General features: G+C 40.8%; 1 long non-coding RNA gene across 2 annotated transcripts; it reads right to left on the bottom strand.

Annotated features, from left to right (window-relative positions):
• Positions 1-22939: 22939 nt before the first annotated feature.
• On the bottom strand, positions 22940-45094 carry LOC118922060 (uncharacterized). Of its 2 annotated transcripts, XR_008996480.1 has the most exons (5): positions 44902-45094; positions 43478-44656; positions 27617-27744; positions 23602-23745; positions 22940-23290 (listed from the first exon to the last, which is right to left on the bottom strand). It is a non-coding gene; the product is annotated as an uncharacterized LOC118922060 (long non-coding RNA). The 2 variants fall into 2 exon arrangements; XR_005028615.2 differs by having other exon boundaries at positions 22971-23290; positions 43478-45094.
• Positions 45095-72089: the final 26995 nt, after the last annotated feature.

A 72089-nucleotide genomic window follows, 5' to 3' on the forward strand; every position in this document is an offset into this window, starting at 1 on the left:
ATGGTAATCAGGTCTGTTCTCGCTGGAGGTGTCAGTTGCATGTCATCAGGGCTTGTCAATGATGAGGTGATACTAATTAAAAGCAATGAAAGTTGATCTCCTTCTCAGAATTTCCAGAATTTTCTAATGCTTATGGAAACCTTAGACTTTGAGGTGTGGCACTCGCTTTTACAGATTTTCTAGATTAAAAGACAGGCATCAATTTAATCTCAGGAGCCCTAGAACCTCAAATGTAAGTTCCACCCTCTGAGCCTCCTCCCGTTGCCTCTCGGCAGCAGGGCTTCCTCTGCATCTCTTGGTTTCTTCTCTCCATGACTTGGCTTGCCTGCAGCAGGGGTTTCCAAGGACAATGACTGTGGCCAGTTCTATGAGCCCTCATAGCTCCAGTGCCCCACACCCACTTACAGCTTCTGGGTCTTTTAATCCAAATTCTTGATTTGGGAATCTGATGCCTGGTTCCATTTGGCCATGTCACTCCATCTAATCAGGCATGGCCAGTAGACAGAGTCACCTAGCATAAGCAAGGCCACAGAAGCCCATCACTTTAGCATTTCCAAAAAACCTGCGCAAATGCCCCAGGCAGGAATCCCACTTCAGCATTCAAGTTTCTTATTTATTTACTTATTTGTTTATTTACTTTTTGCCTTCAAGTCACTCACTTGTTCATTCATTCACATTATTTGTTCACTCAACTAAAATTTAATGAGTGTCTACTTTCTGCCAGGTGTGAGCTGGCTTGCCGTTGTAGTTATGAAAGAAGACACAGTCCCTGCCATCCAGAACCTCTCACCCTAGCAGACTCAGAAAGACTTGGAAGGCAGGGAACGCAAAGAAGATGACCTCAGCATGGGACTCAGGGAAATGTGGTGAAAAGATGACTTTTCACACAAAAAGAGGTGGCATTTCACACATGCCCAAACATCAAGGTATGTCCTGGGGACTGTAAGGAGCCTTTTGGGGAGCAAATGCCTGTGTGAGCAGAGAACAAGAGGGTCTCCTTGCATTAAGTAGCCAGAATATTCGCCTACCTATTAGCATTTTCCAATAGGTTGATCAAAGACCCCTCCTGGGGATCAGGAAAGTGTTCCCCCAGATCAAGTCATTGATCTTATTACAAGATCTATTTAAAGTTTTTTTTTTAACAACAAATGTGGTGTCGCTTTTATTCCCTTAAAGAAAAGGCAGTGAGTATGTATGGCGATTAGTGTAGGTCAATGACCACGCTTTAAATTATTGCTTCATTTTAGAGTTGTTTTGGTTTTTAGTCATACCAATTAACAGATTGTTGGTCGGAGGAGGAATCAGAAAGAACAAAGGTGTCAGACACAACAGATTAGTGAGCAGAAAAAAAGTGAAAATAGTCCTCAAAAACTGCCTCCAGATGATCACTAACATATCAGTAAGAATCCTCCTGCAGCACACCAAGGACTTCAAAATGCAATGTGGGAAGAGAAGACATGGTGTTTACATTCAATTTAGCTTTATACTTACTCATAGCAAAGACTCCTGACACTCACAATAAATTAGAAAAAATGCATCCTTGTAGGAAATGGACTGAAACCTTTTATCATATCTTAGAAGGAAAAGAGAGAAATTATTTTAAAAAATAAACATTGTAATTCTTAAGTGTAAAATTCAGGAGTTCTAAATATCAGGGCTTAAAAAAGACTTTTATGCTAATTGTGAAGCTGTGACAAGTAGTTCAGTTTCAATCTGCAACATAATATATATTTTTCTCCAGGCCAAACAAAATATAATACATCATTTAGCAATCCAGTCATCAACAAGTAATGTTTTTTTTTAAACAATTGATTTATAGTCCCCTGATGACATGAGTCATATTAACTAGAAAAAAGTCAAAACTTTTCGCCTTTATTTACTAGTTATTATTGAATTATTATACTAGAAATGTATTTTGTAATCTGTACAAATATATATAAAAATATTTTACTTGAGATAATGTTATGACATTCCACAAAAAGTTGACAAATGATTAAAAATATTCTTAAGGGGCTTTGTTAGATGACGTATTGTGATGAAAAATGTCCCAGCAAATGACAAAAGTTGGAAATGCTGATGAGGTTGATGGGAAGCCGATGGAAATTTTAAACAGGAGGACTTGACTCCATGAGGCTGAGACAGGGACCATGGGTGTAGTCAGAGTAGGGTGAGGGCCTCCAGAAAAGGAAAGGAACATAATTACAGTCAGAGCAGTGTAACAATGTGCAAGGAAACCTCCTACCCAAACTCCGGGTTAAGCATTAAGCTCTACAGTCATTATTCGGTGGGATCAGTTAATATTCCCCAAATGAAAGAAAGCATCTCAGCATAGTCCATATTTCTAGTATGCTAATCATTTGTAAGGATGTGTAAGATTCACTTTAGCGTACTAAAAGGCCCAGACCTATGTGCTGTTTCTCCTCCTTTAGACCTGATCAGGTGATTTGCAATCTGGGCAATTAATAATGACAAGCTGGAAAACTAATAAAAAGACCTAATGTCTCCTCAAGGATGTACATCTTAAGACCACTTAACAGGTGTATACCCCTAACCCTTTATCACGTTATAATATAAAAAATCCCTAGACAGTGCACAGCCACAGGCTCTCTTGTCCCCTCCTGGCATGAGCCAGGAGATCTGTCCTCTCACTTTATCTCTAAATAAAAGCCTCTCCCTGGCTCTCCTACCTTGAGTGTTTGCTAAGTTCATTCTTCGGCTCTGAGAACAAGGGCCCCGGCATCAAGGGCACCTGCATCTCCTGGGGCTCAAGCCCTCAGCTCTGCTTAAAGGCAGATGTCAGAGCATATGGCACAACAGGTGAGCTTGATATTAAAAAATCCATCTCCTGCTTTGAGATGGATTAAAAGTACGTAATTATATGCATGAAGCTTCCAGCTGACTTTTATCCTACTCTCTGGGTCAAAGAAGTGGCCAGTAGAGGAAGTGTTTGAAATTCATGCTGGTCACATACACCACTGGGGTTAACGTCCCACAAAGGATGTATTTCATGGGGGGAAATTACAATGGTAATTTTAGAAGGAAGTCACCATGCTATCTGGCCCGGGGAAACCATGGCACACCTGGAAGCTGGTGTTTTAAAATGTGGGTTTAAGTTGTCATTCAGGAAGGTGAGGCCAACAATCAGAAAATGAATATCAATGAAAAAATAGTTGTTTCCATTTCCCAAGAGGAGGGGTTTGCTGCCCCATGCAGAGCCACGTGGGGAAGCACCAGAGTCAGTAAGGAGGCAGAGGGAACAGGAGGCAAATGTGGGTATGAGCCTGTATTGTGGTTTCTGCAGAAAGGAATGGGCAAGACAGGATAAGCAGGGTTAGCACTGGCTTATGTGAGTGATTGCAGGGGCGCTGGGCATAAGGAGTGTCTCCAGCAGTCTGGAACCTGGCCTTGCTGTGATTAGAGCAGGGGAAGAGTGGCCTGGAGTATGAGTCTGATAAGGGTGGTGGTGGTGGTGGTGGTGACGGACTTTCTATTGGGTGTTTTGTCTGTGAAAGGCAGGCTTACTGGTGGGTGCTTCATGATTCTCGGAATTGGCTAGCCCTAGGAGGGGCAGGTCCTCCAGGGTCCCCAAGGTCCCATGATGTCAAAGTATCAGAAATACAGAAAGTAAAAGGCATGATTAATACAACTGGTCCCTTTAAAGTCACTGAATAAATGTTGAATCTGGTAACTTGGAATGGACTATAATGGCCAGAATTGACAGAAGGGGAAGTGGAGGCAAATCATGAAAGGTGGCTTCTCAGTACAATCCACCAGTTGCTTCACCTTTTTCACAAATGCATATTAATCTGCATGGCTACGTCAGGAAATGCCACTTTCTTTAGCCACATGGAACCCAGAATTCCTTTGTCAAGTATGGGGAGAGATTGTACTGGTGAAGAGGAGTCCAGCCCTCACAGGGCTAATCTTGATTCTCTGTCTAAACATTACATTCCTCTTAGGGCTTTTGGCTGAAAATTTCTGCTGCTGCCCTGTCAGTTCCAAGGGGTGGCTATTCTTTCTTTAACACGTGTGTTTTTTTATAATTGGCTGTGAGCTGTCAAGCTCAAAAAGACTTCTCAAGGTAAAGGCAGAGCAAAAGAGGGAAAAAGCAGTATCTTTTAGATTTCTGACTTATAAAATGGAAATCACTGATCTTTAGTCTGTGGTGAACCTCAGGGCCCCCTTCTGCCCAGAGCACAGATTGTGCCCAATGTCGGTGATCATCTCTAACCAACACGTCCCAAAAGTAACCTCCTACTAATTCAAGTTCCTTGAAGTAAAGAAAAGGAGCCCACATCGTCTCTTCCGTCTTTCTCAATCCCAGTGTCCCAATTCCTGTTACCTGTCTAAGGAATCCAGTCTTTATCTGAGTGAATGACCCCACCCTTAGGAAGATGGTTCACCCCCAGGTTTTTTTGCCTCACGCCTGCTGGTCTCAGTCAAATAAATATATCTCAGTAACACATAAAACTCAGAATTCTGTGATGGTCCCCAAAGATTCCAGCCCCCTGGCATGCATACCCTGTAGAATCCCTGGGACTTGTAACTATGATGAGATAGTCACCCCGTGATCAGGCTGTTAACATGGAAAAGTTGGCATTTAGAGAGGGAAACTGTCCTCGTTGGGTCTGACCTAATCAGGTGAGTCCTTGAAGAAAGAGTCTGGGCTCTTCCTGGTGAAACAGCTTTGGAGTGTGACAGGGATTTGAGATAAAAATGAGTCTCCATTGCTGGCTCTGAAGACAGAGGGTGTTGCATGGCCAGGATTGTGAGCAGACTATAGGAGCTGAGAGTGGCTCCCAGATGATAGACACCAAAAAAAACAGAACTCAGTCCTACAGCTGCAAGGAACTGAATGTGAGCACGCAGGAGGGTGCCAAGCTCCAGAGGAGAGTGCAGCCTGGTTGACAGCTTGATTTTAGCCTTGTGAGACCCTGAGTAGAAGTTCCAGTCACTGTGCCTGGATTTTTGACCTAAGAATGGTGAGGTAATCAGTGGGTGCTGTTTTAAGCCACTAAGTTAATGGTAACTGATGGTGCAACACAAGAAAACTAATACAAACTGCAACCTTCTTCAGGTACCTGCATCTAATCAGGTCAGGATTTCCACCCAGTTCCAACAGAAGAGTTGATGATAGTGGCTTCTGCTGCAAAATGATTCAGTGTGCTCTGGGGTCTGCCATGAAAACAACAACTGGAAACTGTTATTTATAATACAACACTCACCATCTCTTACTACAGAATTGCTTAGGTGGGTTTAAGAATAGGTCAGTCGCCTGAGTGGGCATCACCAAGCACCATTATTTCCAAGAAAATGGCCAAAAGTTGATAAAGATCACTCGGAACATCCTGAAGTGGATTGTTGGTGGGGACTGCCCACCAGACTGGCCACATTTCTCATTGCTCTATAGATGGTGAACAAAAACAGTTTGTCTTGTCAAACTACCCATCAGTTGATCCCTTAAATCTACTTCTTTCCAGACACTGGTGAAGTTAGCAAAACAATCTGGGTGCTGTTGTCTGCTTCTAATCCTGGTCCAAATGTACTAGTAGACCTGCCTAGGCACCTAAGAGTTGGGTTCCTGACACTGAGGTCATACAATAGCCACATGTGCAACATTACCACATTGGACCAGTGCAAAAAGGGTCCTCCTAGGTTGGCTTGACGATGCAGAAATGGTTCTCAGACTTTCTGGGCCAACATGTATGGACCTGGTGATATTTGCAAGTGTATGCAAGGCATACCCAAATAGTTTATGCCCTGTGGCAAGGATGAGATAGCTGGTGGGATATGTAAGGTGCCAATGTTAGCTAAAATCCCAGCCCTTTGAAACCACTATTTTAGAGAGCCATATGGCATTGGTTTTTAGGCGGACCTCCTGAGGATAAACAAAATGAAGGAAGCACGCAGGTTTTTTTTCCTGATTATCAAAACTACTGACAAGGAATCATTTGGTATATCTGCATTTATAGTTTCCAAGAAAAGTTCAGTGGGATGGGGAAGATTCTTTTAGTTAAAAGGGGAGCAGTAGTATGTGTGGCACCTGTCTGAGTTCAGGTGTGCTCCATGACTTACATCAGCACTAACTCGTCTCTAGTGTAACCCTACAGAGAAAGCTGTGATCTTCTTGAAGTTTCCTGACCTCTTGGAGCCTTTCCTTCTCTTCTAGAAAATAGAGATAATTCCAATTTATAGGATAGTTATGAGAACAAATGAAATAACATAAATAAAGCACTTTGCACAATTCCTGACACATATTTTAAAAAATGAACGAGACCTCTCATCATCACCACAATTGTCAGCACCCTCACCACTATCACCACGATCAACACTATCACCACCACCAGCACCATCTTCATCTTCCCCATCACCATTATCAGCATCACCACCATCTTCACCATCACCACCATTATTATCAACATCGCAGTTCAAAAAAGAACACTTTGTGAAGCATTAGTGAAAGCCTGCCACTCTTCAGTCTATCTTACTTCATCTAGCTTCAAAATCATCTAAGTTACATCTTTATTGACATACTTAAGAATGGTAAACCCCCCAAGGAAAAATGTACAGTCAAATAATAAAGCTCTCATAGCTGTGGTTATTCCTTGTCTAACTTCCCATTCCAAGGTCATTGCTGTAGTTTGAATATTTGTGTCCCCCCAAATCCATATACTGAAATCTTAACCCCCAGTATGGTAGTATTAGGAAGTGAGGCCTTTGGGAGTTAATAAGGCCATGAATGGAATCAGTACCCTTAAAATAGAGATTTGAGAGAGCTCCTTAACCCCTTCCACCATGTGAGGTTATAGTGGAAAGTTAGTGTCTGTGAACCAGGAAGTAGACCCTCCGCAGAGACTCCATCTGCCTGCAGGCTTGGATGTCCCAGCCCCCAGGTCCCTGAGGAATGAATTTCTGTTGTTTATAAGCCACCAGTATATGGCGTGTTTGTGATGGCAGCCCACATAGACCAAGACAGTTGTAAAATATCCTGCCCCTCTATTAAAAATAAGTAAATTAAATCTCCCAGGGCAAGAACGTCTGCAGCATTCTTACGTAAGGTCATTAGTTTTAGAAAAATCATCTTTACATGACAGTTCTTCCCTCTCATTCCTAAGAATATCCATTCTGTTGGCATGATTTAAATTACCTCCACCCTTGCCTTCCATAAAAAATTAAAGAAAAAAAATGTATCCATACAGACAAGATACTAATCCCTTCCTCGCTGTAAAATCTTTCCCAAAATCTAGTGTATGTGGATTGACTTCCATATAGCTTTTTTTAATTCTGAAAATGTTTTCTTGTTTTATTTTGTTTTTGTTTTTTTTTGAGTTTCAGAATATTTATTTATGTATGTATGTATGTTACACTGCAGGTTTCAAGTTAATCCTATTGGGGATAATTAAACAAAAGAAAGGTGAGGAGGAATTTGAGTAAAGAAGATAAGAGAAGCAGGAGATAAACTAGGAATAGAAGTTTTATAATGTATGAAACTTAAATGCACCTCACCATTGTGATTCCCCATGTATAAAATGGCATTTATGTCTTTATTTGGTATGTTTTCTTATAGCTTAATTTTTTGTTTTTCACATAGTGCATGACCCCAAAAGGTACCAAAGAATGCACAGTGAAAATCAAGACTCACTCTTTCCTGGCTCCTGCTCTTTACCTTCCAGAGGCAGCTGCTGTCAGCACTGACTGTGTGCATGTTTCCAGCATCTGGCATGTAGTAAACATCCAAAACCCATGGTATATGTTAACTGCACTGTTCTTCACCTTGCTTTCTTCATTTTGACAGTATACAAAATTCTTATTCTTTTTAATGGCTACATAATATTACAGTGCGTGGACGCATCATAATTGAATTCGTGAATCCTCTTCCAATTAATATTTATATAGTTTCCAATGTTAAACAATTATAAACAATGCTACTATAAATATCACTTAGGCACATCATTTCAACAAGCTATTTTTTATTTTTAAGCCACGTGAAAAATGTTTATGAGTAATTTCATTGGATCCCTGGCAAATTCTGTCCCCCCAGATTATTTTCTGTCATTAAATATTAAGTTCCTCAACCAGGAATTATCATTTCAAAATGACTTTTTATCCTAAATACTGGAAAACTACCACTCAAATTTTTTGTGTATATGTGAGAAGAGAAAATATTCCTCTTTCAATCTTAAATTTGATTGCTGCATTCTGTTATGTGCAATAACCTGCACTCCAGACTTATTTCCTAGCTAAATGATCCCCTACATCCCATACTTTCCAATGTTTTAACTCATCATTAGCTGTCCTCATGGGGTTTTATCCACTGATGTGTGTGTTACACAAGTATCCCTAGACAAAAAAAAGTTAAAAAGTTAAGAATATTACTGCCTTAGTAACTAACATTATATATTGGCAGTTGGGATTTCTTCATAATTTGTAAATAAAATACATAAATGACGATCATCAATCATTTGTGAACTATCTGATCACAATAACTGTGACATGTGCATGCATACACACACATTAAGACATGTAAATGAGCACTTGCCTGCTGGACTGCGGTCTAGAAGTTAATCATTAGAATAACTGATGCCACGTCATAGACTATTTTAATTATCACTCAGCAAGTACTCATAGAACACTTCTATGTGTTCACTACTCTTTTCCCATATCTCGACTTTACTTTAGATACTTTAGAGGTATATAGAGTTATGTGAGTCTAATTTAAATTCTGACAATGTTCCACAGTGGCAGAAAATTCTAATATTTGTGTCAAAATTCCAACTAATTTTCTCATACTTCAAACAGAAGGTTTGTTAATTGAACCAGCCTGTCTTAGCATGACTTGTGTGGGAGCTGTAGGGTTGTGGGGCTGAAGGGGGGCTTCAAGATGACCCAGTTTAATCTCTCATCTCACGGATGAGAAAACTAAGCTTTGAAACAGTTCACTGCTTTCCCAGGATAAGACAGCAATGCTAAGATGAGAATCTGCCTTCTGATCCCAGTTCAGCACCCTTTCCACTTTTAAAATCAAATTGATCATCTTATTACTTTCATTCTCCAAGGGTTAATCAGTCTCTTTATTATTTCCAATAATATATGTACAGCATGAGTGCTTGCATAAATTTTGAGAAATATTTAATCCTTGAATGGTACTTGAAAATCACTTGGCCGTAATGTTTTTTTTTTTACTCCTTCAATTATCAATAATATTCTTTCTTCCTTGTAAGCATTCTGTTCCCTCAGTGATCTCCCAAACAAAATATAAATGTGACAGGTAAATGGTTAAGCTATTAGTGCACATATGTTTGTATATGTGTGTACATGTGCGTGAGTAAGTGTGCTCTCCCAGCTCAGTACCACTCCCTTTCTCTTCCTTCTGACTTTCAGGCCCATAGGAGGGGATGGAGAAGCATAGTCAAGAAGCTAGAGGGGAAAGGTTCCCCCAAATGGAAAGAGATGGAGGTGAGAAGATTCCTTGTCTGTGAGCCCCATGGTGGGGGTGGGGTAGACAGTGGGAGGATGGCTATGGGTGGTCCTTGGGGGTAGACAGACCCCAGCTCATTACCTACCCAAGGAAGAACCAGAGATGCTGCACCTCCAGATCTTTTATTGGCTTGGCCAATGGTACCTTAGTTTAACAAGAAGCACTAATACCAGAGCTCCTTCTTCCTAGAATTTAGCTCTGCTGGTGATGCCTGGGATGTTTGCACAACCCTTCAGGGTGTCCAGGGGAGGGTCTTGTATTAAGCATCTATTGCCATGTGACAAACCACCCATGACTTTGAAAAAAAGTCATGTGTTTTGCTTGAGAATCTGCGCTGTAGCTGGCCCTGTCCCTGCTCCTCCCAGGGTCAGCTCAGTGGCTTCACTCAGGGCTGCAAAATCTGCTTTCAAGATGGTTCACTCACCCAGCTGATGAGTCGGTTCTGCTGGTGGTGGGGGCTGGGCTCTCAGGCCTCTCGAAAGGCTGTTTGTGTTTCATCTCACAGCTTGGTGGCTGGTATCCAAGAGCAGGTGTCTCAAGAGACCCAAGGATTCCCAACTTTGGAAATCACTTGGTGTCACTTCTACCTCCTCAGGGTCAGAGGGAGGGACATCAACCTCACTGCAGGATGGAAAGGAACATCAAAGCCATACTGGAAGCAGAGCAAGTAGGATGAGATGTATGCAGTCTTTGACTGTGTTTGGAAAATGCAATTTTCCAAACCCCCACATGACTCAGACTGAATTTTGCACCAGTCCAGCATAGGGAGGGGTATTGAACTAGGATTGGTCAAAGTAATCTCAGTTTTTACACTTTCCAGTGTGTTCAGAAAGATTCCTATCAATGCAATGTGTGCCAGTATCATATTTTTATTCTAGTTGTGTGTTAATAGAAGTATATTTACACACAATTATGTATAGAAAATATTTCAGAAGTTCTTTATTCATTTTATACTTCTTTCCAATTGGCTCCTTAGTTTTTTCCTATCCCACAGATTTCTCATCAAAACGGTTATTTATCATTAATCAGATAGCTCAGAGGCTCATGTTATTTAACTATATGTTGTATGATAGAGTCCTTCCTTGATTTAACGTGTAGTGTTTATTTGAACAATTTTCCTCAAAGCTAGACACACCTGTAGGTCAATTTGAAGATGACTGGGGAGTTAACAGAGTATAAATCTCCCTTAGCAAAGCATCTCTGGTGTATTTATAAAGTCAGAATTCTTAAATTCACTTACAGTAAGTCATCGCAGGTAAACATCACAAAGCCTAATGTGTGGTAGCTTTTGCTTTGTTTAGCTGGCCTGTGGAACAAAGACTTGAAATGGTCCAAGGATAGATTTTTCTATCTATGCCACCAAAATTCCACCACCCAACCATCTAACAAGGCCTCCCTGAAATCCTCTGGTGGTCTCTCCCTCCTTTCCTTAGAGTTTTTCTTTCAAATGCAGACACAGGGAACTGGGGAAATCTAGTCCACAAACTCCCTACCACCTTGCAGGGGGTGATGTACACTGCTGGAAGGAGAAGATAATCCCAGGTTTGGGGTGTGGCATGGTGTTGGGAGATGGGGCAGGGGACAATCTCCACAGCTGTCCTCTTCGCAGACCCCTGATGGCTTACCGCTTCCTCCAAATGGCATTTGTCTCTAGAGATAACACCATAGGTAACCCCACTTTGATGTATCTTGGACTTAGATAAAGGTAAAAACACATTTTGTAAAAAATTCTCCTTTTGTAATGAGCCAGTGGCTTCTATCCGTATCTTCTTTTTCTGACCTGAATGGAAGCAGGAAACACCTGCTAGGCTTTGGTAAGATTGCTGTAGCTGCTGCTCTTTCTTCACCAGGGGGCCTATTTCACAGGATGAATAATTCCAGTGGCTATTTCCCACAGAGGCCCTAGCTCAGCAACATCAGAACTCCTCACCCCCTCTAAGTAGCTTTTGATTCTGGACAACACACTGCAAGCTCTCATGTCCAAAGTGAGACAGGAGGGTAATTTCCCAGGAGAATCACTCTGGATAAGAAAGAATTGGAGAGGAAGGAAGGGCTTATGTGGGTACCCGCCCGGCCCATGGCCTCACCCAAGGAAAGTTGACCTTGGGTCTGGGTGTCTGTAAGTCCAGCCAGAGAAAAGTAGATTAGCTGGTGAGAGAACTCTCTGCAAGCAGCTTGAGTGTGGGCTGGCTGGTGGACCTGATGTGGTGCAGCCCCATGGGAATAAGAGACTCTTTACAGGTTAATTAGAGCTGGAGGTGGGGGGCCAAACTAAATCCAAAACCTGCAGGTAAAGTCAGTAATTCAGAGCAGGGAAAGAAGAAGTCATAGAGTTAGCAGAAGCCTTGAATATTCCAGACATTCTGGGGGTCACAAATTTTAGACAGAGGAAAGCTTAGACATGTGTCTCTGCAAACTTTAATGTGCAAACGTATCTTCTGGGAATCTTGTCAAAATGCTAACTTTGATTTGATAGTTCTAGGATGGGGCCTCAGACTCTGCATTTATAAAAGCTCCCAGGCACACCCACATGTAGCAACAAGGGTCTAGACAAGCAATAATTTTCAGGCTTGACTGTGCACTAGAATCTCCTGGGATGATTGTAAAAATCCCGTCTCTGGGGATAGGACCTGGAAATCAGTCTCTTAGAGTCCCAGGTGACTCCAACATGCAGATAAGGTTGAAAATCACAGCCCAAGAGGGAGACTAGTTGGGAGTTGAGAAGCATAGACACTGAACCAGCCCCATCTCTGAGTGCCCAGAAAGGAGCAGCAGGTGTCTATGTTCAGGACAGGACTTCTATGCTTCCAACATCTCCTGAATGGATGCTCTGGTTCCATAAGGCCTCTGTTTTTGTCATCATCAACTCAGATAGCCCACTGTCTCTCTGCTCCTTGCTATGCAGAAGCTTTCACAGAGAATAACAGTGGTGATGTTCCCTTTCCTTTGTCTACAGAGTATACCACAGGGAAGGGAGGATGTCTACACAAGCAATCCAAAGTCTTACGGGCAGCAGCATTTATCCCGCCACAATTCAGCATCCATATGGCCCCGCGTGGGTATTCTATGCACTGATATTTGTATAGAAACATTCTTCATCTTCTTTTTTATTTATTTTATTTTTTTATTTTTTATTTTTTTGAAGAAGATTATGTTTACTAGACTCTCCCCTACCCCAAGTCCCCCCCGCCACAAACCCCATTACAGTCACTGTCCATCAGCATAGTAAGATGTTGTAGAATCACTACTTGTCTTCTCTGTGTTGCAAAGCCCTCCCCTTTCCCCCACCCCCCACATTATACATGCTAATCATAATACCCCCTTTTTTCTTCCCCACCCTTATCCCTCCCTACCCTCCCATTCTCTCCAGTCTCTTACCCTTTGGTAACTGTTAGTCCATTCTTGGGTTCTGTGATTCTGCTGCTGTTTTGTTCCTTCAGTTTTTCTTTTGTTCTTATACTCCACAGATGAGTGAAATCATTTGGTACTTGTCTTTCTCTGCTTGGCTTATTTCACTGAGCATAATACCCTCTAGCTCCATCCATGTTGTTGCAAATGGTAGGATTTGTTTTCTTCTTATGGCTGAATAATATTCCATTGTGTATATGTACCACATCTTCTCTTTTTTTTTTTTTTACATAATTATTTTTTATTGAAGGGTAGTTGACACACAGTATTACATTAGTTTCAGGTGTACAACACAGTGACTCATCATTTATATACATGATAATTCTAGGTACCAGCTATCACCATACCAAGTTGTTACAATATTTTGACTATGTTCCTTATGGTATACATTACATCCAGGTTACTTATTTATTTTACAATTGGAAGTATGGAAGTGTGTACTTTTTTGTGTGTGTGTGAGGGCATCTCTCATATTTATTGATCAAATGGTTGTTAACAACAATAAAATTCTGTATAGGGGAGTCAATGCTCAATGCACAACCATTAATCCACCCCAAGCCTAATTTTTGTCAGTCTCCAATCTTCTGAAGCATAACGAACAGGTTCTTACATGGAGAACAAATTCTTACATAGTGAATAAGTTACATGGTGACCAGTACAAGGGCAGTCATCACAGAAAATTTCAGTTTTGCTCATGCATTATGAACTATAAACAGTCAGTTCAAATATGAATACTCATTTGATTTTTATACTTGATTTATATGTGGATACCACATTTCTCACTTTATTATTATTATTTTTAATAAAATGCTGAAGTGGTATGTAGACACAAGATAAAGGTAGAAAACATAGTTTAGTGTTATAAGAGAGAAATGTAGATGATCAGGTGTGTGCCTGTAGACTATGTGTTAATCCGAGCTAGACAAGGGCAATAAAACATCCACGTATGCAGAAGATTTCTCTCAGAACAGGGGGGGTGAGATTCTAAGCCTCACCTCTGTTCATCCCCAATTTCTTACCTGATGGCCCCCCTGTGACTGTGCCTGTCTTAGGTTGTTCCTCCCTTGAGGAATCTTACCCATCTCTGGCTAACCAGTCATCTTCCAGGGCCATACAGGGAAATGTAAAGTTGGTAAGTGAGAGAGAAGCCTTATTGTTTGAAAAGGTTAGCTTTTTACTTTGCATATTTATGCCCTGTGGCTCCTATGCCCAGCTTTTGTCTTGAGGTATCTTTACCACTTGGAAGAAATAAGATACTCGGTAAATTCGATATGAGGCATGAATTCTATTTAGGGGTTGTAATTAGGAAGGAAGAAGAAAAGCTATAGAAGTAGAAGGCAGAAGAAAACATGGGAAGATTGATTATTTCTTTGACATATCTTCTTGTGGAGTAACTTCAGCATGTATAGGTTTTAAACTACTAATTAAATTGCACACACACATTAACATAATAGGAGTACAGTTACATAACCAAAGCATACCTGTAATTACCAGCCATCTCCAGTGAAACCAAGAAAACCAGTTAGGCACCTTAGGCATTTGTGAAAACTTATCTATGATATGGTGGATATTGTCCAACTGAACTTGAACAGTCTGAGAGAAATCAGACAAACTAAAACAACCCATTCCTGAGGACTGTTCACATCCCATATGTTCTTTTAACAATAAATAGTCTGTAGTTGTAAGATTTTGGAGCACTACAATTTGCACTTCTCCTAATTCTTGGTTGAGTTCCAACAGTATAGATCCAGTCAAATTTGTTGTTTTACTGTATGCACAGGCCAGCTTAGATATCTCCTTCTTCATTACCATGGCAAGTCCAGGAAATGGTGGAATGAGTGCATCTACAGCTGTAGCAGTGTGTGGATCTTTGTTGGGGTTTTTTGATGATCATCTTCTGGCATGAGTCTTCCAGAGAGTGCTGATGTTGGAAGTTCTTTTTCATATCGTATCTTAGTTCATTTTCAGGGTAGCCAAATTAGGCTTTGATCCTCTGTATAAACACAAACAGACCCTTTGCCTACACTTTTATATGCCCTTTATACCATTGTGTAGAACTCATTGAAGGTCACCACACAGGAACTCCTTTTTTTTTTTTGTTATCATTAATCTACACTTACATGATGAATATTATATTTACTAGGCTCTCCCCTATACCAGGTCTCCCCTATAAGCCCTTTTACAGTCACTGTCCAACAGCATAGCAAAATGTTGTAGAATCACTATTTGTCTTCTCTGTGTTGTACAGCCCTCCCCTTTCTCCCACCACCCCATGCATGCTAATCTTAATATCCCCCTACTTCTCCCCCCCTTATCCCTCCCTACCCACCCACCCTCCCCAGTCCCTTTCCCTTTGGTACCTGTTAGTCCATTCTTGAGTTCTGTGATTCTGCTGCTGTTTTGTTCCTTCAGTTTTTCCTTTGTTCTTATATTCCACAGATGAGTGAAATCATTTGGTATTTCTTTTTCTCTGCTTGACTTGTTTCACTGAGCATAATACCCTCTAGCTCCATCCATGTTGCTGCAAATGGTAGGATTTGCCCTTTTCTTATGGCTGAGTAGTATTCCATTGTGTATATGTACCACATCTTCTTTATCCATTCATCTATTGATGGACATTTAGGTTGCTTCCAATTCTTGGCTATTGTAAATAGTGCTGCAATAAACATAGGGGTGCATCTGTCTTTCTCAAACTTGATTGCTGCATTCTTAGGGTAAATTCCTAGGAGTGGAATTCCTGGGTCAAATGGTTAGTCTGTTTTGAGCATTTTGATGTACCTCCATCCTGCTTTCCACAATGGTTGAACTAACTTACATTCCCACCAGCAGTGTAGGAGGGTTCCCCTTTCTCCACAGCCTCGCCAACATTTGTTGTTGTTTGTCTTTTGGATGGCAGCCATCCTTACTGGTGTGAGGTGATACCTCATTGTAGTTTTAATTTGCATTTCTCTGATAATTAGCGATGTGGAGCATCTTTTCATGTGTCTGTTGGCCATCTCTATTTCTGTTTTGGAGAACTGTTCAGTTCCTCTGCCCATTTTTTAATTGGGTTATTTGTTTTTTGTTTGTTGAGGCATGTGAGCTCCTTATATATTCTGGACGTCAAGCCTTTATCAGATCTGTCATTTTCAAATATATTCTCCCATACTGTAGGGTTCCTTTTTGTTCTATTGATGGTGTATTTTGCTGTACAGAAGCTTTTCAGCTTAATATAGTCCCACTTCTTCATTTTTGCTGTTGTTTTCCCTGCCCAGGGAGATATGTTCAAGAAGAGGTCACTCATGTTTATGTCTAAGAGGTTTTGCCTATGTTTTTTTCCAAGAGTTTAATGGTTTCATGACTTACATTCAGGTCTTTGATCCATTTTGAGTTTACTTTTGCATATGGGGTTAGACAATGGTCCAGTTTCATTCTCCTACATGTAGCTGTCTAGTTTTGCCAGCACCATCTGTTGAAGAGACTGTCATTTCCCCATTGTATGTCCATGGCTCCTTTATCAAATATTAATTGACCATATATGTCTGAGTTAATGTCTGGATTCTCTAGTCTGTTCCATTGGTCTGTGGCTCTGTTCTTGTGCCAGTACCAACTTGTCTTGATTACTATGGCTTTGTAGTAGAGCTTGAAGTTGGGGAGTGAGATTCCCACCACTTTATTCTTCTTTCTCAGGATTGCATTGGCTATTTGGGGTCTTTGGTGTTTCCATATGAATTTTTGAGCTATTTGTTCCAGTTCGTTGAAGAATGTTGATGGTAATTTGATAAGGATTGCATCAAATCTGTATATTGCTTTGGAAAGGATGGCCATTTTGACGATATTAATTCTTCCTAGCCATGAGCATGGGATGAGTTTCCATTTGTTAGTGTCCTCTGTAATTTCTCTTAAGAGTGTCTTATAGATTTCAGGGTATAGGTCCTTCACTTCTTTGGTTAGATTTATTCCTAGGTATTTTATTCTTTTTGATGCAATTGTGAATGGAAATGTTTTCCTGATTTCTCTTTCTATTGGCTCATTGTCAGTGTATAGGAAAGCCACAGATTTCTGTGTGTTAATTTTGTATCCTTCAACTTTGCTGTATTCTGATATCAGTTCTAGTAATTAGGAGTGGAGTCTTTACGGTTTTTTATGTACAATATCATGTCATCTGCAAATAGTGACAGTTTAACTTCTTCTTTACCAATCTGGATTCCTTGTATTTTTTTGTTTTGTCTGATTGCCGTGGCTAGGACCTCCAGTACTATGTTAAATAACAGTGGAGAGAGTGGGCATCCCTGTCTAGTTCCCGATCTCAGAGGAAAAGCTTTCAGCTTCTTGCTGTTCAATATAATGTTGGCTGTGGGATTATCATATATGGCCTTCATTATGTTGAGGTACTTGCCCTCTATACCCATTTTGCTGAGAGTTTTTATCGTGAATGGATGTTGAATTTTGTCAAGTGCTTTCTCAGTATCTATGGAGATGATCGTGTGGTTTTTGTCTTTCTTTTCGTTGATGTGGTGGATGATGTTGATGGATTTTCGAATGTTGTACCATCCTTGCATCCCTGGGATGAATCCCACTTGGTCGTGATGTATGATCCTTTTGATATATTTTTGAATTTGGTTTGCTAATATTTTATTGAGTATTTTTGCATCTATGTTCATCAGGGATATTGGTCTGTAATTTTCTTTTTTGGTGGGGTCTTTGCCTGGTTTTGGTATTAGGGTGATGTTGGTTTCATAGAATAAGTTTGGGAGTATTCCCTCCTCTTCTATTTTTTGGAAAACTTCAAGGAGAATGGGTATTATATCTTCTCTGTATGTCTGATAAAATTCCGAGGTAAATCCATCTGGCACAGGGGTTTTGTTCTTGAGTAGTTTTTTGATTACCGCTTCAATTTCTTTGCTGGTAATTGGTTTGTTTAGATTTTGTGTTTCTTCCTTGGTTGGCCTTGGAAGGTTGTATTTTTCTAGGAAGTTGTCCATTTCTTCTAGGTTTTCCAGCTTCTTAGCATATAGGTTTTCATAATAGTTTCTAATAATTCTTTGTATTTCTGTTGGGTCTGTTGTGATGTTTCCTTTCTCATTTCTGATTTTGTTGATGTGTGTTGATTCTCTTTTTCTCTTAATAAGTCTTGCTAGAGGCTTATCTCTTTTATTTATTTTGTCAAAGAACCAGCTCTTGGTTTCATTGATTTTTTTCTATTGTTTTATTCTTCTCAATTTTATTTATTTCTTCTCTGATCTTTATTATGTCCCTCCTTCTGCTGACTTTAGGCCTCATTTGTTCTTCTTTTTCCAATTTTGATAACTGTGACATTAGACTATTCATTTGGGTTTGTTCTTCCTTCTTTAAATATGCCTGGATTGCTATATACTTTCCTCTTAAGACTGCCTTTGCTGTGTCCCACAGAAGTTGGGGCTTTGTGTTGTTGTTGTCATTTATTTCCATATATTGCTGGATCTCCATTTTAATTTGGTCACTGATCCATTAACTATTTAGAAGTGTGTTGTTATGCCTCCATGTGTTTGTGAGCCTTTTTGCTTTCTTGGTACAATTTATTTCTAGTTTTATACCTTTGTGGTCTGAAAAGTTGGTTGGTAGGATTTCAATCTTTTTGAATTTACGGAGGCTCTTTTTGTGGCCTACTATGTGGTCTATTATGAAGAATGTTCCTTGTGCACTTGAGAAGAATGTGTATCCTGTTGCTTTTGGGTGTAGAGTTCTATAGATGTCTATTAGGTCCATCTGTTCTAATGTGTTGTTCAGTGCCTCTGTGTCCTTACTTATTTTCTGTCTGGTGGATCTGTCCTTTGGAGTGAATGGTGTGTTGAAATCTCCTAAAATGAATGCATTGCAGTCTATTTTCTCCTTTAGTTCTATTAGTATTTGTTTCACATATGCTGGTGCTCCTGTGTTGGGTGCATATATATTTAGAATGGTTATATCCTCTTGTTGGACTGAGCCCTTTATCATTATGTAATGTCCTTCTTTATCTCTTGTTACTTTCTTTGTTTTGAAGTCTATTTTGTCTGATAGTAGTACTGCAACACCTGCTTTTTTCTCCCTTTTGTTTGCATAAAATATCTTTTTCCATCCCTTGACTTTTAGTCTGTGCATGTCTTTGGGTTTGAGGTGAGTCTCTTGTAAGCAGTGTATAGATGGGTCTTGCTTTTTTATCCATTCTATTACTCTGTGTCTTTTGATTGGTGCATTCAGTCCATTTACATTTAGGTTTATTATCGATAGGTATGTACTGATTGCCATTTCAGGCTTTAGATTCGTGGTTACCAAAGGTTCCAGGTTACTTTCCTTACTATCTAAGAGTCTAACTTAACTCACTTAATATGCTGTTACAAACACAATCTAAAGGTTCTTTTCTATTTCTCCTCCTTTTTCTTCCTTCTTCATTCTTTATATATTAGGTATCAGATTCTATACTTTTTCTCTATCCCTTGATTGGCTTTGGGGATAGTCAATTTAATTTTGCATTTGCCTCGCAATCAGCTGCTCCACCCTCCCTACCATGATTTTACTACCTCTGGTGACAGCTATCCAACCCTAGAAACACTTCCATCTATAGCAGTCCCTCCAAAATAGATGGCAGAGATGGTTTGTGGGAGGTAAACTCTCTCAGCTTTTACTTATCTGGAAATTGTTTAATCCCTCCTTCAAATTTAAATGATAATCTTGCCAGATAAAGTAATCTTGGTTCCAGGCCCTTCTGCTTCATGGCATTAAATACATCATGCCACTCCCTTCTGGCCTGTAAGGTTTCTGCTGAGAAGTCTGATGTTAGCCTGATGGGCTTTCCTTTGTATGTGATCTTATTTCTGCCTCTGGCTGCTTTTAACAGTCTGTCCTTATCCTTGATCTTTCCCATTTTAATTACTCTGTGTCTTGCTGTTGTCTTCCTTGGGTCCTTTGTGTAGGGGGATCTGTGGATCTCCATGGCCTGAGAGACTATCTCCTTCCCCAGATTGGGGAAGTTTTCAGCAACTACCTCCTCAAAGACACTTTCTATCCCTTTTTCTCTCTCTTCTTCTTCCAGTATCTCTATAATGTGAATATTGTTCCGCTTGGATTGGTCACACAGTTCTCTCAATATTCTTCCATTTTTAGAGATCCTTTTTTCTCCTTGTGCCTGAGCTTCTTCGTATTCCTCTTGTCTAGTTTCTATTTCATTTATTATCTCCTCCACTGTATCCAACCTGCTTTTAATACCCTCCATCGTGTTCTTTAACGATTGGATCTCTGACCTGAATTCATTCCTGGGTTCTTGGATGTCTTTCCGTACCTCCATTAGGATGTTGATTATTTTTATTTTGAACTCCCTTTCAGGAAGAGTCACAAGGTCCATATCATTTAAATCTTTCTGGGGAGTTGTATTAACAGTTTTACTCTGGACAAGGTTCCTATGGCGTTTCATGTTTGTATATGGCGCCCTCTATTTTGGAGCTGCTGAGCCCCTGAAGCAATGTCAGGGGTTGCAGAGGAGTGGTACTGGTGCCTGGGGGTAGGAAAGAGCTGTTTCCTGCCTCCTGGCTGCTGTGCCTGTCTCCACTGCCTGAGCCAGTGGGCCAGTCACACAGGTATGTTTTTGTCCCAGAGCAGCCAGGTATGGATCCCTGCTTTCCACAAGCAGCTGGAATCCCAGTCTCCCCAGGAACTCTGCCTGTATTAACTTTCCAACCCAGTAGTCATGCCAGTCTCATGAAAGCACCATGAAATGTAGCTTTGTGCTCCCAGAGAAGATCTCCAGAGCTAGGTATTCAGCAGTCGCAAGCCTTCCACTCCCTCCCTGCTCTGTTTGTCTTCCTCCCGCCGGTGAGCTGGGGTGGGGGAGGGGCTTGGTCCCATGGAGCCACAGCTCTGGTACGTTACCCCGTTCACTGAGGTCTGCTCTTTTCTCCAGGTGTGTGCAGTCTGATGCCGTCCTCTTTCCTGTTGCTCTCTCAGGATTAGTTGTGCCAATTAAATTTTCTAATTGTATCCAGTTTTAGGAAGAAGCCTCTGTTTCTCCTCTCACGCCGCCATCTTTAATCCATCTCTCTTCAACTTATTTTAAAACTAGTAGTGGAAAAATGCTTCAAGACATGCATAAATGCATGAATTTTGACAATCCTGCCCAGCATGCAGATCACCACATCTATTTCCAAGATTTCTCAGCAGAGAGCTCTTATATTCCAGAGGAGACAAAGCCCAGAAGTGCACACAGCTGTGAAAGCAGTTTGAGAACCCAAAGCAGAGCACACTGCTCTCTTAAAGCAGAGACAAGTTTCTCTGGAATAACCAAGTGTTTGTGTTGACCTCGGAGTAATGGTGCTTTGGGAAACAGAAGGAAGTAGAAGATAAAGATAATGCACCTGTCTTTCAGGATCTAATATTCTGACTATAAAGAAATAAAGGCACTGAGTGGCTTATTTAGAGAGAGAAATGACTTTGTGTGGGAGGAAGCAGAGAACTCGAGTTGTGAGAAGTAATTTGAGTCTTGATTTTTCAATGCTTTAAATCCCAGGATGTACATATACTCATTAGGAACATCATACAGATCAAAGACCAAAGTCTGGGGCTTATATCTACTACCTGTATAAACTTGGACCACATTTTTTCTGCTTTTGTAACTGATACCATGAGTCTGTCAGGGGAAGCAGTTGTGAGGCTCAATCAACATGGTGCCTGGCACAGAGCAAGTTGTGAGCCAGTGGTATCCTTGGGCTGGGGATGGAAAATTATGAAAGCTTTACAGCAGGGGAGTGTTGTGAGCAATACCAAGAAACTTGATTTAAACGATGAATGCGGCAGGAGTGCAACTGCTTTGCAGGAAGCTATCTTGGGCTGGGGAGGGGTCAATGAAGAGCAAGCCCCAGAGTCCAGGAGTGGAGTGTTGAAGCCAAGATTAGTAAAATCTGGGAACCATATGAAAGTTGAGGCAGATGGGATGATAAATCCTCCCAGGGAGGAGGAGAAGACAAAGATTTTGGGAAGCTTGTCCTGGTGGCCATGAAAACGGACTGCAAAGGTCCAAAAGGAGCCAGAACCCACACCCCACTTACCTCCTCAGGCCTCCCTCACCACCACGTAGACAGACTGAAGATGCTAGAGAACTTTCCATATTCAGATGCTTCCCTGGGGCACACCTATGATACTTATGCTGCCTTATTTCATGTAAAACACTGGCTACAGAAAGATGTTTTATCTTCCTGGTACACACCAATAAGCATTGGATAAAATATGAATAGTGTGAGCTTTTCTCTGGCTGCTCTGCAGTAGAAAATAATTTTAAGGTATAAGCAATAAACAAAAAGAGGAGTTCAAAATCAACTATTGAGATGCCTAAAGAGCTAAGCTTCAGAAAATCAAAAGTTTTACTCATTTATAGCCTTCCTGCAGAGTAACCATCAAGTACCACTTTTGAACCCTTTCCCCATGCTTGAAATTGCCTGAGATCATGGAATTGCAAAGATTGATCATCTTTGGGGCAAGTGGGGAGGTCAAGAAATATACATATTTATGTTTCTTCTTCCAGCACAGCTAGTATTCTTACAGTAGTCCAATAGTTTCTACCTCAAAGTAAATGTGTCTTATTATAAGTAGTTTCCCTTTACATATGTTTTTCCTGAAGTGCTGTGAGATGTCCAGCACAAAGTATAAGACATGACTGTTGTAAATTCTTACTATTGTTCATAAACTTTATATAGGATGACACTTCATTTTGGAGTTTTCCAACTTCTGCTACAAAATTCAAGTTATTGACTTTTCTGTTTTCCTGTGGTTGCTTTTTCATTTTCCATTTAATCAAAATACAGCATTTTTGGTTTTCATTAATCAGAGATTATTAATGACTTATGGTTGTTTATCCAGACAACAAAGTGCAACAATTATTAGAGTGGAATCGAGTAAAATTATTATAACTCAACTGTGTAAACATGTAAAAAGAGCAGGGGACTTTCATTGTTTTATTTTAATGTTATAAAGGTACAGAAAGTAGAATGGTGGTCAACGACATTAATTTGCTAGATATAGAATACACACAAAAAAAATAGATTAAGGGCAAAGCAATAAGGAACCTGAATAGTGGGCAGTTTCTCAATATCATAGCATTACAAATTAATCTTTCCCTTGAGTAAACAATTGCCCTCTAGGAATATAACCTATGGATACACATGTAAGTGATCAAAATGCACTGACAAGTAACTGCAGAGTGTTCTCAACTATGTGATGGGTAATCTACAGTCATAGGAGAAAGAAAGGATAAACCGGTGTCTCTCAAGTGAGATGAATTTGGGAGACGAGTTTGCAGTCATGACCCAACAATGGAAGAGAAGAGTAGAGAAAGGAGATGGCTGGCTTTGAGCAGCGGGGAGCCCATCAAGGGGAAGCCCAGGCTACTGCTGTCCAGCACCGGAGCTCTGCACCAGGAAGCTTTGGGTAGAAATGACAAGGAGGCAATTTTAGCTCATCCCCTCTAAGAATCACCTCTTTCCATTTCCATATTTGATGCTTTGACTTCTGGGGCAGTGGGGGAACTGCCCCTCAGTGCTAGCTCTGTCCCAGAGACAGTGAATGATCTGCCTGTGATTGTGCCTTTCGTGTGCAAACCGGCCAATCCAGAGCCACCTTCACATTCCAGGCCAGCATCCCCCCAGGGCTGGGTACCAGACAGCTAGAAACAGGCCCTGTGCCCCACAGCCTACTGAAAATGTTCAAACTAGCCAACCCCAAACCTGTTTAACCTGCATGTTGGCTTCTTCCTGTGCAAACCACAACAGAGGCCCTTGTCCACATGGTCCCCACTCCATCCGCCTCCTGACCAACACTGGTGCTGCCCTGGGTGGCTCAGTGTGCTGTGCTGTGCCATGCCTCCTATTCCTAAGGATCTGTGAGTATAAAAACTTCTGTGTCTGTGTGCCTACAGTAGTCTTACCACCCCTGAGTGAAACAAATCTCCCTCTTTGGAGATGAAGGGATCTTCATGGATATAGAAGTTCCCAAGGAACTTCTTATGGTTGGCTACAAAAATCACTTCCAAGTACAGAATGGGGGCACTGAGTCAGAGCCAGTTGAAAAGCCAGAGCATAAACAGAAATATGTAACTAGAGTTTGGGAGCCAGAGGATTTGGTGGGAGTTTCAGAGTTGAACCTTTGGAACTTAATAGGGATGAAATCAGAGCAAAATAGGTTAGAAGCCAAATCAAAACATTCCTGTGCAATTTAAGAAACCACCTGGGGGCTCACTGGTCTGGGGCTAAGTGGGTGATTCCTCAGGGTGTCAGATTGTCTTAAAGGATCAACAAAGGCCAAGGGAGCACCTGTCTTGGGCCAGGTCCCCCTGGGAAAGTCCGAGTGTGGGCTGGGCTTACTGCCCAGTGTCTTCGGGATCAGCATCTGTCGGGAGGTGTGGGAAGCTGGATGGGGCAGAGGGAGAAGCTGGGCTGTGATGTGGTTAAACAGTGGCCTCAGCTGGTCCTACAGGTGGTTCTGGAACTGGAGTGGCTGTTTAGAGTTGTCCTGAATTGAGGCAAGGAAGCTGGGCTTTCATACCTTCTTAATGTGTCTGGGTTACTTTGGGGGAGGCAGCCTCACTCTTGCCAAAAGCATTTCTGAGGGATGCAGCCATGGGCACCAGCAGCCAACACTCACAGCGGGGGAATGAGGCCCTCAATCCAGGCAGGGGCCCTGGGGGACACGTCCACTCAGCATCCCATGAAATAGTAAACTGGTACATACCATTCCCAGAATTGTGGATTTTATAGCCGAAGTCTTTTCTATTATTACCTGAAAGCAATGTCAAAAGTACTAAGATCTGTTGGACCAGGGAGGGGGATGGACCAAGCCTCTCAGTGATGGGTTCTGCTCACTCCTGTAAAGGTCTGAAGAATCCACATGTGATTGGGACTCAGAGCCCAAGGAGATGCCATCCTTCCTGGTAACTACTGACTCAGCTAAGCTGGGCAGCACTGCACAGTGGGCCACACTGGTGTCTAGCTGGGAAGTGGTTTCAGTTAATAGCAAAACCCCTAGGTGATCACCTGAAATGTACTCATCAGATGCAGTTTATCTTTCCTGGGAATCCTTTTCACCATTTCCCAAGTCCCTCTGCCCCCTAAGTGTGATGACTTAAATCAAGACGCACAAGCAATATGAAATAATTCACCGGAGTCACTCTGAGGCTTCCCTCCTGCCTGCGGCCCTGTCCTCCCCAGCACACATGCAGACAGTCACACACAAGTACAGTACTGTTCTGCAGGATCCTGAATTTTACAGATCTCCTGCTGAAGTTTCTGACTAATCGTAAGTTATTTGTTCAGAAAGATTTTATGGCTCTCATAAAACGTCTATTACAGTTTTAAAATAACTTGTAGTTTTTCTGTAACATGATGCTGCCATCTTGGTTCCCAGAGGGTGTATTAAATTCAAGTAGCAATAACAAATCATTTAAGCAATAAATAAATAACCTGAGACGGAGCGTTGTTAAGAGTTAATAGTCTCCCATACACTCAATAGAGGGTGAGGCTCCACTCAATTAAAGTGACCCCGGGAGGAGGGGGGGGGCAGGGGCCAAACTGCACCCAGTTGTTTTGTTGACGGTATTGAGCCGCACACATTCATTTCCTTCTTTATGCTGGCTCTTTTCAGCGGGGCAGGCTCGCTGCAGCCCCGGGTCCGGGAACAATTACGGTACAGTCTCAGAGAACAGAAAGAAAACGGGGGTCATAAATATGTTAAATGAATGCGTGGGTTTAAGTGGCTTTGTAAACGAAACACGGAGGAAACCTCAGACTAATTAATGAATATGAAGCAGTGGGAAAGCTGGAGGGTTTGGGGGAACAGTCTTGTTGTGGGGTGAGGGTGTGACATCTGTGTAACTGTTTTCTCCAGGAAGGTACACTTGCTTATTTTAGAAACCTTTTTGTCAAGATCTCAGCGTGTCTTGATGGAGAGAAAGTGTCAAGACTGGGTGACGATAAAGTGTTTAAAAGATAAATCCTATTTAAACTCTATTTTCTCCATTCAGGTTGTAAACTTGGCCTGAAAAAATGATTTTACAGATTTTAAAAATGTGTTGTCCTTGTATTTTGAGAAACATTAAAAAGAAAAAAGGAGAGAATGAGTTATATACAGAATTAAAGCTCATATATATAGACTTACTCCAAGTAAATGTCCTTTCTTAGATAAACTCCATCTGGGTTAAAGCAAAGATCAAGATTTTATAATGTCGCATTTCCATGTGTTTTGAGATATTTCAGTTTTTCTGTTTGGAGCGTTTACTATTTTTCATTTTGTTCTTTCTTCACTTTTTTTATTTTCATTTTATTAACAAAAATATCTTATCTCTGTAGGAAGTTGAAGGCTGCCCACATGTCTCATATGACCCATTTCGAACCCACAAATGATGTCCTGAGCTATGGGAGGCAAATCAGGGCTAGCGTTCTGCACATGTCCCTGAACTCCAAGGATGTTCACTCTGAAGGGCCAGTCACAGGCAAGGACCAAACAGAGGCCATAGCAGAGGGGCAAATGGCCAGGGGGCAGGGAGAGGGGGCAGTGAGAGGTGGAAGGAGAAAGAGAGGAAGACTGAGATGGAGAAAGGAAGAGAAATTGAGAGGGCAGAGAAAGAGACAGAGAGAGAGAGATTGAGACACAGGAGAGGGAGACGGGGGTGTGAAGAGAGAGATGAAGAGACTCAAGGGGAATGGAAATGTAGACAGGCACAAATAAAGCCACAGGGGGACACCAATATAGCAAGAAAAAAAATGCAAAAACAAAACAAACAAAAAACCCAGAAGCAATAGAAAAGTGGCAGGCTGGACTTCCTTGTTTAATTGATTAAATGGCTGCACTGTGAGCAATGGATTAAGTTAAACAGTTGATCTAATTCAGTTAAGATAATAAATGAGCAGTCCAACCTCTTGTTTTGGGGCCATTTCAGTGATCTTCGCTGAAATGATGAAAAAGAAAAAAATCCTTGCTAAACCCTATCTTTATTGACTCAAACAACTCAGCTTATTTTTATTGCATTTAAAGCTGCAGACTCAGTGAATCATAATCCTTGATGTAATTCAGCAATGACATGCATTCTTCCACAAGTTTTATTAAACATCTATTATAGGAATGATTGAGGTTAAAGGTTTTATGCAAAGAATACAAAAATGTTTAAGAGACTACAGTTGTTTTTAACATTAAAGAAACAAAGACACTCAGGGTTACATGGTAAACACATGTCAAATTAAATTATATAAAGATAAGAGCAGGATAACATAAAAAGCACAAGGAATGTCACAGAAGAAAATTCAATAGATTGTCTACGGAGAGATATAGATTATGAATGTTTTGAGGTCTGAAAAGAAAAGGCTTATAGGGACCTAGCATCACCTTTGATAGTTCCATGAAGGTGATGTTTTGTTTTGGGTCCTTGAGGACCTCTGATTCCCCACTAGGGCAAGAGGAGAAGAAAAGGCCATTTGGAGACCGTTCATTTGTGTATGATCCATTTTTATTGTTTTATTTATAAAGAACAATGAAAAGCATCAATGTAATCATATAATGTCATTTATACTTTTTCCTAAAAGTTCAACCTAATATATCATAAATTCAAAGAAAACTTACCTAAGCCAGTTTTTAGACCTCTAGTGACATTATTCCATGGAGGAATCTGGTGTTGCAAATAGCTGTTAAGCAAAAAGTGATAGTAACTCTATAATACCTTCCTCTTTTATCATCATCTGTACAAACTGTCAAAAGTCTTACCTTCATCATGAAGTAGTCCTTCCTATGTAAGACAGGACTGATGTCCTCTGAATAGCTTGTGGCTGTCAGGGCATGGTCTGGAAACCTCAGATGTGCCTTGGATGGAGCAGGGAGCAGATCAGTGATTGCTGTGGGCAGAGAGGTGGGAGCAGGGAATGACAGTGAACCGGCACCAGGTCATACTTGCAGTGATGGCAATGCTCTCAAAATTTGACTGTGGTAACAGTTGCACATCTCAAAAAGTTCACTAAAGTCTTTGAATTGTACACTTATTGTGAGGGAATTTAATGATATGTAAAGTACACCTCAATAAAACTGTTTTCAAAGGGAACTGTCTACCACGCCAGGCGGGGGATGTAAAGCAGGTATAGATTGTATGTTTTGGAGGCAGACACACACTTTTTGCCTAGTTAATGCCTGAGAATGTCCTCCAACCCCACAAAGAGATACCTGTCTCCCATATTTTGTGGAACTCAAAAGTTCCTTGTTCTAATTTTCATAAAGATATGAGAATAATAGAGAAATATTTCTTCAAGGAGAGAACGTTGTGATCACATGACAAATGGCAATTGATGATTCCCTGCTGTGAGGCCTTGTCAGGGAGGGGTGGCACCTGTGGTGAACAAGAGATACATGTCTCACCTCAAGGGCCAGCTGCCATGCAGGTCCATCCGTTGTGACCATGGGGAACGCCAGCCCAATGTTGCCAGATTTTTTATGTGTCCAAGAGAATTTGACAACAAAATCTAATTTTTTTAATGTTGGTTCAGACTTTTGAAACAAAGCGCTGCATGGTCCAAACCAAGTGAGATCAGTTCAGCAGTTGGGTTGAGTTTGCAGCCCCTGCTTTAGAGTCAGAAACATGACTCGGCACTTAATTGTGGATTTCCCAGTTTGGGTCACTGCCATTTTATTGGTGTAATTTTCACTCCCTAACTTTTTATGTTTCCTGGAGCTGGGGTTGGGATAAGGGTTTGGGCCTGATAAATATAAATATATATATATATGTTTTTTTGTGTGTATATATATATATATATGTATATATTGTGTAAATATATATGTATATGTATATGTATTTGTGTGTGTATGTGTGTGTACTGACCTCCACATGATGGCTAGATTTGTGCCCAATACACAGTCAATATCATTTATTTCATTAGTATAATTAAATATTATTTAAATAAATGTTTTCTTGAAGGCTAGCTCAATTATGCATCCTACTTCACCCTCCTAGTAAGATAGAGCCTGGACTCAAACCCATGTCTAACTAGACATTAATTAAGGTGATAAACAATGACTCCTCAAATTTTTCTTGGTCAGATCTAGTCTATAAGGAAGTAAAAATAAGATTGTTTCCAAAATTGGACCATCATATTATTCCTAAAATGTGACAGAGGCTATGCAAGTCCTTACCTTCCTTTTTCTGGGCACACACAAAGATTATATTTCCCAGTATCCTTTATAGTTAATTTGAGCCATTTGCATTCCAGGCAATAGAATGTGAGTAAATGTTATGTGAACTAATTTTAGGACTGGCCAAAGAAAACCTTGAATGAGCCTCTAAACTCTCTCTATTCCCATGCTACAGAAGTTGTGGAAGCTGTATATTGAAGAAGGGGGTCATTGTAAGGAGGAAGAAACCTGGGTCCCTGACTCACAGTGTGGAGGAAGATCACACAGGAGAGCCATCTGACCTACATCAGACTGAAGCATGAATAAGGAATTAACACATTTGTGTTATGTCACTGAGATTTGAGAGTTGTTTGTTACAGCAACTGACATTATGTATCCTGACTAATGCATACAACTTGTCTTTTCAGAAACAATCTAGAAAAAAACTGATTGCACATATAGGTGTTCAGATCCTTCTGATGTAATTAGTAACAACAGATTATTAAATAATCATATACTTTTTGTAGTTCACAAAGCTCCTCCACACACTATTATATTTAATGTTCTCAACACCACCTTGCAAGTGTACAAAATGGGACTAATTACCATTGGGACAGATTAAGAAGCAGAGATGCAGAAAGGTAAATGGAAGGAGCTGGGATTTAAACTGGAGTATCTCGAACGCTTATTTATTGCTCTATCTACACTGTTATGTTGTGCAGAGAATCCTCAAAGAGGAGGAAAGGATGCTTAACTTTGTTATCTGATTTTCTCACATTCATATTTCAACTTAATATTTACTCCCAATGTTCACTCCAAGCCTTCAGCATGACCTGGGTTCCTGTGCTAATGTTAATTATTATTCTTTCAGTTAGACTTCTGGAAAAAAAGAGGCAGTTGTACAACCTTGTCTACTCCATATTATGATTAATGAAATAGAGAAACTTGGATTTCCCAGTGTATCTCCTGGGAAAGTACAGAATTGCTTAGAATTGCTCATCCACAAGTAAAATATATAGTGTACAATTGTAAGTACAATTAGCTAAGTTTTGTTGTAATTTCTTTCTTTATTGGCATTGCACAAATTGACAGCCATTAGGAAAAAGTTAAAACACCTTCAAAACCATATTTTGCCCAAGAGAATAAAGAAAATATCAGAGGTGAATGAGCTCAAGGAATTTCCAAACTTTCATTCTCAAAGGTCTCACTCAAACTCTGCCAGTTCAACAAGGCTTTCCTTGCTCCTTTCTGTCTGAAATAACACATTTTAAGTCCATTATGATTATATTTTTCATGGTGGCCCAAAGCACAGTGTACTGTGTACCATAGCTCAATGGTTCTCAGTGGGGATAACTTTGCCACCCAGGAAACGTTGAGTGACCAGTATGCAGTTAATGAATGTGCAAAGTATGTTTCTCACAAGATTCCATGGTTAGAAGGGCCATATGCCTGGTTTAATGCTCCTCTATCACCTCTTATAATTGCTAATAATTTTATCTTTGAACTTATGTTCTGTAGGTGAAGTCTGATGGAGCAATGGAGCATGTGCGTGAACAGGGGAGAAATGTGCAGTCAGTGTGGTAGCCTTTCCCTGCCACCCCACTCACACCCCACATTCATTATGTCCCATGAGCATGTGATTTTGGGGGCACTGTGATGAGAAGCAGTTCAGCAAGACTTAAAGGTAGGGTAAGTTAAGTGTGTTTTGCCTGTTACTGAGTGAACTGGAGCATGCATGCTCCAACAAGCTAAGCTTTCTGTTTGAACCAGAACTTTCTCTGAGTGCAGAAAGAACATGTCATTCTAAGAAATGCAAATGGCCAAGGAAGCATCATATCCTTTCTTCTTCATGTTGCTTCTCTGCGTTAGCTCACCACTTACCCTGCAAATGATGATGTAGAAGAAAAGGGAAAGATAGAACAATCCATAGTTCCTTTTCCCTTCTGACCTCCCTAACTCAGCAGTGAGCTAAAGGGAGTGTGAACAGTATGTGTGTGTATTTGGTACATCTTCACTGTTTTCGTAGGAATGGAATGTGAGTTTTATAATTCAGGTGAGTCTGCATATAATATAAATCCTCTCATATTTACATTAAATATGATATCCTGCAGCATAAACAGTAAAATTCATGCCCATAATTTAAAATGTTTAGAATTTGTTGGAATGACATTAAATAACAAAATTTTAAAAACACGATGGCATGTCAAGAGAGAGAGAGAGAGTCCACAGAAGGAAGGAAAAAGCTATGTATTTTACTACCTTTAATGTCACTTTTTTCCCTCTGCTTTTTGAACGAGGGCCCACGTTTTGATTTTGCATTGGGCCTTGCAAATTATGTAGCTGGCCCTAATGGAGATATTTTAGATGATCACAACTGAGCTGGGGTACTTCTGGCATCTAGTGGGTTGAGGTCAGGGATGCTACTTAATGGTCTGTAATACACAGGTCAGCCCCACCACAGAGAAGTCCCTGGGCCAAGTGTCAGTGGTGCCAAGTTTGAGAAACAGGAGGCTTTTGGGTCTATTTATAACTAGATGTCAAATCCCTTCAGGTAACAAGTCATCTCTTCTCTTTCTAACTCATACAGTGCACTTTCTGGCATGGTGGAATTTAATAAAAACTGGTCACTAAATACTTGCTCTGTCGTTCAAAATCCTGTGTTTGTTGCTATCATGATCCTTGTTGCATAGACTTACTAAACAGCCTGTACAACTCGCAAATGGTTTGCTGGGGTCAAGCCAATGGCAGAACAGGAAACAGTAATCCAGTCCTTGACCTTCATGATGCCATAGATTTATTACTTCTCTCAACATTGTTGTGTAACTGGAAGAGCATAATTTAGAACTGAGAAGATTTGGCCATTAAACTTAGGAGGCAGATGTTAGGGAAAAGAGACATTAACTTAGTTCCTGATTTAGGGACTGATAATGGGCAGTTTATGATTTAATCATTTGTTATAAATGGTTATCATTCATCCCATTTCAAAGGCAAGAAACTTGAGGCTCCATGAGATGAAGTAACTTCTCCAAGTGCATGTACCTAAAGAATATGGACTGAGCCAAAAATCAACTGCAGGGCTGCACGACTCAGAAACGCAGGAAATGGTCTTCTCTGCCCCACACATCACCACTAAGGGAGAGAAGGTGAGTCCAGAGTGGAATTCCATTCCCCTTCCACATCTGTGAAGAGCCCCTTTGGAAGGAGGACTGAGGATCCCGTCATTCTCAAGGACAACTTTGAGAGTGACAAGGGGCCGCTGCTAATCCATACTGGGGGAAGCAAGTGTTAACCAGCACTGCTCCTGAAAATCGGAGACCTCCGCTGTCACCCTGCTCCTGGGCGGCCACTGAAGAGGGGCCCATTGCAGCAGAAGGGAGCTGTCCTGGTTACACCTGCTCCCTCATGGTGACCAGGGACATGGCCAGGACTTTCATTTGCCAGAATGAAGTAAGAACGGAAAGTGAAGAGGTAGATGAAAAGCACATGAGGCATACGGTTCATCATGAAATGAGTACCGGTACCACATTTTTTGCTTTGAGAGCATCAGTCTGAAAGAATTCCAGGAGAGTCCTGGTATCCTACAACAGACACATCTTAACGGATTTCAAATACACTCATTTCTGGCTCAAAGAAAAATCCTGGCATAGAACTGAGTCAGGTTTGCCTCATCTCTTGGTGTCTCTGGCTGTGTACATGTGCCCACACTTGAAGTGAATGTGAAAGAAAGGATTCTGACTTAAACAACCTCTGGCAGATGCTAATATTCTCGGTTTGCACCATATGTATATATGGTGTGGTGACCAATTAAAAAGGCTAAAATCAGAAGAACTGTAGCTCTTCCTTTCAAAAAAACTTTATTTCTTCTCCTCCTCTTCTCCCTCCTCCTCCTCCTTCTCTTATTCAGCCCTTACTAATAAAACACATGCAAATTAGACAGGCATTGCTGGAAGAAACTGGAGGGAAAGGAGCTACGTGGCTCCAGTGGACAGAAGGTTCAAATCCAGGGCAAGCATCCAGCCCCACACCCTCGGTTCATCTGAATGGCCCCTGCCACTGATATTCTACTCGTCCCCTGCCCCCTGAAATTTCTGTTGGGCACGAGAATCCAGGAGTCTGAATCTAAATTTGATGGTGGGCACACAGATTTGTTCCCATTCATAAAGAGTCATCACCACAAAGACCAGGAGGCTAGCATATAGGCCGTGGCCCCGTAATGTGGGTTATTTTCATACACTGGGTCCGTAACCCTTGGATGGCTGGATTTGCCATCTCAGCCATGAGCGACTCCTGGTTGGTGCTGTGGCTTCTTCCCGGACCGAGGAAAGCAGTGGGGCAGAGACCTACTCTTTTGTCTAAGATCCCACCAACTCTTGGCAGCGGACCCTTCAGTTCAAGCTTGCTCACTTCTGGAGTCCTGCCAAGCCTTGCACTAAGGAAATGACAGCATTTAATGGGGGGAGGGGGAGACAACTAACTTTAGCTTTACATGAAAGAGAGGGGTGAAATGGGAAAAATTAATTCATTGCTATGTAATAGGTGTAAAACACTTCAAATATGTAGAGGTTGCCATTTAGTTTAAAAAAAAAAAAGAGCCGGCTGCTTATTAGAGTGTGTCATCTTGACAGCTTGTGTATCCTGGTAGCAGCCGAAGGCAACATGGAAGTTGAGAAAGCCATCGCTATAAACCTCTGAGCTTTGCCCTATTAAAAATGTCAGGCAAATAAATCACATTTTAATGACCAACAAAGGTGGAGATCAGTAAGTTTGGAGAAGCCACCTATAGAAGTATCATATGGTGTTATTTAACAAAAGCTCACTAAGGTAGCAAATATTTCACAGCAATCTAAAGTTCAATGTTAAGATACAAATTAGAACATTAAGGTTGTATTCACATTTAGGCCAGCAATCTTGGTTTAAGCCCCCTAATTTTACGTAGGTGCTAGTTAGCCTTTCAGACTGTATATGCGTTTACAAGTAAATAGCTGTATTCCTATCAGATTGCTTTCTCTCTTCAGAATCTTCAAAATTAAAAAAAAAAAGTTCTAGTAACCAGGATTTTTAAAAGACATTTCTAAACTTGGCAATTAATTAGTATATTGAAGCCAGGACAGAAAGTCAAATTAAACAAAAGGGTGAAATTTACTGGTGAGGCAATGAATTTAAGAGTGTGCCCAAGAGCTCTGGGGCTGCAGTGCCAGTGAAGATCAAACTGTCAGGCTCAAAGAAAAATAGATCCCGTAAAAGAAATAATCCTAGGGCTAAACTTATTCTTAGTGGCTTTTCCTTCTCTCTTCCTCACTCCTCTGGACCCCTGAATTACATATCCATGCTCAGACATACTCAATGGAAAAAAAAAAAACTAAATCCCACATCTTTTGTAAGCTACCCATTTTGGTAAAAGTTTCAAAATTTCCTTATTTAATGAGTTGCTCCTTACAAGTACAAAAGATATAAATAAGGTGCCATGATGGGCAATAAAGGAAGATCTTTGAGGTCTTGGGGTAACTGTTTAGCGGGGGTTGAAGACCACTTCTGATGCTCACTCTAAAAGAAATATTTTAAGCAAACCATAAAAGCAGGCTTGACCCTTCCATGGGCCCATCATAAATCAAGTGTTAAAGCCAGGGTGAGAACTGGGGAGGAGGTCAGAGGTGGGAGAGAGGTCACAGAGAAAGGACAGTGTGAGAACCTGGGGGGTAAATCAGAGGGGAAATGGGGTGATCTTTTAGCTGGGCAACATCATTTGTTCAGAATGATGTTGCCTGTAACTATACATTAATAAAATTATGGCCATATGAAAATGCCCATGGCAGAACTTAAAACCTGGGTTGGTTTAGTTATAATGTCCCTTGTTCAGCAAAAAGTATATTGAAACTTGGTAAAGGTCAGCATCAATCCACTCTGTCTTTAAGTCCTCAGAAAGTTTCTCCAAATAGCTGTGAAGACTTACATCTCTGTTTTGTTTTCATTGTTAGAGGATAGATCTTAAAACATGCAAATGATAGTCAGACATAGATACCTCACTCACGGTATCTCTGAGTATGTGATTTTTGCCATATTCTGAGGCAGACAGGCTTTAATTTTTTGCCAAGTTAGTCTTACACTCACAAGGAAAGCTTTGAGCTAGTCCCTTCATTAAGAGAGAATATTGAATGATGAGTTTGTTAGCTAAGTTAAAAAACAAAACAAAATTTGCTTTTGTGGAAAATTCTGTATCAAATGTAAAAAACTTTGAATGATCTATGTATCAAATCATTTGTTTCCATGGGGTGGAATCAAGTTTGAAGCCCAGACAATTAAAGTGATTCACATTTAAATGAAACGTGGCTTGATTGATTTGTAACGACACAATTTATTTGGTAATAATGACATTCCTTGAGTTTGGCCAGGAAAACAAAGGTTGATTTATTTCCTAATAACAAAGACAAATGGCCCTTCTGCTCCAGCCTCTTCCTCATTCTCAGTGGTTCAGGGCCAGGTTGCAAGGGGACTCTGATCTGTTCTCTTACTGCTAGGAGAGAATTCTAGACAGAATCTTCAGAAACATGCATCTCAGTGGTCCTGATAATGGAAACTAGACAATTGCACACCTGAAAGTTTTAAAGAGCCACATGCTATTTCTTTCCACTTGTAATTGCACAACTTTGTACTTAAAGCAAAGGGTCATGCCAGAAAAATAATGCATCTCATGCAAAGCACCTTAACGTTTTTTGTTAAAGACATTTATAAAGATAGAGCTCTAGCTGGTGTATGTTTTTGAGACAAATCTAAGAAGACTCCGATGAATGGGGTAAATATTATGAATATCATTATTATAATGATACTGCTCATAACATGAAGAATATTATCCCTAAAAAATGGTTCAATGTTTTATATAGATGGTGAACTTTAAATAGGATTTTAATAACACAGATATAAGTGGACCAACTGGGTAGTGTCTACCTAAAGTAATAAGGAATAGCAAAAAGTAATAGAAGGGCAGACAGATTAATAAGATAATTTTTAGCAAGTACGTGGTTTCTATTTTTAAGTGATAAAGTCACAATATTAAGATTTTTAAAAAATTTCTCATTTTATTTTTAAAATCGAGACATAATTTCCATATAATATTCTATTAGTTGCAAGTATACAAGATAATGACTTGATATTTATATATATTCCAAGTGATCACCACAATAAGTCTAGTTAACCTCCATCTCCATGCGTAGTTACAAACTTTTTTTCTTGTGATGAGGACTTTTGAGATCTACTATCTTAGCAACTTTCAAATATGCAATACAGTATTATTAACTATAGTTACTATGCTGTATGTTCCATCCCCAGGATTTACTTTATAGCTGGAAGTTTGTGACTTTTGACTCCCATCACCCACCTCACTCACCCTATCCCCTATTTAATTGTAATACATTTCTAAATGTTCAGAGAAAAGCTGAGGCCCTTGGAAGTTTTAAGCAGCAGAGTCCTTGAGTGGCTTATAGAATCTTCTGTGACCCACTGGGGAGAGCAGGCCTCTGCTCTGTGAGGAAGACCCTGGCTGAGGAAAAGAGGTCAAGGGAAGGAAGCAAGCAAGTTGGAGTCATGTCCTAGTGTGATTCTCCAAGGTAGGAAAATGCATTTCTCCTTAGTAGGAAAATGTAGTAATAAGAAAGGTAAAGAGTAGTGTATAACCTCATCTCTGTTCCTTTCTGCAAACAGAAAGCTTTTCCATTTTGACCTTGAGGGAAGTTGGCACCTGCTGCAGATAGCTGTATCTAAGAACAGATGGAGGAGGTGAGGAAGCAAGTTGCTCTTTGTCTTCCAAAGCAGCATTCGTACATTTAAAAGATGAGGCCCTACTATGCACTGGGTGCTGCTCTCCAGCTCACCACACAGCCGAGAAGGTGGCCAGCTGGGGCTTGGCTTTCCTGGAGCTTCCCTTCTGATGCAAAGTTCGGGGAACAGAAGATTAAAAGGCAAGCAATCGGACACTTCCTGACAGTAATAGGTGCTAAGTAGGTGGTAAACAGGACAATGTGCTAGAGAGAGAAAGTGAAGGCTCAGGGGTGAACAGTCAGACAGGTAACCTACGTGTGAGTGGGCAGTGGATACTGTAGAAGGAAGACTGCTAGTTAGCACAAGCAAATGCAGCATCTTTTTCATGTTTTAAGAAGTCATAAGGGTTCCATGGACATACAGTGGGGAAATGACAGCCTCTTCAACAGCTGGTGTTGGCAAAACTGGACAGCTACATGCAAGAGAATGAAACTGGATTATTGTTTAGCCCCATACACAAAAGTAAACTCAAAATGGATTAAAGACTTGAATGTAAGTCATGGAACCATAAAACTCTTAGAAGACAACATAGGCAAACATCTCCTGAATATAAGCATGAGCAACTTCTTTCTGAGCACATCTCCTTGAGCAAGGCAAACAAAAGCAAAAATGAACTCATGGGACTACGTCAGACTAAAAAGTTTCTGTACGGCAAAGGACACCATCAACAGAACAAAATGGCATCCTATAGTATGGGAAAATATATTTGTAAATGACATATCCAACAAGGGGTTAACATCCAAAATACATAAAGAACTTACCCACCTCAACATCCAAAAAGCATATAACCAGATTAACAAATGGGCAGAGGATATGAAGAGACAGTTCTCCAAAGAAGAAATTCAGATGGCCAACAGACACATGAAAAGATGCTCCACATCACTAATCATCAAGGGAAATGCAAATTAAAACCACAATGAGATATCACCTCAAACCAGTAAGTATGGCCAGCATTGAAAAGACTAAGAACAACAAATGCTGGCAAGGATGCAGAGAAAGGGGAACCCTCCTACACTGCTGATGGGAATGTAAGCTAGTTCAACCATTGTGGAAAGCAATATGGAGGTTCCTCAAAAAACTAAAAATAGAAATACCATTTGACTCGGGAATCTCACACCTTGGAGTATACCCAAAGAATACAAGCTCTCAGATTCAAAAAGACATATGCACCCCTACGTTTATCGCAGCACTTTTTACAATAGCCAAGATATGGAAGCAACCTAAGTGTCCTTCTGTAGATAAATGGATAAAAAAGATATGGTACATATATACAATGGAATACTATTCAGCCATAAGAAAGAAACAAATCCTACCATTTGCAACAACATGGATGGAGCTGGAGGACATTATGCTCAGTGAAATAAGCCAGGCGGAGAAAGACAAATGCCAAATGATTTCCCTCATTTGTGGAGTGTAACAACGAAGCAAAACTGAAGGAACAAAAAAGCAGCAGACTCACAGACTCCAAGAAGGAACTAGTGGTTACCAAAGGGGAGGGGTATGGGAGGGCAGGTGGGGAAGGAGGGAGAAGGGGATTGAGGGGTATTATGTTTAGTACACATGGTGTGGGGGATCATGGGGAGAGCAGTGTAGCACAGAGAAGGCAAACAGTGACTCTGTGGCATCTTACTACACTGATGGACAGTGACTGCATTGGGGTATGGGTGGGGACTTGATAATATGAGTAAATGTAGTAACCACAGTGTTTTTTCATGTGAAACCTTCATAAGAGTGTATATCAATCATACCTTAATGAAAAATTTTTTAAAAATAAAAAAAAAACAAAAGAAGTCATAAGGGTTTAGGGTATAATAAACACCTGCATACCTAAACACCTAAAACTCACAATTAATAAATGCTAACATATTGTCATTTGGGCTTCAGTTTATTTTAAATGAAAGAAATGAGAATATGGCAGCTGAAGTCCTCTTACCTGGAGCTCGCCTCTTTACTCCAATCCCTTCCCTTCACCCTTCCCTCCCTGCTGGAGGTCACCACTATCATGACTTAGGTGTGTGGCCCTTCCAGTCATGTTGTTATACTTTCACTGCATGTATCTGTGCCCAAGAACAGCAGTTTTGTCTTTTTAAAATGTACACAAATTGCATGATTCTGTAGATAAGATTATGTTATTTGCCTTTTTATTCAGCACTGTTTTGAGAGTTACCCAAGGTAATACTTATGGATCTAATTTGTTTATTTGGTGGCCCTATAGTAATCCATTCTGTACTATCATTTATTCGCCATTACTGCATTAACAAACATTTAGATTTTTGACAGATTTTACTATCATATCCATGCTTCGTTAAACATTCTTATACCATGTCTCCTCTCGCACAGATGCAAGAGTTTCTTTAAGATATATACCTAGACGTAGAATTGCTAGGTAGGGATGGGTATGCACCATGTATTCCAGGTATTGGCAAATGGCTCTCCAAAAGACTATATACATTTATAGTGTCATTAGGAGCATGAGGCTCCTCCTTTCCCCCATTCTTGCCAGCATCTGGTGTTGTATACTGTATCGTTACCAAGTGATATTACCTTTTTTACATTGACATATACAATAATGTTATTTCTTTGATTACTAATGAGGTGAAACAACTTTTCATATGTTAATTCTTCTTTAAGAGGGAAAGGAAGCATGATAGTCTGGCTGATGTTTTAAAGCCTCCAAGACAAGAAAATCCTCTGCTGTTTTAATCCAAAGAAAAACCATTTTTGATGGCTGACTGAAGAAATGCAGGAGAAATTAACTAGCTTCTCTTGGCCCCTTTTTCTTCATATAAAATTATTGGTTCCCTACAGTATGGGAGAATATATTTGAAAATGACACATCCGATAAAGGCTTGACGTCCAGAATATATAAGGAGCTCACATGCCTCAACAAACAAAAAACAAATAACCCAATTAAAAAATGGGCCGAGGAACTGAACAGACAGTTCTCCAAAAAAGAAATACAGATGGCCAACAGACACATGAAAAGATGCTCCACATCGCTAATTATCAGAGAAATGCAAATTAAAACTACAATGAGGTATCACCTCACACCAGTAAGGATGGCTGCCATCCAAAAGACAAACAACAACAAATGTTGGCGAGGCTGTGGAGAAAGGGGAACCCTCCTACACTGCTGGTGGGAATGTAAGTTAGTTCAACCATTGTGGAAAGCAGGATGGAGGTACATCAAAATGCTCAAAACAGACTAACCATTTGACCCAGGAATTCCACTCCTAGGAATTTACCCTAAGAATGCAGCAATCAAGTTTGAGAAAGACAGATGCACCCCTATGTTTATTGCAGCACTATTTACAATAGCCAAGAATTGGAAGCAACCTAAATGTCCATCCATAGATGAATGGATAAAGAAGATGTGGTACATATACACAATGGAATACTACTCAGCCATAAGAAAAGGGCAAATCCAATCATTTGCAGCAACATGGATGGAGCTGGAGGGTATTATGCTCAGTGAAACAAGCCAAGTGGAGAAAGAGAAATACCAAATGATTTCACTTATCTGTGGAATATAAGAACAAAGGAAAAACTGAAGGAACAAAACAGCAGCAGAATCACAGAACTCAAGAATGGACTAACAGGTACCAAAGGGAAAGGGACTGGGGAGGATGGGTGGGTAGGGAGGGATAAGGGGGGGAGAAGTAGGGGGATATTAAGATTAACATGCATGGGGGGGTAGGAGAAAAGGGAGGGCTGTACAACACAGAGAAGACAAGTAGTGATTCTACAACATTTTGCTATGCTGACGGACAGTGACTGTAAAGGGGTTTATAGGGGAGACCTGGTATAGGGGAGAGCCTAGTAAACATAATATTCGTCATGTAAGTGTAGATTAGGGATACCAAAAACAAAGCAAAAAAAAAAAAAGTTCCTGTGTGGTAACCTCCAACGAGTTCTACACAAGGGTATAAAGGGCATATAAAAGTGTAGGCAAAGGGTCTGTTTGTGTTTATACAGAGGATCAAAGCCTAATTGGGCTACCCCGAAAATGAACTAAGATACGATATGAAAAAGAACTTCCAACATCTGCACTCTCTGGAAGACTCATGCCAGAAGATGATCATCAAAAAACCCCAACAAAGATCCACGCACTGCTACAGCTGTAGATGCACTCATCCCACCAGTTCCTGGACTTGCCATGGGAATGAGGAAGGAGATATCTAAGCTGGCCTGTGCATACAGTAAAACAACAAATTTGACTGGATCTATACTGTTGGAACTCAACCAAGAATTTGGAGAAGTGCAAATTGTAGCGCTCCAAAGTCTTATAACTACAGACTATTTACTGTTAAAAGAACATATGGCATGTGAACAGTCCCCAGGAATGGGTTGTTTTAATTTGTCTGATTTCTCTCAGACTGTTCAAGTTCAGTTGGACAATATCCACCATATCATAGATAAGTTTTCACAAATGCCTAAGGTGCCTAACTGGTTTTCTTGGTTTCACTGGAGATGGCTGGTAATTACAGATATGCTTTGGTTATGTAACTATACTCCTATTATGTTAATGTGTGTGCGCAATTTAAGTAGTAGCTTAAAACCTATACATGCTGAAGTTACTCTACAAGAAGATATGTCAAAGAAATAATCAATCTTCCCATGTTTTCTTCCGCCTGCTACTTCTATAGCTTTTCTTCTTCCTTCCTAATTACAACCCTTAAATAGAATTCGTGCCTCATATCAAATTTACCGAGTATCATAATTCTTCCAAGTGGTAAAGATACCTCAAGACAAATGCTGGGCATAGAAGCCACAGGGCATAAATATGCAAAGAAGTAAAAAGCTAACCTTTTCAAACAATAAGGCTTCCCTCTCACTTACCAACTTCACATTTCCCTGTATGGCCCCGGAAGATGACTGGTTAGCCAGAGACGGGTAAGATTCCTCAAGGGAGGAACAACCTAAAACAGGCACAGTCACAGGGGGGCCATCAGGTGAGAAATTGGGGATCAACAGAGGTGAGGCTTAGAACCTCACCCCCCCTGTTCTGAGAGAAATCTTCTGCATACGTGGATGTTTTATTGCCCTGGTCTAGCTTGGATTAACACATAGTCTACAGGCACACACCTGATCATCTACATTTGCTCTCTTACAACACAAAACTATGTTTTCTACCTTTATCTTGTATCTACCTACCACTTCAGCATTTTATTAAAAATAATAATAATAAAGAGAGAAATGTGGTATCCACATATAAATCAAGTATAAAAACCAAATGAGTATTCATATTTGAACTGTTTAGAGTTCATAATGCATGAGCAAAACCAAAAGTTTCTGTGATGACTGCCCTTGTACTGTTCACTATATAACTTATTCATTATGTAAGAATTTGTTCTACATGTAAGAACTTGTTTGTTATGCCTCAGAAGATTGGAGACTGACAAAAATTAGGCTTGGGGTGGATTAATGATTGTGCATTGAGCATTGACTCCCCTATACAGAATTTTATTGTCGTTAACAACCATTTGATCAATAAATATGAGAGATGCCCTCACAAAAAAAAAAAAAAAAAAAGGACAGACTTCCAATGGTAAAATAAATAAGTAACCGGGATGTAATGTATAGCATAAGGAATATAGTCAAGATATTGTAACAGCTTGGTAGGGTGATAGCTGGAACCTAGAATTATGTATATAAATGTTCTACCACTGTGTTGTACACTTGAAACTAATGTAATGTAATACTGTGCGTCAACTACCCTTCAATAAAAAATAATTATTAAAAAAAAAAATTATTGTGTTGTGCATGAAGATATTATACTAATAGAATCATATAAGGGGTTTAATGTTTTAATGAAACTAAAGTGATTTTTTAGCACAAATAAAACATTTCACAAAAGAAGAGACAGACCCCATGAATCCAATGGTCCTGAATCACCCAGTGTTTGCTAGTATGGTTCTTACGTGGTAGATAATACCAGGAGCCAGAAGGAATCTTTAAGGAGACCCCAGGAGGAAATCACAGCAGGCACGACTGAGCCAGCAAACAGTGCTGGAGACAGGTGGAGACAGAGAGACAAAATTCATGAGGGCTGCGGGGTGCCTGGCACCCCTCCCTGCACCGTGTCTGACTGTGTCCCCATTTTCCAGCCAGCTCTACTCGAGAGGCAGAAGCTGTTCTCTTTTCTAACTGATTCTCCCTGGAGTGCTCTCAGAGATTTTTCTTCTCACAGTCCTCACCTACCACTGGTTTTTAAACTTAGCTCAAATGATAAACCCTCAAACGGGAAGCCACCATTGGTGGTTATGCCCTGCAGTCTCATTTGCATGTGATTACATGAGCGGACGATTCATGTAATGAGATGTAAGAGTTACCAGACAGTTTTTAAAAATATGCTAGGGAATTTTTTCAAATATTACGTCATGGTATCTAAACTGGGAACTAGGTGTTACCATCTCTGTTTAACAGACACGGAAGCTGAGGCTCCGGAAGACAAGTCCCTTTCCCAAGAACACAGGCTGAGCAGGCTGAGGCAGCACTGCCACTCCAGTCCCACAGACCCTGACTCTGTGCTCGCCATCTTGCATGATGCCAACTGCCACCTTACACTGACTCTGGACTCAGTTGGAGAGTTGTGCCACACTGATGACTTGGAGTTCTGTAAGACTGGGATTCCAAAGAAATAGAAGATGTAATTACCTGGTGTAGAGCAGGGTGCTCTGTGGTCATGTGCAATGGGGTCCCCAGGCCTCCTGGGTTGCACCACTTCACCTCATCTTTGGCAGATATTAGCAGCACTTCGTTTTGCTTCCACTCTATTTCAAGATATCCATGTGCTATTATCAAGCCTTAGTTTTATGGTCCTGATTAAACAGGTGTAAGAATACAAAATTGATGAGATGGTAGTAAGGATCAGCTTGAAAAAATATATTGCAGAGATAGTGATAAAGTTATCTTCTACTCCATTCTTTTCCCTGATGTGGTCCCTGGTACTCTAATGTGTTTTCCATTCTATCATAACATGAATCTCTTCTCTTACACTTACTGTCTCTTCTGCCTTATCACCTGCCTACCAGTTTTTGCATGGTTGCCTCTTTTCCTTTAGGTCTAGAGTCAAATAGTATGTCAGGAAGGCTGGTATAATCACCTAACAACACTCTACAGTTTTTCTCTATAAATAACCCCTAGGTTGTCTCTTTCCTATTAGTTGAATCAATCTGAAATTATCCTATTGACTTATTATCTTGAGATGGAGATTCCTATAGTTCATTACTGAGTCTCCAGCACCCATAATAAAGCCTAGAAAATGGGGGTTACTCAGTAAAAAGGTATTAAATGGCTGATTGAGTGAATAAACAATCTCATAACAGAAACAGAGAAAATGATCAGAAAACCCATTACAGCTGCATTTCCCAAAAGAGATTTAGCAATGAACATGAGGGCGAGGGGGCAGGGGTGGTCGTACTTTCATTTGGTTCCAAAGCCCCGGTCAGTAAATAACTGACTTCAGAGGCAAAAGAAACCTGAGACTTGACCCTGCCTCTGGGTTTTGCATCCCAGCTCAGAACACTCCCTCTTCTAAGTATAACTGGGGCTGTTTGGACCTTCCTTCCTCTGCTCCTTTGGTGTGTGTTCTGGGCCCTGCAAAGGCTGCTATTTACTGGTTTTTGTCGAGCCAACACAAAGTAAATATTTTCAGTTCCCGATCGCGGATGAGAGCAGGGGAGAGATCAAATGACAGTGCCTGGGAGCCAACTCAGCCTCGTGCAACGGCAGGCTAGGTTCCATGCTTGCTGGGAGCCCACCGATTAGGAACACATGGCAAGGGCAGAGTTCTTTCCAGCGGCTCAGCCACATATGGGGAGAGTTTCTGCAACTCTGAGGAAGAAATCAGTAACAACAAATCAAGTGTCAGGTGCTGTCAGGCCCACGCATTCTCCAAAGCTTGTAAATGCCCCCGTACATACAGAGATGCCCATGCATTACAGATGTGCAGAACAGGAGGCTGGATGGGGAAAGGTGCCCAGCAAATCAGGAAGAGGAGCAAGAGACTTCTGTGGGATGACCATCAAAGAAAGCAAAGCCTTGGTCGTACCAAGCTCGTGTTTGACACTCCCGCTTACCTGTAAGTAAAGTCGCCAAAACCTGTCCTTGCTGTTTGTTTTCTCCTACAAAAGAACAAGATTCTGGATTCTGATAGAACGCTTGAAGAGTGAACTGAAACGAAGCCACGCTGAGGCTCAGGATCCCACCGCCCTTCTTGTGCGGGGTGGGTGGCAGCTGAGCCCTTCCAGAGGCTCTTTTGCTCTTGGCCAACTGGAGGGAGCAGTGGGGCTTGCCCAAACAGGCCCCGACAGGACACTTTTATTTAGTTTCTAGCATGATTAATTTAATTTGTCTTAGGTTCTGGGAAACTGGTTATACTACAAGGTAGCTTCCTGGAAACTTATGAAAACTTACATCCAAAAATTCTTGAGCGAATTAGATGTTAAGGGGCCAATTGTGTATGTTTCAAATCAACAAGCTGCTGCATAGGTGAAACTGATCTATGTAGAAAAGGTTTCTAGCTGAGAAAAAATGAAGTTTTAAGAAATTCTTCTCAAGCCTTCTTTTTCAGGCTCACTTTTTAAGAATCATTGGAATCTCCATTAAGAAAGGCACTAAATCTATCATCAGAAAGGTATCCGATAGCACTCCCATCTGATGCTGCTTTAACATTTTTAAAGGATTCACTTAAGAGCGGAGGAGCTTCTCTCTTAGAAGCTGGCAGACTGCTGTTCTCTGTGGCAAGCACAGGCAACCAGGGTCATCCCAGGGGTGAGGCACAGCCTCACGGGGCAGAGTCCGTCCTGCCCATGGAGATCCGAAGGGTTGAAAGGGAACAGAGCTCACGCTCTCACTTTTCCAAATGAGCAAACAGACGCCTGGATAGGTTAAATGATTTTCCCAAAGAAACACACAAATGAACCAATGAGAAAGCCAGTTCGAGAAACTCTATCTCCTGCTCTTCAGTCCATAGCCATCTCAATTCTGTTGTGCTGGCAGTCTAATTAAGAAGCCACCTCTGGAGGCCCCCTTCCATACTGGTACTGGTCCAGCAGGGTAGTTTGAGGACATGAGTTTTTCAATCCAGGACTTCATGTTCCACCCCTGCCCTCCCAAATCCAGAAACTGGTTTTTGAGAACATATTCCTATCTTCTAAGAATGGATTATAAATCCAAACCAAACTTCTGAAAGAAGCCACCAGACCGAAGCCCTTTCTATTTGCCCTAGACCTCCAGTAACATTAGCTATGTGCGGACATCACCTAGGCTTCTCAGATACTTAAGAATGCTGGCGTGCTTGGAAGGAGCTGGCTCAGGAGGAGATATTTCTGCAGATGCCTGTTAGGTTCTAATTCATGGCTGGGCTCCCAAAATGATTTTATTTTTAAAGAATCAAATCATATGTCTTACAGGGAATATAGTAGATGCAGCTCTTCCTTTCTCAAAGCAGCTTCTACTATCTTATAATGAACAAAAGTTTAACCTTTCTTTTTTGTCTATGAAATAAATTAGAAATCTCTTGACAACAGAGCTTTGTTTTAAAGTAAGAAAAATCTTACTACCCACTCATGCTACAAATGGAAGATATCCTTAAAAGTACCCAACAATACTGAATGTAGAATGTAGTGCTTATTAAAATTATATTTTATCTTTGTTCATATGAGACAATATTCCAAATGACAGTATGTATCATAAGCAAAGCATTACAGTGGCCTTTATTCAGAGGATCTGGTATTAAATATAGTCACTTGTCCTCAAGATCCATTAGTGCAGTCATGTAAATTAATGCTTTCCATGGGCTCCAGTTTCTGGTCAACCTTTGTAAACGAGCCTAAAACATATGGAGACACAATGTGGGGGATAAATCGAATATTATTGTTCAATTTGGGATATCTGATTTAGAGACATGAAAGCCTTCAAATAAAGAAAAATACACCTCTCATGAGAAGTTCACAAACTTAGCACAACCATGAGATTCAAGTGTATGAGAAGTAGAGAACACCGCTTCCTTGGGACTGTTATGTCCATTAAGAACTGCAGGTCTTCAAAACCAACCAGTTTAATGACCCTCAGGTGATACACGCTCAATCTAACCAAAGACTAGCTAAAACTTGTTTCCAAAAAGCTGTTGGTCTTAGCTACCCTCCAAATCAAGTAAGACAATCACATCAGGTCCAATTTACCTACGAAATCTCTGTCCTAGAATTGTACAATATGCTTTAGTTACTAAGTTTATAAACTTGCTAACATCAGCTCGTTCAGCAAAGAAGGCAGGTGAGTTTTAACCTCTTTCATAAGGACCTTGTCTAAAATAAGCTCCACATTTGCTCATATGCTCACTGAGTTTAGTTTAAACTGTTTTTTTTTAAATAAGCCTGTCCTTAATACCTGCTTGCTAGTTTTACTCTCATATTATGCATATTATTACTTTCTGAAAGATAAACACTTGTCTAGAGCATTAGTCAAGATGCCATAGTTTAGAATCTGAGGAGAAACTGGTCTGTGACCTTATTTGAAGAAATAGTTTGAAATGAAGAAGTTACAATAATTCTATTTTAAAGAATTTACTTGTGAGAAAATATTCTTGAGTTGATGGAGTTTTAAGTTACTCTCTCTTGCTAGAATGTAAGCTGCACAAGAGCAGGAATGTTTATCTGGTCTACTTTCTTTTCCCAGAACTAAGATCAGTGCCTGACAAATAGTAGGCTCTCAAGAAGTTCCAGGTGAATGAATGAATGACTATCCAAGCATGGAATTTCTACTCTGTGTGGATGACTGGGGGATTCCATCCCCACTGGGAAATTGGAACACCCGGCTGGGGAATTCAGCCAGGCTGGGAGATTTTCTTCTTGAAGTCTTGGTGGGTAGAGTACAATAGGAGGCATGCATCCCTTTGGCTGCCATTTTTATTTCTGAGATGTGTTTCTGGAGCTTGGCTGCAGACTTCCTTTCCTTAGTTATAAGCAGACAGAGTAGACCAACCTTACCTTCAAGGAAAAGAAGAATGTGTCGTGTATTCTTGAATTTCTGAAGACCACTTACAGTAGACAGAGCAGCCAGGCAAACAATATATCTTGGTCCATCTGATTTAGAAAAATTTCTGCAGCAAATATTCTCTGTGATTTGGAAATCAACAGATTTTTTAAATTTCCTCTGCTCAATCCACAAATGGAAAGAGACAAGGGTGGAATGCCAGATGATTGGTTTCACTAGGTCTGCCATGATTTGGCCAAGATAGGTAGACGCTTGCGCTCTTCATCCCCAGGCCCTGGAGGAGCACCAGGTGAACAGGCTTCACTGGCCAGTGGTGGCCTCTACTGGTGTAGAGACAGGAGATCAGGAGGCCACTGGTAGGTGCCCACCTCAACCCAGTCAAGATGGCAGCCTGGGACAGGAAGGTGTGCCCTCCCCATACACTTCCCTGAGAGTGCCTCGGTGCACACCACCTCGTAAATGAAGGTTCACCTTTTATCATCTCTTTTCATAGACCTGAGCACACTCAGATGAGCTGAAATTGATTTACTCCATTTCCCATTACATGGCTAAGGGAGATGGGAACAGACCAAGAACTGTAATAGACTTTGGATCCCACCGTCCTAGAACAGAGCCTGGCATATTAACAGATGCTGGCCAATGTGTGTGAATCCTAGATTGACCACCTCATCCTGGTTTGCCTGAAACTCTCTCTATTTTAGCAGTGAAATTCCAATGTCTCAGGAAAACCACTGTCTGGGGCAAATTGGGATGGTTTGGTCACTGTTAAGAATGACATAGGGTTGCTCACCAACTGGCAGAGTTCTAAATGAGGATCAGTTTACCTCTTGCAAATCTGTGTGGCATCAGGCTCATCAACCTGGAGGTACAGGTTTTGCAAAAAGCAAGTTTTCTATTAAAAAAAATCAATATATCTTTTGTACTGTTTGAAAAATTCTTTGTTACTTTTTTTCAGATACCAGTCAGAATAATCAGTTAGAATGAAAAACTAAAAGGCTGTGAGTAGAAAAGAACAGAGTCAAATAAGAAGCGTGACAAATGACTTCAGTTACAAGACTCATACGTTGCTTTCCTTCCCTCAAATTGTTTGCCAAGTGCCCTACTACAGACAAACTGGTCAGTACCAAGGGATCAGGATTGGAGGTTGGATATTTTGGTACAAAAAGATCATTTCAAAAGAAACACAGGCCAGGAGAAAAAGGATCATCAAAATTGTTCTCATACTTACTTTCAAAAACAAGAATAACATAGAGATTTATAAAAAAAAATAGCCTGCCATAGTAATTATGTTTTAAACACATTTTGCATTTTCAGAATTTTCCCCAATGAAATGTCATGGAGAGAATGCACATTTTACAGTCCTAAACATATTTAATATACTGTTTTTACAACAGCTGTTGCTTTCACAGAACCTTAACCCTGCTGTGTAAATGCATCACCAGGAAAATACTCAGGTTGTCATGGAGACAACCTTAGTGCCTGGCCCTTTGCTCCGTTGAACTGGTGTCAGCTTTCAGCCTCCCTGCATTCCAGTCTGGCATCAACCCCCGGCTACAGCTCAGACTTCATTAGAGGCCCTGATGAAGGATGGCGCAGGAATCTGAGGCAATTACTACAACTGTATGACCACTTTCCATCAACACACCTGATGGCAGAACTGAAAATTAATTCCAGAGGGAGTGATGGTATTAATCAAGATTTTCTGGCAGCTTCCTTGAAGAATCCCTGATAGACCCAGCTGTCTTTTTCTAGCTAATTTTAGGCCCATCCATTTTCTTAGCAGGGAGAAATAACATTACAGCTGACATTTGAAAGATTATTTAAAGTATCATGTGACAAGTGCCACAAGTGGTAGGTCAAATTTTCAGTGTTGTTTAAAGAGTTGGGGAAATTTCTATCACCCCTTGAGAAAATATAGAGCACATTGACTTTGAATCGTGCATGCTGATAATTCATGATAGCATATTCTAAAAAATTTTGAATATGTTATTTTAAACAAAATGAGCTCAAAGGGGTCACACAAAAGTATTGAATAAGAAAAGCAAAATTGGTGGCTTCATGGTTCTTGCTGTAAAGCACTGGAAAAAATGAAAAAATTGAAGTTTTAGCCTGGCTAATCATTTCAGAGAGCAAATTAAAACAAAATGTTTCTAAAACAGCTAGGCTTCATAGTCTTTGAGGAATGAGTGTGTGTGTGTCTGCACATAATGTACATTATGTTTCTGTTGTTCCTGAGAAGTTCTAAATTTCAGCACAATAAGATTTTCAGATGTACTTATTTTATAACACTTTTATGTGTATGTCAATTAGCCAAATAAATACCTCATTGGCCATCAAGGAAATCTACCAAAATTATCCTTAGAGAACTGACCCAAAATTAAAGACACAAAATGAATTTAATACTTTAATCAAGTCACCATCAAGTGGCCTTAGGTGGTGGCAACTGTAACAGTGTAAGGGACAGACAGCAGACACACACAAAGCTAAATTCGTAAGGAGTTAAGGTCATCTTTAGAAACCTGACAGAACTGGGCTTATAGTTAAGGCCACAAACACATGTGCATAAATAAAACAGAAAGTATGACAATTGCTATGTTTAATAAACTGTTAAAAAGATGAGCAAAGGATGGAGTTGACATGATTTTATCTTCTTATCCTTTCTTTTCAGCTGGAATCCATGCTTCTGTAGAAAGCCTTCACTCAAGGGTCCATCTGCTCTCAGGTGAGCTGCTCTCCCTTCTGCTCACTTCCAGGAGTCCTTATTTATTTATTCATTTACCCAGCAAGAGTTTACTGAGCACGTACTATGTGCTGGCCACTGTGCATGGTGTATAAGGGTGAGCCAGTATGTGTGATATTGTACTCATGGAGCACATGTTTTTCTGAGCTATAATATTTGTTCAGGCTGAGAAATATTTACTCTTGTATTTTCGCACTTACACATGTCTCAAGGCCAGACAATATGTAACTAAAATAAGTGGCTTTTTTGTAAATTAAAAAAAAAGAAATTATCAACAGGAAGAATTTACAGAATATTCAAGAAATATAATATGGATTTTTGATCCATTTTTTCACGAATAAACATATGGCCACCATGCTCACTCCCTTTTATCATCACATTTGGCTTAGACGGACAATGTTAGAAGGACTTATTAACAAAAATCAAAGCCAAAGAGAAAAGGTATGTCGCAATGAAAATTACTTTAAACAATGTGTCATAGGTGTTATTCCAAACAAGAAATTTCAAAAATTCATGGCAGTACAATGATTGTGAAATATTAAGCAATGTGTTATTTGTCCTCTGTTCAAATAGCTTAGTTATGGTTCTGTGCTCATTGCCTCCAGGGAGAGATTTGACAGGGTTAACACAGAGAAGAAATTGGGGCATTAGCTTCCAAAATCTTGATCCCCTAGGGAAATATAGAGGGGTCCAGCAGAGAGAACTTGTTTGGGCTAAACATGACCGTGAGCAGAGTTTCCCACCTCACCTGGACTTCTCAGATTCCCCCGGTTTAAGGAGAAGAGGGTGATAGAATAAGATGAAAGGGGAAGTGGTGGGAGCAGAGAGGTGGGCGGGGCTACAGAGAGCAAGCTGCACTGAATGTGGGCTGAGCAGAGAGGAGCAAGAACCATCTCAACAGAAGGTCCCTGTGAAAGCTGGGTTTCAGTGTCTAGCATTGGGTGGGACTCAGAGACCCAGTGACCAGACTATTACCAGGTACCACCCAGCAGGAGTAGCATGCATCTGAGCCTCTGAATTTTCTTCTTCCCTGCCCAATATATTAGTTAGGTAGGCTTAGTTATGCTGCAACGACAGGCAGCCCCCAAGCCTCCCTCCTTAGAGTGTTGTCTGCCGTACACTGGCTTGGGGATCCTGCCCCCTGGTCACCTTTGTCCCTCTGTGAGAACTCATGTAATAACACCAGTTGTCAGCTAGGCAAAGGGAAACAGATTGTGACAAAGCTCAAAGAGACTTGAAAAGCTTCTAGCCAGATGAGACTCATGTAATTTTTGCTCACATCTCATTGACCAACACAAATCATGGGCTAAGCCTGATTTCAGTGCTGTACCTAGAGAAAGGAGGTAGATGTCTGTGGCCTCCATACGATCTATCACATGCACGTGTATAGCAAGCAAGCCCCCACAGCAGGCTGGAGAGTGTGGGCCTTGGATGCCTGGTGGGTACACTGTGGGTAAATTTGAGTAGGGAAATGGATGGTGCTGGGTACACTTGTGTCTGCAGGTAAACAGAACCAGCCTGAGACACAGTCAGAGCTAGGCCAGGGCTTCATGTGCTCTTGGTACCAACATGAGATGGCAGCCTCACTATGAACAAGCAAATACGCATCCTGTGGCAAAAACAGATTTTGGTTTGGTTTCTGTTTTCCTATTCACTCAGTTGGATTGGTTAAAATAAGCAAGAAAAAAATATGTAATAAGTCTTCTTAACTGATAAATGACAGAAGTCAAAGTTGCCTGAAGCTATCAAAATTGACACATTGCTTGGAACTAATCATTAATCTTCACAATGCCTGGTTCTTTATTACTGACTGCCTTTACTAAGAACAAAACTGAGAACTGCATTTACTCGGATACATCTAAACAAGCTGATTATTCTTGGTCACAGAGAATTTTTTCTCATGCCAGTGTTTTATTTCTGTTTTTCAACTTACCTCAGCAAGATTGAGAACTGCAAACTTCATCAGTGTGACTTTTTAGATAATGAATGGCTCATGTGGCAAACTCTCAACAATACTGTTTTGGCCGTTGACTATGTTGCTTTTACCATTTGTACTTTTTGGAGAAAATAATAAGAGCCAGAAAGTAACTATTCCCTGTGTGGTTAAACTTCGGGGTTTGCCAGTTGCATCTAGGAAGCCAACTTCAGTAGCTCACCTAGCTGTACCTATTTCTGTTTCCCAGTCCTATTGATTATTTCTGTGAAACATCTATCATCCCAATCCTTTCATACTTTTCTTATTTATTTGTAGGACCTCTTATCATATTAAAAATATAAATATCATTCCTAAGGCAAGTTACAAGAGTAGCATAGTGAATAACTGTTGCATACAGTGATTGTTAAAACAAATGAGATGTTATGTTTAAATTTTAAAGATGATTGGTGTAAGAAAGCCGACTATTTCAGACTGCCCTGCTTTGAGTCATCCCGTCATCTGCTTGAAATGCATTCTATCCTCCCTTGAAGCTTTGATTTACAAACCACTTATTCTTTTCAACCAAGCTGTTTCTTCCTCTGGAAAGCCTTCTCAATTACCCTATCTGCACTGTCCTCTGCTCTCTGTTTCTATAGCCCTGCTAGCCTGTAGCCCTCTGTTGTGGCATTCAATCATATACCCCCTTGTGTGATTATTCTGCTACTTTGTTTACTTATGTCTCCACTCCAGGGACAGGGCCTCATGCTTCCTACCTGTCCTCTACAAATCCCAGCTCACTCATGTTGTTACAGACTGTGTGCTCCCAAAGAGATCGTAAGCTCCTTGAAGAACACATCATAGATTTCCTTTCTCTCCTCCAGATTTGTGCAAACAGTGCTGGGACCCAGGTCAGTGCTCAGTATTTGTCAATGGACTGGGTGGAGATTGTGAGAAATGGCAGCACAGAGTATCTTCAGCTTGTCACTGAAGGAAAGTTATTACACATCCTGCTCATGTTCTGCACAGTAGACTAGCATTGAGAAGCCTTCTTAGGATCCCTCAGGCAAGTTTAATATCACCATGATCATAGCAGAGAACTGGAGTAATCTTTTTTGAGTTTCTGTTTCTTGTAACCAAGAGTTTTGAGAGTACTGAGATGATTTTTTGGTAATTATTTTGTAAGGGCAGAGTAGAGGTGCCATAAAAAATTTAAAATCAGCATCGATCATGCTGTAGCTATTACTCTGCTAACGTTTTTCCTTTCTTAATAAAATCTGATGAAAAGGTTTCCATGCCATTAGGCATTTCTCTATGAGATTTTGTTAGTTGTACCATTCATTAAATTTATTGAGTCTCAATTATTGAACACTCAAGTTGTTACCAAGTTTTCAATATTTTAAGCAATGTAAGGATTGCTTAAAATATTGACAGTTAATATACCTTTGAGCAACATTCTTCATAATAGGCACAAATTCTCAAAAGTGGAGTTTGAGATCAAAAGACATCCCTATTGTCACATACTAATAAACTGTCTTCCAGAGAGATAGATAGGTTTATAACCCTCTTCCTCCCTTCAGCAGTCCTTTGGGGCTCATTTCCCCACACCCTACTTGGCACTATTTTCTCATGAGGGTCTCTGGCACTAGGCTGCAGCATTTCAGTCCTGAATCCTCTACTGGCCAGGGATGTGACCCAGCCCTGTGACCTCAGGGACATCATTCAGCCTCTTCAGGCCCCAATTCTCTCATCTGGAAGTAGAGGTGAAGCATTCATATCACCTCCTCCTCTTCACTGTGTACCCACCTTCAGGCATTTTCCATAACCTCCCCACCCTCTCCATCAGAAAATAACACAGCTTACATCCTTCTGCCTTTGGTCTATTATGCATCCCATGACTACTTACGTGGTGCTGTTTGAGAGCAACTGTCCAAAATTCTGTCCGGCAGAAATTTCATGCCACTTAAAATTCTATGCGTGGAAATGATGAAGAACACTGCCATTTGTTAAAACACACTGCACATATTTCAAGGCTTAAAAAACGCTCCAGAAGCAGAATTTTCATAGGTGAAGGAGGAAATTCTAAAACAGAACTGATTTGAAGTTTTATAATCAAGTTGGAAGTGGGATAGTTAGGAAACATCAATTCTGCTGGGTAGATTAAATTCAGGTTAATACTCTAATGAATAAATCTTAAATATCCAAGTTATTCTGATTTTCTAGACACAAAGAATGGTCCAAAGGGAGAGCAACTTCTACTATCCTTAATCTTAAATTAGACAAGATTTGGACATTTGGATGGAGAAACATATTGAGAAAAAGAAAGTACCCCTAAGCTGTATTTTATCTGCAGATAAAATAAGATAAATTTTTTAAAGCACAGTTCACCCTTGGACAATGAGGGGGTTAGGGGTGCCAACGTTCCCTGCAGTCAAAAATCCATGTACAATTTTTGACTCCCCAAAACTTATATTAGCAGTCTACTGTTGATCAGAGGCTTACCGATAACATGGATAGTCAATTAACACATATTTTGTGTGTTACATGTATTAATATTGTATTCTTATAATAAAGTAAGCTAGAGAAAAGAATATTTTTTTTCAAATTGTTACAAATCTCCAAACACTTCTCCAGTATGTTTATTGAAAGAAATCTGCATATAAGTGGACCGTGTTGTTTAGTAGTCAACTTTATACTTATGTCTGTTAGGAATTGAGATCTTGAAAACATTCTGACTTCATTGTTTTATTTTAGTGAACATAAAGAATATTACAAAAGCTTGCATTATATTTATTCATAATTTTAATACTCACTCATAACCCTATTTTCCCCCATAGCATCTTAAAATTTTGAATATAACATTTGCCTCTTCTAGATCTTTCAAGAAACATGAGCTTCTACGTTTTTAGAAATACAGATGCTCCTGAGAGGGAAACACACGCAGTTGCTGACTCCTGGAAGTACTCGAGTTGGAAACAGGGACCCTGGAAGGCAGGCGTGGTCCGGGCCCCCCAGTCCAGACTTCTGGAAGACCAGTGTGAGTGGTGCAGGTGGCCCACCTGACCAGTCTCTTTCAAGGCAAAAGGAAGTCAGCTGAGATGACCTCTACTGTCCCTCCAGCTCTAGCAAGCCTGACACCCCCACAGCTGCTAGAGCTGGTTCCCCTCTCTCACCAGCTTCTCCTAGTCCTGCTCTCCCTTTCTCTCTCTAAGGCAGCCCTGCCCAGCAGAGATAGCGTGATGGCCATATGTGTGATTATAAATATTTTATTAACCACATTCCAAAAGTAAAAAGATAGAGTATACTTATTTTTAATAGTACATTTTATTAATTAATATCCAAAATATTATTAGTTCAACATGAAATAATAACTATTTATTTCATGCATTGACTGTGCCAAGCTTTGTGTCTAGTGGGAAAACAATGAACAGACAGCCACAGCTCCTGTCCTCATCAAGATTAGTTTGTAAGAATCTGTAGTTAATGTGTACACATTTACTCTAAATTGACGTAGATGGAGAAAGCATGAACTGATTGAAAATTCTCATTAAGTTACCCTGATTTCTTTCAGCCCATGACTGATTTTCAAAGCTATTATAAACCTATTGCTCAAGGTCACATTTAAAACCCATTCAATTACAAGAAAAGAAAAAGCACATGTAAGACATAAAGGAGTTTTCAGATTTCACGTCTAATACTTTTACCAGGATCAACATGCATGTCTCATTTCTCAGAGCCAACCTAATGAAGTCAGAAACCAATTTTGTGAAATAATTTGGAGGACGTTTGCTGAAAAATATGTTTTTCTCCACCATGGCCTGTCTTAATTTCTGCCCTTGGAGTCTTTGGACTGGAGGTTATCTTTACTATTACTTATTTTTTAAACATCTACCTTTTGCTAGGTGCTGTGGAACATAGCAAGAAAATGTCCTCTACTTTCTTGCAATGGAGTGAGTGGTCTGACACATTCAGCCCCATTCCCACAGTTAGGGGACTGCTTACTTCCTTACAGCCACCTGGATCACAGAGGAAAGCTTAAGGTGGCAAGAGAATGTACCATGGATGCAAAGCTTCAGAGACCCTGGAGAAGGAGCTGGTGAGAGAAACATGCTCAGCTACAAGCAGGAGGGCTTCAAACTGCCTAGCAAAAGGGCTAAGGGATGGGAATGGAACCAGCTGCTTAGTGGGGCAGCACAAAATACAATGTACATAACCATGACATGGGTAGAGATGATACTAGCAGTGGGGACTCCCGTGGGTAAGTGGGGATAAGGTTGAAGGGGTACAGAATAACCTATTCTCATGCAATTTGGCTCTAATTCAGCTTCTGCCCTGATGGGCTGGCCCAGCAATGTTGGATGGTGATCAAAATCCAGGCTAGATCATCTAGTTCACTGGGGATGTTCAGGTATTTGCCTTCCTATCCCCTCCAAAGGGGCCAAGTATGATGCAAGGCAGTGAACACAGTGGGAAGGAGAGGGGAAAGTGGGTTGGAGAGGGAACAAATAAGCCCTAAGAGTTTCTTTTGAGACCTTCATGTTTATTTTGAAACCGCCCTAGGAGTCGGAGCGTTAAACAACTTTTGGCACATACATTACTTGGCCACCAAACATGGGTAACAGATCCCATTTGAGACACGGTAGAGATTAGTGTCCAGGGGGAGTGTATCTTTTAGAACAGGGAAGTCTTTATGGCAAAGAGGTGCTCAGAAGTAGTGTGAAGTGTTTGGTACTGGGCAGCTTATCAAAAACTGGCCTCATGGACAGATGACTGAAGGCGTGAATGTCTGAGAGGTGTTTCCCCAGAACACGTGACTTTGAAGACCAGAGGCCCCATCCTAATAAATGCCTGAACTTTATGTGGGCCCTTGGGATTTAGCACAACCTCAGAGGAATTCATGGGGGATTCTGAGATTGATTAAAATAAAGTTTTCACAACAGTGGTCGAAAGAGAACTTGAGATAGAAATTGATTTGAGAAAGCAGTCATACTTCTACACCTGAAGTTATGGACTACGTTTATTACCTGTTTTGTATGCTTAATCTAGTGAAAAGGGACTTGAATGAGGGGTGGTGCTGGGGGCCAGGCTGGGGGTTGGTGAATGTGAGGCACACTATAAGAATCTTCAAGTGTCTGAAAAGTCCCTATATAGAAGATGGATTTGATACCTTCTGTAGAAGCTGCATTTAGAATGATGGCTGGAAATGATGGCTTTTATACTCAGAATACAGAAATCTGTTCCAATTGTTGGGAATGTCCCATAATTAAATACTTCTCATCTTCCTGGCATGTGGGAGAATTTGACCATGTAAGAGGAGATTGGCAAGTTATTTGAGACCAAGTTATTTAGGATCCCAAGGAAGAAAGTATTACATAGAAGGAGGTTTGGGCTATATTCCTCTCAGGAATGGGGAACGAGTGCGGGTGAGTACTAATGTGCACTGAACCCTTACAACATCCCTGTTATTAATATTTTTAGTCTTTTTTGGCCTTCTGTCACCTGAATTCCTTTTCTGAACTTAGAGAATTTCCCACCTTGTATATCTTAATGTCCAAGACTCCTCCCAGCATACAATTTGAAAATGCCAGATAATCATTCTCCCAGGCTCCCCTGCTAGAAGCACAAGCTTCAGCACCCAGGACAATGGTGAAAATGACAGCAGTGTCCCTGTCAAACCATCTCTCTTGTGTGTGGAGACATATCTGAGCCTTGTTCTCCAGCCCTCATAGAGCATCTGATTTTTGATTTAACACTATATATACATATATTACAGAGAATTTCGAGCACATGTGCGCGCGCACACACACACACACACACAAATAGCAAGATAAACCACTTGTGTATTCATAGCAATAATCAACATTTTTGCCAATCCTATTTCTTCTACACTCCTCTGGGCCCTGTCCCTCTGACTTCTTTCCCTGAAGTTTTTTTTTCTTAACGCAAATCTCAAACATTGTTTTATTTCACCTGGGTATACCTGCATGTATTAGACTTTGTTAAGGCCTCTATACGAATCACAGCTTCCATAACAATATTACACTAAACAAAATTCACAACAATTCCTTAATGTTATCCAATACTCAGCCATAGTGTACATTTTTCCAGATGTCTTTTTATAGCATGTTGGCTTGAATCAGGGTCCAAATAAAGTCCACTAGCTGCCTTCATTCATTACGTCTCTTGTTTCCCTTTATTCAACAATAGCATCCTCTCCTTTTTATCCCCATACTGTTGTAGAGCAGACTTCAGTTGTTTGCAGCTAAGCATCTTGACAACACACAAGCCTTGGAGGGGGTCCCAGTAATTTGCGAAGTTTTCAAAGCCAGTGAGTGTCACATTTGGAATTGGAATGCCAAGCTCTCTGACTCAGAGACTCCCTATCTGGAATCATCTTGCTCTCTCCCAGCTCCCTTCCCACACTAGCATTCTGTCTAATATTTCATATCTCATTCCTCAATCCCAAGTTCATTTACGCAGCAGCACTTCCCAGAATCCAAACACCTGGGTCCTCACTGCCAGCAGTAATCTCTACTCAGCTCGAGTTGGCTGTACAATAGTCCATTACACTTATGGCCAGAATACAGGTGTGGATGTGGGTAAACACAAATGTATTTTATGTATCTTTATCCACAAGGCATTAGCCCAGTGGTTCTCCAAGTGCAGCAGTACCCAGAATACAATAGTAGCAGTTCCTGGGCAACCGTTAGAAGCCCTGCCCTAGACAGTTTGGGGCTCAGCCATCTGTGCTTCCACAAACCCCCTCTGGGTGACTCTGATGCCTGTCCAAGTTTGAGGACTGCTGCACCAGGCCTTACCACCTGTGCATCCTCCTAATATCACGTTAACATAAAAACGTTCAGAAATTGCTGCTCTTGTCTCTACCTGCTCATGAAGCACCTCTAAGACTGCATGTAGAATGCCCTCTCTTCAATGGCTAGATGTTTTTTATCTACTAGTAGGCTTGCCAGTGGACTCTTTGCTATTTAGGCAAATGCTTTTATTTTTTAAATATTCTTAATTTAACCTCTCATTCCTTATGTTAAAATCACAGCATTGAATGAAATCCCCCATCTTCATTAGAGCTGTACCAAGACAGCTTCCAGGCAAATGGCTCGAGATTGCCTTCCCATCTGCAGAAACCCAGGCGGCCGAGGGCTTCTAAAGGCCCTGCCAGGCAGAAGGGCCACCCGCTCCAACACGATGCAGCCTCCAGTTCCATTCATCACAGCAAGCTGATGGAGAGACTGAGAAGGGTCCAGAGAGCTTGAAGGGACAATAAGGATAGTAGGGAGAGGGTTTGAAACTTTGTAAGGTCTTTAAAAATCACTCATAAAGACTTTTGAGTTCTGTTCTTGGTGTCTGTGTAAGCTCTACTTGCCCTGACTTGTTCTTGCCCACTTCCTTATGCTCCACCATTTGGCCACAGTGCCCGTCACTGGATTCTTGCCACCTCACTCATGGTGGAGACAAGAAGGCACTTGGCTCACCGTCCCTGCTGGCTGCCGATCTGAGTTCCCAGCAGGACAGCACCTGACCCCCAGCCTTCTCCTGGGCACCACTGGGTGTCAGCTTTCAGGGTTTGGGACGTGCCCCAGCCACAGGCCATGACTGGCCTCTCCTCAGCAGCACGCTTGCTCCCTGAACTCTGCTTTAAGCCCGACTGGGAGGCAGAAGAACTGTAGGATCATTCTTTGCAAAGCACCATCTGTTTTCCCTCTCCTGTATCGGTTTTTTTTCTCTCCTAATATTCATTATTTTCTAGGACAGAGTGATACTCCAGGAATTACTTAAGACTTTCCTTCTCATCCTATTCATAGATTCCCTGCTCACCCTCTGCAATTTTCTGGGCCATATGGAATTTCCCACCAGTGAGAAATAGGATGATCTTCCTACAGTGTGTCAAATTACGGCTGTGCTATAACACAAAACACGCACAGACTCATACACAAACTCACAACTCTTTCTTATACACACACACAGAGTATCTTCAGTTTGCTTCTCCATTCCTGTGTTTCCCATCAGAAAGTTAGTGAAATATCCCCGCAGCAACTCAAACCACCAACACTGATTTTATTTAGTAACAAATTGGAAATTTCTGGAAAGAGTTTATCCTATCATGTTTGGACTTAACATTTGTAGTTGTGTCAGGTCATATCTTACTCAAGACATCACTCCCCTTCATTAAGTGAAAAGTAAATACATCTCTTGCATCACGAAAACAAGCTGCTATTTACCCAGAGCCAGTTATCTGAACCCGAACTCTCTTTCCTGGAGCCTGAAGAGGGAGGCAGGCGTGAGACTACAGTCTTTACAAATGAACAGGCAGCCATTCACGTGCCCAGGTGCCTGGCCTAAGAGAACAATAAAATAAAACTCTTATCTCCACCTCCACTGGGTTTCTCTGCTCCTTTGAGGGTTGCTGTGGCTTCTAACCAGGGCACAAGGAGACGCCTGAGGGCCATTTCCTCCTCTTGGCATCAGGGGTTAATACTCTCCCGTCAATCTCCCCTTCCCTTCCGCTTTTCCTCACCAGGCTCCAGAACAGAAAATGAGAGCCTCCAATCTCGCATATTAAACCATAACTAATTATTATTAGATCAGTTTTCACTTTTTCCCAGCCCAAATGTGAAAGGCAAAGGCTTATTGACCAGCTCTAGTAGGCCTGAAGCTGGCGTGGAAGGGAGGGTGGGAGGTTCCAGGGACTGAATGCCTGCAACTGGCTCAAAACTATGAAGTAAAACAGCTCTTTGGCCAGTGTACATAGTGGGAAGAAGACTGGCCTTTTCACGGGAATTGCCCCTCCAATGCTCAAAATGTTGCTGATGTTCTCTGAACCAAGGGCAATGTCTGTGGGGAACCTGGAGTCTCTCTGAATCCAGGTATGAGACCACTGCCAAGCCGGGCACGGGGAGTGCAGAGCCACTGCCTTTCATGTCCTGTAGACCCCCCTGAGGTGCCCTGTGAGCCCTGCAGACTCTTCAAGCAGTGGGGAAAGAAACTGGGTTTTCAGGGATGCAGAGCCACACACCTCCTGGTGCCAGCCTTTTCTTCCTTTGGCCCTTGGTGACCATGTCCACGACTTGTCATCACAGAGAGTCAAAGGCCCACGGATCAAAGGAGAGTCAAGAATATAATCCATGGGTTCTGAGTTCTGCTCCTGTGTTTTGGTGCTAAGAAAAAATTCAACATGATCCAAGTCAAGTGTATTAAGTTCTTCCAAGAGACACTCAAAGTCTCAGAGTCAGAGCAGATGCACCTGCACAGGGTTGAGACCCTGGGGCTTGAGATGGGCTGGCCTAGGGCCAAGTCCCCATTCTGCTGCTCACAAACATCATCCTCAGGCAACCTCGCCATCCTAAAGGTTATTTCTTCATTGGTAAAATGGAGATCACAGCACCTCATTCATGATATTTCTGTGAAAAGTTAAAAATGCTCAGTGTAGTTATTAGCATATAATAAGCCCTCAGATCTTAGATAATGTTATTATCACCTTACAGTTAATAGTACCTGTGATGTCGGAGAAAACATTCAGGTTATTTGGATTCCAAATTAAAATTTCTAGAAAACTATTAGCACTTTAAAAAAATGAAGTTAAAAGGAAATTAATAATTCCATATCATCATGGGACTCCAACTTTTGAAGCTTGCCTCACCTCAAGGAAATGTCAAAACCATATTTACTACGGCAAATGGTTCTCTTTTTCTATTCTCTCTATTGCATCATAAAGGTTTTTTGAGTGAAAAATACATCCCGGGTCCTCCCCACCCCTGTTAGCCTGGTCTTCCTCTGGCTCCAAGTGGTCTCCCTATGCTTTGTATAAAGCAGTGGGGACCTTAGGGGCATCCCCGTGCTTTCCTGTCATCCTGTAAAATAGGATTGGCTGACTCTTAGCCCCCTTTTGTTTATTTGTTGCAGCCAGTGTTTCTGTCACTGCCTGTAACCTAGCTAAGAACAGGAAGGTACCAGAGAGGGGTTGGGGACTTTTCTGCAAGGACCATGGGTGAAGGAAATGGTGTGGTGGAGGTGGGTGGGAATGGGCAAGGGTCAGAAAGAAGGGAGGGGTGAAAACTAAAACAGAAATTCCTCCCCTCTCCCCAAATCAGAGAGGGATTTGCTTGTGATCCTATATGAGTTTTGAAGTGTTTTATTTCCTAATTTTTTTGTTGTTTTTGGGGAGAGGAGAAGACAAGACCACTTTTACTAGTGTGTAGACTGTGAAGTCTGGAAAGGCAAGAACAGAGATCATTTGAGGTCACAGCAGAAAGAGAGCGTATCAGGGGTGAGGAATGCCAAGGCCCAAGGTCCCCTTCATTTTCAATGATCCCCCGTGAAGTGGGAGCTCTCATAAGGTAGGAAACAGGAGGAAGGGGATTTACTAGCTTCAAAGGGGAGCCACTAAATAAATATTACATTTTGCATTTTGTTGGTAAATTCTGTGCCTCTGGTGCTTGTAAGATATACAGGTGGGCTAAGGACAGAGCTCTTGTTTGAGAAAGTAGCTATTTTCTGCCACTGATAATCTTACAGAAGTTAGAAGACACAAAGTTTGCTCATCTGCCCATATCAAATGTATATAGAATTATCATATAGATGCATACATATTTTTATTTTTTTAATCCTTGAAAGATAATGAAATTATGGCCTTAGAGAATGGAATCCTTTAGTTTATATAACTTAACTCTCCTTCTTATTCTTATCCTAGAACTGTGAGTATGAATTGTTCATGACTGGATAGCAGGTCCCATCTCCCTCACCTTTGGCAGGGTTCATGCGAGGAAGGAAAGAGTCAAGATCTCTGAAACTGAAGTCCATGGTCCTGCCTGCTAGTCCTCAAGTTCATGACTCACATAAGGTGGGTCATCAGGGATGGTTTCTACAGCATGCAGAAGAGCCTGCTGTGTTGCAACGAACAACCTAAAGTCTTAACAGAAGGTGTTTCGGGCCCATGCAGGTCCTCCGCAGGTCTTACAGACAATCCTGGCAGCTGTTTCCCATGTGAGTCTTGGTGTTGCTCCTCCATGGCCCCAAGTCAGAGAGAGAGGTTACACACTTTCCCTGAGGTAACAGTGCCACGTCTGCACACACTTCATTGGCTTAAGCAAGTCATGTGACCATGCATAACTTCAAGGGACTAAGGAATTGCTATTTCCAGGAGAGAGGAACAACAGTAACTCTACCACAGTGCCACTCAGTCATTCTGAAAATAAAAAAGCAAAGAGTATCGCCGTTCTGTCTAAACGGTTCCATAATTAGGAGGCACCAGCCTTTCTTCATGGCTAGCCCATCTTACTTCTAAACTTCTGTAACCACCCATCTTATGCCACTACATGGCATGCATTAACTGTCTTGACAATCGCTGGCTCTTCCTTAGTCAAATAACACACCGCAGCTAAACTCTAAGCTGACTCATTTCTGCTAGATTGGTGACATAGTTTATTAGAAACTTAGAATTTCATAAATGTAGAATTTGGCCACATGGCCCCAGAATTCTAATGTCATGTCCACACACACAACTTCACTGCCATCGAGTGCATGAAGGTAGCCATTGCTCCACTGACTTGGGTTGGTGAGTGTAATGTTTCTGAGATCATTCATTTTGCCTAATAAATTCGCCTAAAATTTTTCTGAAGCTGCAACCACTAAACAATGCTTTCTGAGTTTTGACTTTGGAGAACGTAACCTCTGTCTTCTTCATTACAATTATTTTTTGTATAGTAATACAATTATTTAAAATAGATGCAAATAACTAGTAACTAGCAAAATAATAGCTTACTTATCCAGATATAGCTTTCTTTAACTATTAACTAGTAAAATAATAGCTTACTTATCCAGATACAGTTTCTTCCCAGGACTTAAGAAGCTCAACTGTTTTAAGAATCTTGAAGGAATTTGAAATAATAAGGTTGTGAGCAGTTTAAATAAATGTCACAATATATTTAGGTTAATTTTCCTATAATTACAATAAACTTCAAATGTTTAATCAGGCACACATTAAGCTGGGGATGGAAATTGAATCCCTGCCTCACAAAATAACAGTAATGAAGAAAACAAAACAGCTTAAGAAGTGAACCCTAGGATTTGGAAAACAGAGCTGTCTAGAAATCTGATTCCATCTACCTCCACTGTAACACAGTAAGAATATAGCTTACAATGAAGCTCTTAAGCAACAGCTGTGTTCTTTAATTTTTAAAAATGCCACTGCATATAACAACAGCAAAAAGATATGAGGTATCTAGGAGAAAATTTAACAAAAGATGTGCAAAATTTGAAAGAAAAATCATAAAACTATGCTGAAAGGTATTGAAGAAAACCTACATAAACATTTTTGATGGCAAAAACCTGGAAATAACCCAAATATCCAATGAAAAGAGAATGAATGAGATGTACCAAAGACATGGTAAGAAGACTCAATATCATAAATATACCAGTATGCCTCAAATTAATTTATCAATCCAGAACAAATTCTTCCCAGGACTTAAGAAGCTGATTCTAATATGCACATAGAAAAACAAAGGGCCAAGAAGCACCAAGACACTCAGAAGAAGGAAAAAATAAGGAGAGATCACACCCCCAGAATCCAGACTTATTGAAAAGGTATGATAAATAAATTCACACTCTTTTGGGGCAGATATAAGCTAACATGCCTATATCTAAAAGAGAGAGCCTGGGTATAGATTCATGCATAAGTGTAAAATTTATACATGGCAGGTAGCAGATTATGGGACAAAAGATGAATTAAGGACTACATCGTGCAGACTTAATTGGTAATCCTTATGGAAAGTACAATGATATGAGTTCCCTGCTATATGTAATACTATAAAACCAGTGGCAGGTGGACCAAAGAATTAAATGTGAAAGTAGAACTTCAAAACTTTTAGAAGATATTATTGGAGAATATCTGTTTTTTTTTTATTTCATTGTGAGAAAAGATTTCTTAAACAAGACAAAGAAGGCCACACCTAAAGGAAAAATTCTAAAATTAGAGTATACTAATATATAAAGGTCTGCTTTTTAAATAATACAATAAAAAATGTAAAAGTATAAAGAAAACCCACAAACTGAGATGACAGTTGCATCATCTATACAGGACAAATACATGCATGTGTGTGTATGTAGGTATATAGATATATATATCAAACAAAACAAACAGGAAATAGAAAACAGAACAGAAATAGAAAAAATATATGCAAAAGACAGGAATAGATATTTCAAAGAACAGGAAAACTTAACAGCTAATAAACATATAAAAAATTTTTTTCAGTCCTATTAGTAATCAGGGAAATAACAAGTGAAACCACCATGTACCACTTTATATTCACCAAATGGACAAAACCATCAAAGTAAGGTGGTTGGAGTAAGGTGGTACAATAACTTTAGAAAATAGCATGTGGTTGTCTGGTAAATATGAAGATGCTCATGTCTGATGACCCAAACTTCTGCCCTCAGGCTCTGTACATCTGCACCAGGAAACATGATTCAGAAATTTTTAATATTGTTTTAATGTTGTTTTTAATAACAAAAATCTAAATATGGTTACAGGGGAATGAATGAATAACTATCAAGAATACAAACAATATAATTGCATTTATATGAAATTTCAGAATAGACAAAACTAATGATATCTGTATGTTCACATATAATATAGCCTATGAAGAAATACCAGAGAATGTTCACACCAAATTCAGAAGAGTGATCTACTCTTTGGGGAGGGTTGGGGATCCAATACATGGGGCTTCAGAGGAACTGGTGTTATTCTATTTCTTAAGCCTTAGAGGTGAATTTATAGGCTTTTCATTTTATTATTTGATACCTTTTATGCAGTACATAAATTATTTTCTTAATGTATGTATGAAATATTTTACAACATCACTGCCAGTTTCCAGGGATAATTTTGTATGAGGTTCACAGTAACCTGGTTGAATAATAATAACTTATGGAGCATGTGTATAAGACAGAGAGTCAGATTTGTTGTTACCATCAGGGAATCTCCCAAATAGACTGTTCACATGGAGGAGTGGGTTGAAAGCAACACATCTGAGATTACAAAAATATCCCTCATCTCATTGAAAAAAAAATTGTTTTGTTCTATTAATTAAAAAATGCATATTCCCCAGCATGGCACTTAGAAGTCACTCAATAAATATTTGTTGAACAAGTGAGCAAATGAATGGAAATAAGCAAATTCTTCCATGTTTTATAGTTATTTTTGTACATGGTGTCAGCTACCAGCCACTCTGGGACCACCCATAGGTCTGCTATAAAATCCTGCCACCTGTGTGTGGATCTTGCTGAGGTTCTGAGTCAGTGGAAGCCTGGATAGTCATGTAGAGTGGAAAATTCCTTCTCCACTGACGACTCAGGGTCTAGCCAATGTCTGCTGTCTAGACCTGTGTGCCTAGGGTGAACTTAGCCTCAGGACACAGCACCAGACATGCCCATCATTTCCACCTTTGAGCACATTCCCTTTGTGGAGACCAGGGCTGCCCAGAAACCAGGAAAAGTAGCGTTATGGACCAAGTGATGTCATCTGTCACAGGATCCTGAGGTCAGGGTGGTGGGCCCCTGACACAACCTGACACAGAGACTGAGTCTGCTTTCTGTGGGGTACTGGCCTACAGAGGATGTGGTCCGGGTGCTGGGCTTCCATTTAAAGCAGCCATGAGGGGCCATGTGCTAATAGAATTAAATAGGTCTATACAGAGAAGAGAACAGAGAAGCAGAAAGAAAAAATATGGAGAGAGAAGGTCTATGATGACCTCTTGGCTCCTGCAAAGCTAGGTGATTCAGTAAGCCCTGAAATAACAATAGCATAAGGAAATACTAACAACAATAGACAATTCATGCTGGCAGCAATACTCACATAGTATGTGCCTGTGCCAGCTCTTTAAGTGTAATGCACTGAATTCTTGCCTAAGAGCTAGATACTCCCATTTTACAGCTAAGAAAACTGAAGCATAGATATTTTAGCTAATTTGCTTAAGCCAAGTGTGGAACTGTGACCTGAACCCAGGCTGGATGGCTTCAGAGGACAGGCTCTTGATCTTGATGATCTCCTGTGTCTCAAAGGTTTTCAGGTGGGCTTGGTTACTGGCAGACATTCCCTGACTAACAGAATCAAATAAACTGTTTTGGGAAACACTGTGGCCCCACGCTGTAAGCTTTATCCATTGTGAGCAGTTGGACAGGCATCTGCTCTGGGTCCTGGACCCCTTCCAGGTGTCTGAGGACTTGAACTTACATAACAAATAGCCCAGTTCCCTGAAGACTTAACCCATTTGCCTAGTTCTGCTTCACCATCTTTATTGCCTCAGTGTCTGTTCTGAGGAAATGACTCTGAAACTCAAAACTCTGAAATTTTCCCAAAGTTGTGCACTTTGGAATACTAATTCTGAGAGTGTTCAGTGTTCTGTGGAACAAACAAATGAACAAAAAGCTTTTAAAATGTCATGTCAAGAGGCCTGTCTACCTATGTCTGGCATCTAGAACAAGGGTTGGCAAACTACAGCACTTGGCCTGAAGATCTGATTTTGTAAATAAAGTTTTATCGGCACACAGCCATGCCCGTTTACATTTGGCTGCTTTTGTGCTGAAGTAACTGGGCTGAGCAGTTGCAACAGAGTCTGTACAACTTGTAAAGTCTAAAATATTTACTCTCTGTCCCTTTAAGTGAAAGTTGGATGACTCCTGACCAGATGCATGGAAAAACAGTCATCCTCACAGTGTGATTTGAAAGAAGTGCTTTAAAGGTTTTGGCTGCTCCAAAGTTTCCCCCCATCTGCTGGTACAGTGGCTGCATTTCCACCATTAGGTACCCACCCCTGTGGCTTTCTCCCCTCATGATGGCATGTTAATATGCAGTGTAGACCCAGAATGGTTGTCTTGAGTTTCTCTATTCTAGATGCATCATTTCCTTTATGAAAACAGTACAATAAATGACAAATGTGTCCTGTGCTATGCATTTAGCCAACAGGCATTACCTTATTTTATTGTTGGAGTGACTTTTTTTTTTCTGCAACAGATTCCCTCGGGTTGTTAGAATTCACTTCATTTAAATGGGAATTAAGTGAACTTGGCCAAAAACAGAAAGAGAAATGACATTTAACACTTCAAGAGGCAGATGTTATTGTTCTTGTTTATTGGAAGAGGAAAATAAATCTCTGAGAGGTGAAATATAATACCTTAAAATCATCGAGGTGGAAAGGCAGCGAATGCTGCCTATTAAAGGCTCTGAGAAGTTCTTGAGTAAAGAAATCTGAGTTGTTCAAATGCTTTATTCCCCAAGCAGGATTTTTTAAAAAGCATTCCTATATGACCCAGGAGTTGGTGTTCTGAGGAAATGCCCTTGGGAGAATGCTTCTTTACAATGGGGATGTCATGAGTGATCACAGAGTAGAAACATGCTCAGGACTGAAGACACACTTGATTTTGTGGCACACTTGAGGTTTGGTGGGAAAAGCCTAGATGCTGGCATTACAAGTCAGACACCAAGAAAGAATTTTAAACAACCCAGGTTTTAGTTTCCTCCCCTACAAATCCTATGGAGATTTGGAAACATTTGCTTGAGATCATCTGTTTCAATTTAAATTGAATGACATGTGATAATCATTCAGGAAAGGGAAGGTAATATTATGTTTTGTATGTATAAGCAGAAAAAACAAGTAATAAAAATGAATCAGAAACTCTGCTGAAAGGACAGTGAGCCTTCGGTCCTAGTTTCTCTGTCCCCCCTGCCTCTGCCCAGTCCCAGCCCACCTCTCCCCCTCCTGCAGAGAGCTGTCATAGCCCAGCCGGGTACAGAACTAGCAGAACATTGTGTCAAATAACTGCATTAAAAACCAAACAAGTGCTGGAATGGTTCATTGTTCCCTCCCCATTTGTCCCTCAGCCTCTGAGCTGGGACATTCTACTCTTCCTAACTCTAAGGACAGTCATCAGTTGATGAACTGCTTTTTCCGGGGTGGAGGGGAAGGGAGAAATACAGTTCTTTCATTTGGGCAAAGGTCTTGTGAGGATTCACCTCCAATGCCCCTGGAAGAGGAGTTGTCTGCTGGCCTGGAGGCTCAGATCCCAGTCTCCAGTCACCAACCCAAAGGACTGACATGCTCAGGATTAAAGGGCTACTTTTTGTTGCAGGTCCATTGCTAAGCTTCTCCTCCTGGACTTACAAAGCAGATTCTGGTGGGTTTTGCCTTTGACCATGGATCTGCAGGGTTTCTGGAAAAACAGTCTTGGGTGATGTAATAAGCCTTTGATCTAGGATATGGGTTGGCAAACTTTTTCTGTGAAGGGCCAGAGAGTAAATAGTTCAGGCTTGGCAGGCCATATGTCTGTCGCAACTACTCAACTCTGCCCTTAAAGCAAGAAAGCAAGAAAGATAATATGTAAACATGGTTGAGTTCCAAGAAAACTTCATTATGGATGCTGAAATTTGAATTTTCCTGTGTTACAAAATCTTTTTTCCCCCCATCATTCTAAACTGTAAAACTCATTCTTAGTTCATGTACCATACAAAAACACAAGTGGGTAGGATTTGGTCCATGGCTGCCATTTGCTGAGTCCTGATCTAAGAGATCCTGGAATGTTCTGGTTAAGGGACTTTGGGTATGCCTTTTATCTTCTAAGAACATAAGTCAGACAGCATATGTGGTGAAAATTGAAGTTCCCATGGCCAGGATCCTCACCTGAACCTAAACTACTTGATGATGTAACTGACCTACTGCTAGGCTACTGCTTCCACACCCGTAGGCAATAAGCTGTTATTAACTGAGTCACTATATAAAGAGCTCTGCCAAGTGCTCCAGGCTGAGGCAGAGAGGAAGGAGGATTGCAGACCTGCAGACTGTTGGATGCAGACGGAATTCCAGTGCTCCACCTATAGCTGGGAGAACAAATGGATAATAAACCCTTTTACCCCAAGAACATTCCATTGTCATTTCTTCAGTCTCACTGAATCCATAGTGAACTTGCCCAGAGCTGAAACCCTTAGGCAAGACAGCATACTAACCAGCAACAGGATAAAATGAAATGATGACTATAAGGTATTTTTTTATAAATGAACATCAATATACCAGGCAAGTCTTCAAACAGGAACATTGATTCCAATGTAGGAAGACATGTAAGTTTTCCAGGGATCATTTAAAGGAGGGGAATTTCAACCTCTGTGGGGCAAATATAGTTCAAATGATCTTTTCCAAATGTTTTGTATTTTGTAGGGAATGAAAAACCGCAACCAAAATGTGACTTGTGGTTTTGGATGTTGGAGGGTTTTTGCCACCACTTATATTATTTTAAAAGTCATAAAAATCAACCACAAAATATCTAATTTGTCAAATTATTATTTATTACCATTTAATTAATTGCACTGCTGGTTAAAGCTTTTCTTCCACCATTTCCCCTTTTCTGTGGCTTTTCCTTCCTCTGACAACACCTGAAACAGGGCAATGCCCCTGACGTTAATCAATGAAAACTGAAGTAAATGCATTGATTTCACGCCATGAATTATCTCCCTGCCTCTGGCTGACAGGGGTCCTAAGGCAGCAGGGGAGCAGAAAATATGTAGCAAAAAGGGGGGGTGAAGCTGGAGCCCCCTAAGTCTGACCTTCCTTAAGCTTCCTTCCAGGCAGTGGGGAGAGTCTCCCTGTCTAGCTTGAGGGGGATTGCCCCCAGGAAAGTTCCCTCTGGATTCTGTGAGACCGAGTAACAACAATGGACTGTTAGGGGTAAAAGGGTTTATACCAAGCTTTATTCTCACCATGGCAGGTGAAGTGCTGGAATCAGGTCTGCCTGTGGAATAGTCACAGTCAGTCTCCGTCTCTACCTCCAGGCACAGCACTGGGCGGAGCTCTTTATATAGTAACGCCAACAATAATGGCTCATTGCCAACAGGTGTGTAAGCAGTAGCCTAGCAGTAGGCCGATTACATCATCAAGAAGATAAGTGTCAGGTGAGGATCCTGGCCACAGGAACTTCCATTTTCCCCACACACCCTCACACTAGCTGCAGTTGGGGAAAGCCTGTGGCATGGCCCTGAAGGACAGACTTTATAAGTGTCAACTAGAGGGGGCCTCTGGGCTGGAAGGAGGACTCTTGTTGCCAAAGGCAGGTTCCCGGGAGCACTCAGGGGTCATGGTGTCACAATGACATTAACAACCCTGATGAAATGGAGGCTAGGGAAGGGTGACAGCTACTGTCAGGCAGAGAGAAATGAGGAAGCCAGGGAGGAGACACGGGAAGGCCAAGAAAATGTGTGTGTGCTTCCTTTTATTTTTTTTAATAAAAAATTTTTTGCTTGCCATTTTCTTTTATTTTTTATTTTTGTTATTTTATTCTAAATTTTTACTTTTCATTTTGTTTTATTATTTTTAATTAAATTAATGTATTTACTCCTATTTTATAAAAGTAAGAAATATAGAAGTTAACATCATGGGTGACCAAGGAGACGATGTGATCTGGAGGAATTACCTGAGGTTGCATCAGTAATTTAACAACTCAAAATCAACCACTGGGGCAAGAGAAAGGGTAGAGGGGTAGGGGAAGGGGGAAAGAGAGAGAAAAGGAGATGGGAGAGGAAAGAAATGGAGGAGGAGGAAAGAGGGAAAGAAGGAAAACAATGGGAA

The sequence above is a fragment of the Manis pentadactyla genome, chromosome 3 (assembly GCF_030020395.1).
Source record: "Manis pentadactyla isolate mManPen7 chromosome 3, mManPen7.hap1, whole genome shotgun sequence".
NCBI classification, from domain to species: domain Eukaryota; kingdom Metazoa; phylum Chordata; class Mammalia; order Pholidota; family Manidae; genus Manis; species Manis pentadactyla.